We start from the raw sequence: 72,089 nt of genomic DNA on the forward strand, positions 1-72,089 counted from the left end.
TGACTTAGGTTTATTTTCTAGAGTTAGTAGATTCTGTCAGTATGTGGACCATGCCAGTGCCTTTATCATTACAAATCTACAGAGAGGTTTGTCTATGACTTTTCAGTGAAAACTGAGCTGATTTTGTACACCATGGCAGTGTAGCAATTTTACTAATAAAGGAAATGCACAAAGCTACGTAGTGTCATTTGTAAAAGCCACATGAAGCAGTATGCTGCTATAGTGCAGGGTGCAGTGCTGTAAAATCAATAAATACCGCACGGTACAGAAAAAAGCAACTAAATCTAAATATAATTTTCTTCTCAATAAACATGTGTCCAGCTTTTGGGCTATCTACACTTTTTGCGATCTGTGCTAAATCATGCTGACGTTTAGGAGTGATAGGGACGTTTAGGGACTATGTGGTGCTGCATGCACTGAATACTGGACTACATATAAATTGAGCAACTTGGAAAAACAAAATAAACATAGAGATCTGTATAAAGCTGTGAGGGTTATGCAAACCAGAAAAGCACTATTATAGTCATGGTAGAGTAACTATGTAACTGAATATTCCCCAAAATATTATTGTACCTTCAATGGGTGAGTCATTAAGATCACAGGACAAAATATTGAAATAAAATCATGTATAAGGTGCCGATCAGTATCTACATGAAAATGAAGCGCTCTTATTTAAGTTACATATCACGTGTAACAAAATTAACCCCCCACCCCAACACAAAAAAATAAGCACTGCATATTCAGGTCTCCCAACTGTTCCAATGTTGGTAGGACAGTCTATTTCTGGATTCTGTTCTGCCACCCTGGGTTTGTTTCCTGGTCTCCCACTTTTGGAGGAATGATACCTCTCAAGATCAGTTCCGTCACAATATATGAGAGGTTGGTAGTGATAGTGTAAGGTTAATGTACTTACGCATCCAAAATGTTAATATATTTTCTGATTTTTTTTAACACATTTTATTCTCAGAACCTTCTTTCGTGAATATGAAAAAATGAAGAAAAATCTCACCACAACCAAAGTATGTGTTTTATTAAGCCAACAAAGTAAAAGGCTTGAGAAATACACCATACATGTCGAAACATTGCCTTTCACTTTGTTGGCTTAATAAACCTTCATTGCCAAGTGCTGAGGATTTTCTTATTTTTTGTATTCTTTGTGGTCCAAAAAGAAACCATCAATAAATGTGCTTCATAAGCACATTTAGCAGCCTTTTTTAATGACCAATAGACTAGAGCAGGGCGGAAAAATTCCTTTTGGCTGAGCCACTTCATCCGAAAATAAAACACTTTTTGTCGTCATTATATAGTCTATATAGTTCCTATGCAAGTTCAGCTCATCCTAATAAATCCATGAAAAAGATTTGGAGAAATATTCGGACAAGCCAAAAAAGACTGATAAAAAGATGCCAATTGGTATGAAAATCTAAATACATTTCTGTTCAGTCCTGGTAGTGAGCTAGCCCTTGTCAATTATTTTCAGGTCTTCTCTTATTTAGTTTGTCCTAGACCTTGTCATCTTCAATAGACTATTGTCATTGTGAAGTATATCCTACTCCATTATATATTACTATGTGGCTTTGAGTTAAGACCATCATGTTATACAATATGACTGTCATACTCCAGTTTTATGTCAACTCAAATTCTCACTGATTTCCCAAGGACGCAAGCATGCAACACGTGATAGAGGAAACAATGATGTATCTACCACTGCAAAGCGTATTAAGCTTACAAGTGTAGTGATCAGGTTCACTTTCACAATCTGATACTCCTCCAGGGCCAACAACGTTATCACTGAAGAGAATGAGATATCTCAGCCAAGGAAGCAGTGACCACTGTTTGCTTGTAAAGACAGCTGATTAAACTGATGGATGACTGTCCAAGTGGGTTTATGATCTACCTAACTATACAGTAATTGTAACTTAGTACAATTAAATGTCTCAATGGGTCATACCCAATGGGCGCTAACCTGCAGTTCCAAAAAGACAATAACACACCTAACTCAGTTCTCACTCTGGAGGTCTGAACATAGTTTATGTTAATTGTGCCATTAAATAGGAAACCCATATCTTTAGTATATATATCTAGGCCCACCTAAACAGTTCATCTCTGCATAGGATATAATACAATCCCAGACAATCACAACCCTTGTGAGCACAGTAGTCCACAACCCCTATATTAATCTTTCAGACTAAGGGAGATCTCAAGAATATTTAAAACCAGAGCATCAAATACAAGTCTGTAAAATAAAAAAGGATTGCTAGTTTTTGTTTTTTTAGGTATAACATATTCAGAAATGATTTTACCATGAGCTTTAACATGTTTAGTATTGTTTGGGTGCCTGTTCTTTTAACTCATATATACATGTATACAGCGGCAAACAGTTCTTGAGTAAGTCATTAAAGAATCTTCTCCACTCCTCTCTATTGATTACAGTGTCAAAGGCCAAGGCCATATTTTCAGTCTTTAAGGTCTTGTAAAAGTTAATCTAAGTTAATTATTATAGTGGAAATGATGATAACACTACTCCTGATACATTGGCAAAGAATAAGTGGAAAGAAATTCTTGAGCCGCACTTTTAAGACCTTACGTCTTGACATGCTGTGGACCTGTCCTTGTCACATTCTGTAGAGAGATTCTGGCATAGCACGGTAAGAGCCAAAAGGGAAAGAAGTGATTTAGGATGTTCATACATTTTATTGTATGTAAATATATCTTGTTAGTTACATTAGATGTAACTAGCATAAGCATAAAACATCTGTGAACTTTGGAAAGTGACACATTATATGTTTTATTTGGGAAGGTTGCATATTCCTAAATTAATATTTCTCTTTAGAAATATCAAACAGTTTTTGTTTTTTTAGATCCAAAAGATGTGTCAGATAAAATTAGTTGTGTGTTTGACAAAAAGAAACTTAATTGTGGGTTTTGGTATTAACTGCAATGGTGGGCCCACTTTCACATATAAATTAAAAGTAATTGTATACTAACTATCTATAACTAAAAAAGAAAAAAAACACATGTTGTACATTTTCTCATGCTAAGTTATATCATATATGTCATAGGAAAAGATATATGTTAACGGGTAGATAAATAGTATAAAATGCATGAATTATCTTTATTTTAAAATGTCTGTCATGAAAACTCTAATTGTCAGCTTTTCAACATACAAATATATATCATAAATATATATAATGACAACAGAAACAACCTTAATGTTATACTTGTTTTTTATTTTACTTGTATCCTATTTACGAGAAGGATATATATGATCCAGTACTTGCATATTTAAAATATACTGGATTGTAAGCTTGCTTGATCTGGCTGTCTTCCTTCACCTTGTGTATCTGTCAATATTGGTTGTGTGTGTCAAGTATCTGCTGTAAATAAACCCCACTGTAAATTGCTGAAGAAAATGTTGGCACTATATAGATGCTAATGGTAACAATAACGATAATTTTTGGATTTCCTAAACTTATCCATATCATAATTATCTGCCAACCTGCCCAGCTAACATTAATTTTCCACCATTTTTTACCTAATATAATTATTCAAATCGTATTATTCATTCTATTATTAGTGAATTTACCATTGTAAACTGTTAACTTCTCATTGGACAAACATGTGACACTACCAACAACTTTTTACCAAATGCTGTGAATATGTGAGAAGTCAACTAATTCCATCAGCAAATAGGAGTAAATGGCTAATGATGTGTCCCCAACAATCTAGTTCACTGTTAATTCTTAATTTTTATGTTTTACAACATTGTCTGCTCTCATTTCTCTTTTTATTAGATATATCACTATTTGCCGTTCTGTTATAATTTTTTTGGTTTTCAATTTTTATATCACAGAGGCATATCTTTTATAGTGAAAGGATATATGTATAGAATGTACATGGGAAACTAGTGGGAAAAAAAAGAAAACAAAATTGATGAAAAAAACCTTAGCATGGCCTTGATTTAATATGTATAGAAACACTTTTTAAATACTTTAATATTTCACGTAAACACATTTTTTAAAAAAATATTAAAATATTCAAAATGCATAAAAATATCAAAATCATAAACATATGATTTCATTTCAAAAAGCTTACCCAAAATTATTACATCAAGGCCTATATTAGGTAGCTATGGAATCAGTGTTCAATCATACCCACACAAAAATCTAATTTATTAAACATAATGTTAAACAAGTGTATGGTGATTACATCATTAGTACAAATCTTGAGATCATATGTTCTGCAAAGAATGATGTATTTTTTGAGAATGCTCCTGCTTAGGTTTAATAAAACGGACTTGCAAAAGAACTCTAATTGTCTGGGAGAATACCCTCCAATATCCCACAATATTTTCTTAGAATAGTACTTTCAAATAAATAGGATTGAATGGAACACTACCATGACAGTCCTTTAAACCATGTATGGCTGTAAACATTAAGCCCTGGAAGTAGAAGAGGTTATATAAATCATCACTAACTAAAATTCAAAAAGATAACTTTATAACAAAGTGTAACATGTCAATATAAAGAATATCATTAATTAAAAGAAGTACAATTCACCATTAACATAAGATATATTGTTTTTGGTTAAATTATGAATAAATATTTAACTCTATCAGATTTCTAGCAAGGCTTATCCGTGACTCTGTGACACATTTCAATTAATTAGTTGGCACTGTATGTATTATCTTTCAAAATATACTAGTTGTATTGTAGGTTTTCAAATTATACAAATTCAAATTATGGTTCAATCTCACGTGAACCATAACGTAATTTATATAACATTGACATTGCTTTCTGGTGAAATAAATAGACTAAGTTGAATTTGGTATAATGCAATAGTGCAAAGCTGACTTAATTAAAATGACCAGGATAATTATCTTAAAAAAATTACTTGATGTAAGGGTGGTTATAATCAGCCGCCATCAGTATTAAATGTGTTCTGTGTCAATTGAATTGAGATGTACAATAAGTAATTCCTTAGATGGTATCTAGTGCAAGGCAGCATACTTATAATAAATGTTGGATATTAAGTGGGTCAGAAAATACGTAGGGGTATAGAGTGATCGGTAACATAATCCAATGTGATGACCTGCTAGCATACTCATATCTCAGTAGATAGATATTATGGATAAATATTCACACTACAGATAAACACAGAAAAAAAAATATTTTCATAGAAGATATCTTTAGAATTTCTTTTATTGGAGGGGGGCACAATTCATTTGTGGTATAAAACCGATAATGATTCAATTAATAATAAAAAGGAGAGGTTATTATTTCAACCACTATATTATAGTGATTAACAGCTTCAGATTATGAAGACTACAGGAGTTTGTGGAGAATGTTTGTGAAGTCTGTGGGAATTTGAGGTTAAAAATGTGGGTGTCATATTCATAAACAAGACATTATTTGTACTTTATGAAAAAAAGCTTACCACACAGATTAGTCTACATCTCCACAGAGCTCATAAATGCTTACCAAAGAACATTATTTTGTGGAATTCATTATGCAAATGGTATGCCAAAGGAATTAGAAGCAATAAATTAAGCATAATAGATTATCTTATATTATACAGGTTTAGTCAAGGCACTTAACAGACAAGAGACAAGATAGATAAAGTCAGATCCTTGGTAGATTAGCTCAAATATCAGGTTCAAATCAAAAATTCTGCATAACCCTAAATTCTAGAGCCCATGAATGAGGTAAATTTAAAGTGATAGGAAAATAACTCAAGCGCCTATGGAAGAAAATACTTTCTATAAACAAATTTCTTGAAAACAATCTTCCAACATTAATATAACTCGGGTTGATTTTGCATATATGTTAAGAGTTCATGTAACACAATTGTTCATATTAACCTAACCATGAGCCATATTGTTTGATTATGGTTCCAAATTTGTTACCAGCGTATTTAGGGTTATGCAGAGTTTTTGATATGAAGTTGGAACTTGAGCTAAGCTACCAATGACTGCACTCTTGGAGCAAACATTTTTTTATTTTACCTGCTAAACCCTGGTCAGGACCTCTAATAAGTGACTGAATATCTTCTTGTTCCTCTTGGAAATCCAAGGAGTTAACAATTAGGGAAGCCACAAAAAGTCAAGTTATAAAGGGTTATTCACTAAAGTGAAAATTCAAAGTCAATCCAATGCAAATTTCAAATTTACAGTCAGAGTTGCTGAAATTGAAATATTCTCTAGTAAGCTATACTTTTATATATGTTATGTTAGCCTTATATTTGAAATTCACAGTTAATGCACCTTGAATTTTTTTATTTTATTTTAGTAAATAACCCTGATATATTCTAAAGTGGGATACTCTATATGAAAAGATACATAGTTACATAGTTACATAGTTAGATAGCTGAAAAGAGACTTGCGTCCATCAAGTTCAGCCTTCCTCACATTTGTTTTTTGCTGTTGATCCAAAAGGCAAAAAAAAAAAAAAACCCAGTTTGAAGCACAATTTTGCAACAAGCTAGGACAAAAAAAATCCTTCTTGACCCCAGAATGGCAGTCAGATTTATCCTTGAATCAAGCAGTTATTACCCTACATTGAAAGATTATATCCTTGAATATTCTGTCTTTGCAAGTATGCATCTAGTAGCTGTTTGAACATCTGTATGGACTCTGATAAAACCACTTCTTCAGGCAGAGTAGAACAATACAATTGTACATGTTTTGTTACATGTAATGTTTCACTGTTCATACATAAATCTCAGTGTTTTTGCTTTCTAATAAAATGATTAAAGCATTATTTTGATCAAAGCCTGATCTTTATACTTTTGCCCCTTTTGCTTTTTTTGTTGTTGTTGCTATAATGTGGTATACCAAACGGCTTGAATAAAGAATGATTAATAATATGTCATGTTAATATGATTTTTATGTATCATAATGTTTACAACGTATCATAATGTTTACTCCTTGCTGTAGGCTGCTGGTTAGTTAAATATAACTGGGATATCAACATACATGAGTGGGATATCAACTTATCACTGCTAAAAGAACAATGTTTGAACCTGCTGAGAGTCAGTATGTGGTGTCAAGACCTATTTACTCAGAAGAATCCTTCAAGAGACAACATGAAAAAATAAGCAGAAATCATAAAACCTTTTTTGATCACCTGCGCATGTTCTTTGGGTAAGTGCCACCTTTAGAAACATATGAATTTGTTTTCTGTGAATAAGGCTAGAGATCCATCAAACTAATGAAAAAAATAGTAGTCCGGTACCTCTCCAATCTATCAAGAGTCTTTTACCTAGTATATATTGTACCTGCAAGCATAAGACCATGTCAACTAACACAGTAGTCTTTTTGAAACCTGGCTTAACCCCTTAAGGACGAAACTTCTGGAATAAAAGGGAATCATGACGTGTCAGACACGTCATGTGTCCTTAGGGGGTTAAATGGCATGTAATTTAATAATTTTGCGTAATTAAACAGTTTCGACTTTGGTACAAATATTGTTATGCATTACACAGTTATACATTTCAAATATATGCTTAAATGAATACTACTACTATTTTTGTTGAAAATTGAATTCACTTATCTTTGACAGTGAAATACAAGCACTACTCATTTTTAACAATAGTTAAATAAAACATAGATCTAACTATTAAATATAGGTTATCTCAGCATCACTTGTAGACATTTTGTGTGCATTTTCCATAAAGTGGACTTTTATTGTACAGGCTACCAGTTATATTTGTAGACAAGAAGAAGAGGAGCTCAGTTAACTGGCTTTGCTGCCAAGCAGTGTATCTACCAATATCCAGCCAGTATTGTTTGTCCCAGTACTGCCCTAACATTAAATGTACAGTAACTGTAATGCTTGTCATAACCCTAATTAATAACATATAATATAAAGGATGCATGAGTATGCATTGGGGGTAATAATGCCATGTTGGAGTACTTTGGAATCCTTCATTGTTATTGTTTCCTCATAACACTCAGGTCACCATTTTATATCATATATTTATAGAGAGAGAAATAGAGACAGAGAGAGAAACAGGTGGACAGGCATACACTGGTTTCAACACATTCAATAGCAGAATGCTGAGTGTGAGATGTATTTTTGATTCTGACACTCAAAAGAGTTGTGTTTCTAGCATTGCAATTTAATAATCTGGTTGCATTGATTTATTTTAGATGTTCCTCTGAGAAAGCCAAAAGAATAGCCTTTACATTTTTTCCCATTGCCTCATGGCTTCCTATGTACCAAATTAAAGCATGGCTGGTCAATGATATTGTGTCTGGGATCAGCACTGGGCTAGTAGCAGTCTTGCAGGGTAAGTAACTGCACGTATAATTCTTAAATGACTGAGTATGATCTGGGCTAAAATATAAAGACAAAAGATCTCTTTTTAATATTTTCTGTGCATGTGGAAGAAGTTCAAAATATATTTAAACCTTCACTGACATGTCAGCAGACTTGACCACTCTTAGTTGCTCATTTTTTCAGTTTGTTACAGCCTTAATGTCACTTCAATGCAGGGTGTCATTCTAAGAATTAGTGTTACTAGTTACTGGCAGATTTGTTGGTGGGTTTCAAAGGAACTCTCCAAGCACCAAAACTGCTACCGTGTGCCATAGTAGTTATGGTACCATAAGGTGTTTTGGCATCCCCTCAATGTAAGTAGTCTGTTTCCTAATGGTTTGACTTCTTACTTGTGGTTGGCCAGGTATCACTCCCTGTAGCTCAGAGAACCATAACTCTTGTGTGTGAGTTAAGCCCAGTAATGCAAATTAGCTGGGATCGATCAGCTGATGCTCTCAGCCAGTAAGCTGATCTTGCACTGCAGGGTTTACATCAGCAGAAACTCTCGGACTGTAACACAAGGGGATATAAAGCAGAACTTGATGGACCCCAGAAAGTGGTTGACCAAACTCAGATTCCATCACATTCAGATTTATACACACTCACAGATTCAGGCACACAGATTAATACACACTCTGAGGTTCAAGCACACAGCCTACCACTCACAGATTCACTCACACTCTCACAGACTGTGGGGATGGGGAGTATGACAGGCAGAGCCCCACTAGAACACCAGTACGTGTTGCATGGACTGCAAAGCTGCTGTGTAACTTTAGATGTTGGCCCAGGTTAATTTGTCCATTGTCTTCTGAGATAATCACCTTAAGCCATGCTTCAACTGGGATTATGAGGAGGTTACATGGGTGAATGATGCTGGCATATTAGCCAGGTATGGAAATATATGTTATGAGGTAAGGAGGCTGAAAGGTGAAGTCCACCACCAAACAAATTGACAAACATAGAGCCAAGTATAGGACTGGCTTAAATCAAAATAACTTTGGTGTATTAAGGTGACACCTTTCCCTCTTCTTATTTCTTCTTATTGAGGTAAAAAAAAGTACAGAGAGAATTGCCTCTAATGTATTATGTCAGGAACGAGATAGAAATTGATATACCAGATGAATATTGCTTACCTTAGCAAGAGCCAATAAAGAGAACCTGGCACTAGGTGTTAAAGCTGTTAACACACTAAAGGGGGGTAACCCTTCTTTACAGGAGGGAGATGGAGCAGATAGCAAATAGGACTTAAAATCCAATTGGATATATTTATTAATACATGAAAACAACTTAAGTAAAAACAAGTAAAAGTATCAAGTAAGTGTCCAACAAATTCTTCTTTGGAGTGCTCCGAGACACGTTTTGCCCTTTCCTCTGGGCTTTCTCCAACGATGCTCGATTGATTGCTGAATGAAAGTACAGTGCCAGGGGACTCCAGACACTGTAACCACTTAAATTAAATTAATTAGTTAGAGTGCCTGCAGTGCCCTTTTAAATAAATAGATACATACACCTATCCAATCAGTATTCGTTTGGATAGCTGAAATTTTGTACTTATTTTGTACTTTTCAAATCCGAGTCATGCTAGCTGATATACTCCTACACCCCCCACGTGGCTCAATTTTTATTCCAAGCCTTGGTTTCATGCTGGCATCTCAGCTCGGATGGGCATCACTCGCTTCTTGTGTTCCACCATAAAGTAATAGAATATTATATTCCAAACTGAGTTCCAGTATATTAATATTTAAGAAACGCACAGTAAGAAACTAAAAGAGAAATACATAAAGTTCTCCACATTACAATCTAAATAACGGAAACACAGGTATAGACATAAAGGATCTGAAGATAAAAACTATAATGCAAGATACTAAAATATAAAAAGGCTAAAAAATTAAAATTCAATAATAGATCCTTCATATCCTCCTTATACTTAAATTAAAAAAGAGGCAACGAAAAAAAGGGAAACCGGATACTCGATTCATAGCAAAATTAAAATATTACATAAGAAACACTAAATGAAATTGATTAGGAGAAATCTTGTAGTGTTTGCGCACATTGTGCATAAAGTGTAATCATTCCTTATTCCTTTTGATCCCACTGGTGGTTATATGGAGTTGTTTTAAACAGTTTTTTGGTAAATAAATGTACGATTAAACTATAATTATTGAAGCATCAAATTTAAGGATAAAATAAAAATAATGTTTTGTTGCTTACTGCCTTGTAAAAAAAATATTATCCTGAAAAGAATATTGAAACATATAAGTACAGTATATACAGCTAGAAAAGACGTATTGTATTTTTCAAGGTAAAACAAAAACAAATTATTAAAAATAAAATGCAATATTTTGTAGAAAATATTTTACGAAATGTAATGTTTGGTGAAAATATGCAACAAATTACATAGTTACACAGGGATTAGGATATGACAAGATATTGCTGCTGCCAGTGTGTTAGCTTTGAAGGGGTTAATACTTGTATAAGAAAGGTGAGTTCATTGGAAATTAAATAAAAACAATGAACTGCTCAAGAAAAACATTATTTTTTTTTCAGGACTGGCCTTTGCACTTCTGGTGAATGTTCCCCCTGGATATGGGCTCTATGCAGCTTTTTTTCCTGTTATCATCTACTTTTTCTTTGGAACATCTAGGCATATATCAGTAGGTAAGATGTCTAAAACTCCCATCTTTATTTACATTTTTTTATTTAACATTTAGTTACTCAGTGACACAGTGAAGGCTCACACATAGGGGCATTTTACGCAGCCTACCGCCAGATTTCATGTGAGGTAAAAAGGTATTTGTAGTAGTTTAGAAACAGTAAGACTTTATTTCTGGAAGGGAGGGTGGTTAGAAAAAAAAAATGGGAAAAATTTGTGTCTCTTTAATTCTGTAATAGGTTTCAGTTCTGCATGCCACTTCCCCCTTCTCCTCCCTCCCTTCCCTCCCACCTCCCCCATTTGGTAACTGTATAATGGACAAGCTTACTTGATAGTATCTAAGCTGGTAAAAACTTCAGGAATTTCCATTGAGTTTCTATTCTGGCACAAAGCCAGCTGCCCATTAGTAAAAATATGGTATTGACTCTTTATTAAGGGGCCATCATAACACCACGGGGTGCTTCAATGGAGAGAGAAGCAAAAAGCCTTATTAGAAGTAGCACAGAGAGAGCACATCAACAGCAGCTCCTGGCCATTGCCAAATATAAGTGTATCGTTTTATCTGTTTCTTTCTCCCAGTAGCCCCAGTGACTGCCTGAGGGTTGATTAAGCAAGGAAATTAACTTTTATATATATATATATGAAGCCAGGAATGCCCAGTGGTGACAAGGGGAGGGGGACATTTCTGACACAGACCACCGTGCTGCCTGTCACTAATAGCTTTAATAAATCCTACTGCACATACCTACATCTTCTTTAAAGTACTCAGTCACTCCAAAGACCTCATGCAATGGCTAGTTGAAAAGTTGTGGAGCTTCATACTGCAGGACTGGGGCTGTGACTCTGAGGACTGATCTGATTATGATTTTAATATGTTTTAATCTGCAACCATTGTTGATTCTGTTAACCATGTCAGCTACTTCTTGGATTCATATTACCACTGCAGATGAATTATATCCCCAGATGCGAAGGTCATAAGGAGCCTATCAGTATCCTGCTTCAACCCTGTGCACACTGTGTGCTGAGAGCTAATAGTGAGTCAAGAATAGCTGAGATGGTTGGAGTCTATCAGACTCTTGATGCTTTAACCATCTGCACACTGTGTGCAGAGCTAATGAAGCAGCTGGCATGTTTCATAACAGCAGTAATATTTAATAGAAAGCTAAAGCTATCATGGTAGGAGTACTACTGATGAAGATATCATGTAAGGGGGAGCTAAGTGAGGCATATGAAGCTAGAGAGAGCTAAATCATTTTACTGAGACATGTACTGTGTGGGGATCTCTGTATTACATATCTGTGTAAATAACAGTGATCCTGGCTGTATGGGTAGTTATGAGAATCTCCTCATTCTGCCCAGATCTGTGTGTTATTATTCTATATTTTACTCAGCTCTACCTGTTGTACAGGTATCTCTGTAGTCTACCCAGCTCTACATATTGTATAGCTGTCTTTGTATTGTGCCCAGCTCTGTGTATTATATCTAACATATATTGAGCGGCACTGCAGAATTTGTTGGTGCTTTATAAATAATAATAATAAATAATTTATATAGGCAACAAAGTGGTATATAGGTATATAGTGGTAAATAGGTATTAGCGCTACGGATAATGTACCAGATGAAATGAAATGCCTATAGATACAAATGGCAAAACATAGTGCAGATCATACAATTTAAAAGTATATATATAAATGAGGTGTATATAAACTCACAAACAGAAAGCTAAAAACCAAGCTCTGGTATGGATAATGACCCACCCCTACAGGAGATGTATATTCTGTCCTGGGGGAGATATATATAAAACAGACATAGGGTAGCACAGTGTTAAAAGGTAAATGCAGAATCAGGCTGCCAAGTGGGTACTTACATACGTAGAGCCCCTATGGCTCAGTAGTAGCATATTGTGTAGTTAGGGCCCTAGTCTTTGTTAATTAAACTTTATTCACACACAGGAGGCTAATGCAGGCTTTAGCTGTTAATTAACAGAGCAGCTGATAAGAACTCCTAATTACGCAATTATTATGCAATAATCCAATAATTTTCAATCACATGTTAACTTACTTTAGAAGCATTTATCTTTTGCTATGTAAATTGAACTTTAATCATACACAGGAGTCTCCAACGGGGTCTAAAAGGCTATTAACAGAGCAGGAGATAAGCATTTCTAAATTAAACAGACTGTGCACTAAATTAAGCTTAAACAACATGTCTCTCTTTACAGACAGAGTTTAGGAAAACGATGTAAGTCACAAGCAGGGAGGTGTGACTAGGACTGCAAAAATGAAACTGCTTTAACTCCTAAAAATAGAGCATGATCTATACACCAAAACCATTTAATCAAGTTAAAATAATTTTAACCCTCTAAGGAAAACAAGGCCACTCTTTCATAAAACGTTGCTATTTTTTCAGTAGAGAGACTAGTCATCCGTAGGTGAATGAAATATTTCTTATTTGTAGGAAAGTATCTATTTGTGTACTAAGTTAAGTACTATGTTAAATGTATTTCATTATTTTGCCTTGTAGGCCCTTTTCCCGTCTTAAGCTTAATGGTTGGTACTGCAGTGCTCAGATTAGTCCCTGATGTTCCTAACAGTAATAGTACATATATAACTACTATAGACGCAGAGCGTGTTAATGTGGCAGCATCCGTGACTGTGCTTGCAGGAATCTTCCAGGTTAGTGATATTAAAAAATAGTTTGGCTCATTGTTACCAGATAAGTCATTGTGTTTTGTTTTTTATCACTTGGACAAAATAGCACAACTGGAAAGATACATAACTGACTGCATCTTACCTGCTTGACATGGGTCACTTCATGAGTACACAGAGTAGAAATCCAAGGGCACCTAACATAGTTAGGCACGGAAATATTGGGACACATTTGGACATGCAAATACTTGGACACTGACACAATTTTCTTAATTTTGACTCTTTATGTGACCACAATGGATTTAAAATTAAACCACTGAGATGCAATTGAAGTATAGACTTTTAGCTTTAATTCAAGAGATTTAATAAATATTTTGTATGAAACGTTTAGGAATTGCACCCATTTTCATACACAGTCTCCTTATTTCAGGGGTTCAAATGTAATTGGGCAAACTGACACACTCAGAAATAAAATGTAAATTTGTAATACTCTGTCGAGAATCCCTTGCAGGCAATGACTGCTTGAAGTCTGGAATGCCTGAACATCACCAATTGCTGGGCTTCCTCCTTTCGATGCTTTGTCAGACCTTTATTGCAGCTGTCTTCTGTTTTTGTTTATGGGTCTTTGTGCCTTAGGTTTTGTTTTCAGCAAGTGAAATGCATGTTTGATCGGGTTGAAATCATATGATTGGCACGGCCATTGCAGAATTTTGCTCTTCTTTGCATTAAAAAAAACCTGGGTTGCTTTTGCAGTATGTTTTTGATCATTGTCCATCTGTAAAATTAAACCCATCCAATGAACTTCGCTGAATTTGGCTGAATCTGAGCTGACAATATATTCCTATACACTTCAGAATTCATCCTGCTGCTTCTGTCTTATCATCAATAAACACTAGTGGCCCTGTGCCATTGGAAGCCATGCATATCCATGCCATCACACTGCCTCCACCCTGTTTTACAGATGATGTGGTATGCTTCGGATCATGAGCCATTCCAAGCCTTCTCGATACTTTTTTCTTTCCATTGTTCTGGTATAGGTTTAATCTGTCCAAACTAGGCTGGCTTTTTTGTCTAATCTGGTCTTTCTATTCTTGAGGCTTATGAATGGTATGCACCATGTGATGAAACCTCTGTATATGCTCTGGAAAAGTCTTAACTTTATGGTAGACTTAGATAATGACATGCCTACCTGCTGGAGAGTGTTCTTCACTTAACTGGATGTTGTGAAGGGTCCTATGATCATCCACCACAGTTTTCCGTGGACGTCCAAGCCTTTTTGTGTTGCAGAGCTCACAGTGCGTTCTTCTTGTTTCAGAATGTAACAAATTGTTGATTTGTCAAACTAATGTTCCTGCTATCTCTCTGATAGATTTTCTTGGAGCAGCATAAGGATGGCATGTTTCATTTGCATTGAAAACTCATTTGATTGCATGTTGTGCAGGGCTGATCCTGGGTGCAAGGAGGTGGTGGGGCACCGCGAGAAGCAGTGGCCTGTCAAAGGGGGCCCAAGGGATGGCCAGTGGGCTACCTAAGGGAGCCCACGGAGTGGTGCTTATTTAGTAAGGCAGAGTAGTTACCTGCTTTTTCCACACTGCATGTGCTTCTTCTGCTCAGATTAACCAGGCCAGGGGGAGAGGAAGCAGGAGGCATGCGGCAGTGAGGTAGCACTGTCTGTTCTTTCTGCTCGTCACTGCTCCCTCGCGCGTCCTCTGTGGAGATGACGGGTGACGGAATATGACGTCATTCCAGCCCGGCATCACTAAACAGCAGGCACAAGAGTGCAGTGAGGTGCAGAAAGGGAAAAATCCAGGGATAAGATTGCCTCTGGACCCCAGGGAGAGGAGCCAAACCAGCTCCCAACGGTAGGGAGGCTGGATGGGCCTCAAAAAATAAATCAACAATAAATAAATTTAATTTGAGAATGCGTGTGCAAGAATGTGTAAATGTAAGAGTGTGTGTCTGTGTGTGTCAGTGTAAGTCTGTCAGTGAGTGTATATGTATCTGTTAGCGAGTGTGTCTGTCAGTGAGTGTATGTGTGTTTGTTAGTGAGTGTGTCTTTCAGTGAGTGTGTGTCTGTTATTGAGTGTGTATCTGTCAGGGAGTGTATATGTGTCTGTCAGTGAATTTGTCTGCTCATGAGTGTGCGTGTGTGGGTTTCTGTCTGTCAATGTGTGTGTCTGTCAGTGAGTGTGTATGTATGTCTGTTAGTGAATTTGTCTGTCTGTGTGTGTGTCTGTCAGTGTGTATGTCTGTCAATGTGTTTTTCTGTCAGTGTTTGTGTGTCTAACAGTGAGTGAGTCAATATAATTACCAATATGGATACTGCACTCTCCTGGATCCCAGGGTGCAACCAGGCCTGAGGTTGGTCAATCCTCACAATGTGATTTGCAAAAAAAGTAATGATGATCCAGGCACTCAAGTTCAATCCAGTGGGCAGATAAATTTGAGCAAAGTAGAAACAGCATTTCGGCCCACAAAAGGCCCTGTTGTGGGCCGAAACATTGTTTCTTTATTTGCTTCAATAAATCTGCCCACTGGATTGAACTTGAGTGCCTGGACCATCATTACTTTTTTTGCATATCAGTGAGTGTGTCTGTCAGTGCATGTGTACATCAATATGTGTGTCTGTCAGTTTGTGTGTGTGTGTGTGTGTATGTCTGTCAGTGAGTTTCTTGGCCAGTGTGTGTGTCTGTCAGTGAGTTTGTCTGTCAGTGAGTGTGTCTGTCAGGGAGTGTGTGTCTGTCAGTGAGTGTGCCTTTCAGTATGTCTGTGTGTCTGTCAGTGAGTGTGTCTGTCAGTGAGTGTGTTTCTGTTTGTCACTGAGTGTGTTTGACAGTGTGAGTGTGTCTATCAGTGAGTTTGCCTGTCAGTGTGTGTGTTTGTCAGTGTCTGTCAGAGAGTGTGTGTCAGTGACTTTGTCTGTGTGTATCTGTCAGCATGTGTGTGTCTATCAGTGAGTGAGTCAATATAATTACCAATATGGATACGGCACTCTCCTGGATCCGTGGCTGCAACTGGGCCTGAGGTTGGTCAATCCTCAGGCCTGCACTCAAATTCAATCCAGTGGTAAGATTTATTGGATCAAAGTAGAAACAACGTTTTGTCCCACAACAGGGCCTTTTGTGTGCCGAAATGCTGTTTCAACTTTGCTCCAATAAATCTGCCCACTGGGTTGAACTTTAGTGCTTGGACCATCACTACTTTTTTGCACATCAGTGAATGAATGTCTGTCAGTGAGTTTGTCTGCCAGTGAGTGTGTTTGTCAGTGCGTGCATCTGTCAATATGTGTGTCTGTCAGTGTGTGTGTGTCTGTCAGTGAGTTTCTTTGCCAGTGTGTGTGTCTGTCACTGAGTGTGTCTGTCAGTAAGTGTGTCTGTCAGGGAGTGTGTGTCTCTCAGTGAGTGTGCCTTTCAGTGTTTGTGTCTGTCAGTCAGTGTGTCTGTCAGTGAGTGTGTTTCTGTTTGTCAGTGAGTGTGTTTGACAGTGTGAGTGTGTCTGTCAGTGAGTTTGCCTGTAAGTGTGTTTGTTTGTCAGTGAGTGTGTCTGTAAGTGTGTGTCTGTCAGTGAGTGTGTATCAGTGACTTTGTGTGTGTGTGTCTGTCTGTCAGTGTGTGTGTGTGTGTGTGTGTGTGTTTGTCAGAGTGTGTTTGTCAGTGTGTGTGTCTGTCAGTGTGTGTGTCTATCAGTGAGTGTTTCTGTCAATGAGTTTGCCTGTCAGTAAGTGTGCTGTCAGTCTGTGTTTCAAATGAGTGTGTGTCTGTCATTGGCAGTGTGTGTTAGTGTGTCTGTTACAAAACTTACAAGAACTGGTGGGACATATAGATGGAGAGGTGGAGTCATTGCTACAGAAACATGCATGTCTGGACTGGACACATGGGTGTAACGATACCTTACCTTTCCTCCTCGGACCCGCGCAGCACAGCATTCTCTTCACTCACTTCTGGTGAGCGGCACAGCCCTTCTGACGCCGGCCGCACACAAAGCTCTCCCGTTTATAATACGGTGCATGCGCGCCGTAGTCGGCCAGTAAATGCCGACGTAGTCCAAACGCGACCACGCCCCCGGACCTTTTTTAGGGGCGTGGTTTTAAAGCTATAAACCCCACACTATATAAGGGCATCCCTGTCAGTTGTAAGGCACCCTAGTGTGGTTCCTGTTGGTTCCTCTAGTGATTATATTATTCTTGAGTGTGTGTTTCCTGGTTATTGACTTTTGACTTTCCATTTTGACTATTCTGCTCTCTGGTTCCCCGTATTTTGGCTAGGTTATATCGTTTCTCCGTCTTCTGTACTCCCTTGATCTCTGGCTATCCCTTTGACTACTCTAAAACGTTAGTCCGCCCACACTAAGGTCCGGTATACGTTCTCCTCTGGGTTATACTGTCACGATTCGGGGAACCAAACACGCTAATACACACACACAGAAAAGGCGCTGTACCGGACCTTAGAGTGGCCGGGCTAAGCACACAAAGAATAGTCAGGAGACAAGCCGAGTAAGGGGAACCAGAAGACAGAATAACGAGAAACAAGCCGAGGTCAAAGGGTAGGAGAAAGTCACAAAGTCAGATAAACAAGCCAGAGAGTACGTAACCAGAAGCATAAGTTTCAGTAGCAATACTAGCAAGCAAAGACCACAACAGGGCACTGAAAGACAGGAAAGGTAAGTATATAAACCCTGTGTTTAATTCTGATTGGATAATTTCCAATCAGAATTAACAATCACATGTGGGAGATATCTATACCTCCCACTGTGATTGTAGTGCTGTGACTTTAACAGCATTATACATGCTGCCGCTGGGAGACGAGAAGGATGATGCAAGCGCCGTCCGGGGCTGTGAGGACGCCGCTCGCCAACAGGTAGGGGAAGGGGATCCTGACATATACTCTGTGAGAAGGGGTCACTATCGTGACACTGGAGGCCCCAAAAAATTCCGCACCCAGGCGTCATTGACCATAGGGTTTGTCCTGATGTTGTGGGTTCACAGCAACAGCTTTCAAATGCAAATTCCACACCTGGAATCAATTCCACACCTTTTACTTGCCTAATTGATGAAGAATTAATGAAGGAATAGCCCACACCTGTTCATAAAGCAGCTTTGGAGTCAATTGTCCAATTACTTTGGTCCCTTGAAAATAGGGGGCTATGTATTAAACAGCTGTAATTCCAAAACTCTTCCTCCAATTTGTGTGTAAATACCCTCAAATTAAAACTGAGGGATTGAACGCTTTACGTCCATACTCATTATTTACTGTAACTTGAATTTATTTCGGAAAACAGACAAAATAACGAAACCTGTGTCAGAGTCCAAATATTTCCAGACCTAACTGTTAATGTATACCAAAGAGTGATCTTTATTCCAATAATATATACGATACACATAACACACAGGTATAGAAAGTGCACGTACTGCTAATTTAAAAGGTACCTTAGACAGCTATCATCCCTCAATGTTTACATTACAAAGTTCATGTCTATATTAGTATGTTCCCATAAAGTGTCAATGAGACCAACAACCAACAGGTCCACCAATACATATGCAACCTCAAATATGGTCCTATTTGTTGCTTTGATTGTGCACAAACTAAATTATGAAATTATTTTTCCTGTTTTATTTTGTTTTGTTGTTTTTTTCTCCTAGTTGGCTTTAGGACTACTCCAAGTGGGCTTCATAGTCATCTATTTATCTGACTCCCTGATCAGTGGTTTTACAACGGCAGCTGCCATTCATGTTTTAATATCTCAGTTAAAGTTCTTACTTGGACTAACAGTTAAATCATACAGTGGACCTATAGCATTATTTTACGTAAGTTTATTTGTTCACTTGTAACATCAATTCACTGCAGTGCCCTATTAAACAGAAAAAAAATGTGTTTATCTTCTTACAGCTATGTTCATAAATAAGAAACTAATTATATGTCATCAATTGAGTTGTGCCAGGATATTTTCTATAGAAAACTAACAGCTATGATACTAGTGATATAATGATTATATTATAAGCAACTGCATGCTTTCACCAGCCTGGTAAACATAATGTTAATGCTGCAGTTGTGAAATTAGCATGGTTTACGCATGTTGGGCATGTTTATTGAGTTGGAGATTACATATCTGTTTACTAAGCGGTATAAATTTGTGCACTGCTGCTGTATGATTATATTATGCTTTGAAGCCAGTTTAAATATCCTGATTGGCACTTGAAGGTAACTCACCACAAACATCAGATCTTCTTTCCAATGTTAGTCCAGTAAGGTAAAACAATAGACGCAAGTCTGTAAATTGCAAAACCTGGGCACTGTTTACAAATATAAAATAATAAAAGAAAATATAAATACATGCTGGGGTCTGTGAAACTCCAGCATATAAACATAGACATACATTTATTATAACCCTTTTGGGGCTGCAGCACAGAGCAACACAATGCACTGCTGTCACGTGAGGCACTGAAAGTGAAATCCAAGTGACAGAAGTAATACATGCTCAGCATGTGATTAGAAAGAGATGGTCTACTGCCTCACACTGAGAGAGACAATCATCTTGGCCTCTCTATTAAAAAAAAAAGATGATGATAGCCTTCTTCCCCTTACATTTGACCTATGTTTTATCGGGACAGATGGACAGCAGCCATCCAGCCCTGAAAGAGGGCCAAGAAATTCCAATGAAACTACCTTAATTTATGGCCAGTGGTGGCTAGGGTGCCTAAGTCTCTTTCCTCCCACACTTATATAATAAGGGAGGGGACATATCTTATAACTAAATAAAAATTAATCACGTCACAGAAAATAAAAATCTTTATATAGCCATCTCCTGCATTCATGAAGTACAAAAAGACATTAATAAATACAATTTAAGTCATTGGTTAAGTAAGTGAGGAGCTTGTTATTCAGTAGTGGTGGGCTCTCTAGCAACCTAATTAGCAAACAAAATTCAGTTCAAGTTATGTATACATTTTTCCAGAGGAAATATCCTTCATATATCCTTCTTTCCTCAGCTTACTTTTGGAGGTTCAGCAAGGTGGGAAAGCAAGGTTTGTGTTTCCATAGGCACACAATTCATGAAAGTTCCTCCTCACAGTCCTTGAGCAATTCTACAAAGCAGAGCTCAGATCATAGAGCAGCATATTACTCACACTCTGCTTCATTACCATAGCACTTCTTGCATGTCTATGTGGGTTGAGGTACTAACAAATCCATAGGTAGCATTTTGACTTCTTACCTAAAGTCCACTGGGCACCACTCTCTACCTACACTGAACTTGGAGTGTTCCTTTTTAAATGTGTTCTATACTTTGCAATGTAGCCATCAATCAAAATAAAATATAATAACTCTGGATTCACAATATATGTGTTCTTGTGTATTATTAAATAATAGATTAATTATTAGAACAAATGAGTCATAATTATTGCTGCTAGGTTCAATTCATATTGAATTTGTCACCATTAAAGTATTTCAAAGTATTATTACTGAATATGTGTTAATATGTAGTTGTAAGTACCTTTTGTGAGACTATCAATAAATTCAAATCAAGTAATGTCAAAACATTTTATGGCTTTTTAATCTTTAAACATGAATGTTCACTTGTAATCACTAAAACCATATACACACTGGCATTCAGTTTTACAACTATTGATTCTGTTTTACAGACTTTGAGAGATATATTTACACAGATTACAGACACAAATATTGCTGATCTGGTTACCTCGATAATCATCATGGTTGTAGTGTTTGCAGTAAAAGAGATTAATGACCGTTTCAAAGCAAAGATACCTGTACCAATTCCTATTGAAGTGATTATGGTAAGAAATGTTCTCTTTCAAATGCAAATCCAAGTGTGTGTATGTGTGTGTGTGTATATATATATATACATATATAATTAAAATGAACACTTTGAAAAATACTTAACACACATATGTAATATATGTATAAAATGACCATGCAGTCTTACTGCTCAATTCTCTGTGATTTAGGAGTTAAAGTACTTTGTTTATACAGCCCTAGTCACACTTCCCATGACTGAGACTCACATGATCTCCCAACACATTACAGAAAAAAATAAGCTCAAAGCAATAGATAAGAATTTGTAAAATAAACACGCTGTATTGTAAGATCTGACTAAATAAAAAAATAAAAAAGGGATTCATGTAGCCTGTGTCAGTCAAAGCCAGGGGAGGTGTGGCTCTGGTTGCATAAACATAAACAAATGTTATTTAACTCTTAAATGACAGAGAAAAGAGCAGTGGGAATGCAGGAACATAATTGATACACCAAAATTGCTTCATTATGCTAAACTGGTTTTTTTGTGATCAGAGTGTCCCTTTAAATAAAAGGCAACAATTTTATTTTTCATATTTTGTAATTAAGCTGTAATTGTGTATATTTATTACCTATGGTTTTGGACACTGATTTATTGACAACTGCAAGGTAACATTCCCCAACATACTAGGATGATGTCTGTCTTCTCTCAGGACATTTCCACACTATTTACAAAGAAGAAATGCAGTTCCTATTTGCTAAAATTCCTGAACCCTCAACATTCATTGTCTCATAGATAAATAGTAGTGTTCAGACTACACTTTTCAAAACATAAGCCCTTGAGGAATGCACTGTTGAATTCAACTTTAAGATAAATGATCTTCCCTAGTGCAACACAGCTGTATGTATTACAACAGAATGGAATGCCTGGAAAGGTCTTTACAGGAATTGTCCAAATACTATCTGTGGGATGATTTGTGAATCCATTGTTTCCAATGAGCATAACAGAGGGACTTGCATAAACCTGAATGAACGAAATGTTTATTGGTTCTTCTATCAGATATACATCTAAAAATCCTCGTGGACATGATTTAAAGGGAATTATTAGGATGAGTACCATTGAGTACCCAGCTCTAACTTATTGCCCATTACCCAGGTCTGTACATGCAATCCAACAGTAACAATGTAGTGCACAATGAATCACTACTCACCTCCTTCTAGAGTTCATAGTTTGTTGGTCTCCTTGGACAGTCTACCCCGCTAAAAGTGGAATAATATGACTTGTAACAAGCCACTATCAATTCTCTGGTTTCCCCAATATCATTTAGCTTTATTTTTTTTTCTCCTATTAGCTCAGTATTGCATTCTATCAACAATCCTATATCATACTAGTAAGAGTAGAAAAACTATAAATACCTTTTGGTGTATTTTTTTTTTTTTTACAGTTTATTATTTTATAATCTTCCAAGAGTGAATGGGGTGAACATATTAGTGTTTTTTTGCTGTTATCTTATCTTAACTGCCCACTGATATCATCTACAGTTAATGTTTGTCATCCTATGTGAATGACTTCAGATACATCTGAACTTCTTAACTCCATACTATTAGTGAGCAGAGGTTATTCACTAAAAGGGGATTGTAGAGAGCTAACAACAGATATCAATATTTTAGACAAATATAACCAAACTTATAAAAATGTCCAGAATCATTTCAACCTAAGATTTGCAATTTCTTTGTTAATTCTAATGTATAATTCCTGGTTTAATTAATAATCTCAAGGTGTCACACTGACAGTATTATACATTGAGGTGTGAATTGTTAGGAATTCAAAACCAATTTGTTTTTTTGTCTGCGATAGTAATACATAAAGCACGACAAAATTTATACAGTGGCATTGTGACCGCAAACAGTGCCGATATTTCACTGTTTGTTTTCATAATTAACCACTTCTGACTCGTTTTTATTGTTACTCAAGTGATGAGTTACATTTAAAAGACAGCCTTATTAGAAATAAAGCACATGAGTGTTTAATGGAGACATTACTTTTGAATACACTTTTGCAGTGGCCTGTATTACGTTACCATGCTAGGATTGCTTTTACCTTGTAAAAGGAATAAACTGAATGAGCAAGATCAAGTGTGGACAGATTGAATAAGGGAACATATTGGCAATGACATCACCATTGATCACATGTCTATTCCCATAAGCAGGTTCACTTGACAACACAGCTATCTGCCTTTTGATATTTTTTATTACTAATAACTAAAATTTTGGTCGGCTGAATCAAATTGTTTGAAAAAAAAGAATTAGCTTTACATAGTTTGAATATTGTCCATTTGGCAGTTTTCAAACGATTCTTCTTCTTCAATGATGCTGCACCCTGCCTGTAACACTTCTACAATACACACTCACTTATGCAGTAAACTGCAGTCACACACTGTATTGCAATTTGCAAAGCACAAGCAGTGGCACTATAGTACACTGGAAATCAAATAATCTGTCTCTAACAAAAAAAAAAAAACACCAAAAAATAAATAAAAAACATAAACCTGTAAAATAATTCTTAATCTAAATCAGTGAACCAAACTTAGTCTAAGTGATGTACTGGCGGTGCATAGGCACAGCAATGACCTAGCCACACTTTCTCAATCTTTCATCTTTTTCAGCAATTTATTCCCCCACCTCCAAGAAAAAAACTAGCTTTTCCTCCATCCTGTGCTTCTGCTTCTGGCACCAAGGCTGGAACTCTGAATCACAAAATGAATTGGTCATTTTATTTGTGAAATGTCCATAAGGCTCTTCAGATTTATTGAATTTTGCACAACCTGCCGATTGGCAAAATTTGGAATAAATGCACTTCATTTGACTAATGCACAAGTCTATTGTATTGACCAATATGTTCACTATTCCTCACTTACAGTAATGTTGGAAACATTGTATATGAGATGTATATTTCTAATATATTTTAACTACCTTAATTTATGTTTGAATTACTTTGAAGTATTCCATAAAATATTAAATAAAGCTACAATATATTTTATTTTGCAGACTGTTATTGCAACCGGTGTATCATATGGATTTGACTTCAAAAATAAATATAACGTAGGCACTGTTGGGACACTTGCATCAGGGCAAGTACATAATTTTTTCTAAAAAAAAATGTTTTTTTATCCCTGTCTTAAGGGGGACAAAGCTAAAATGCTTTTAAATGCTTATGTTGTGTTAGCGCCTGTAAAGTGAACACTGAATCAACATTTCAAGCAGTAAGTAACCATCTATGCCAATGTTCCATATTGAAAGTTAAACTTCGCATCCTACATGTTGAAGTTTTGGTTGGTGGATGTTGAAGTTGGTGGATGTTGAAGTTTTAAGATGATGTTTTAAGATAATGTTTTAAGCTAATATGACCCAGGTGCAGAGATAGCAATAACATACATCAACTCATAGGCAGCTGCGTTTGCTACCCAAATGGCAACTCAATGGGAGGACCCTGAAATTCATCATTAAAGGAGACTAGGCATGTGCAAAATCTGCTGAAACGGGACAGATTTCAAATATGTCCTATTTTTTCACATTTCTATTTGCTCTAAAAAAAACTAGGGGGCAGCAGAACTGAAACACTGAAAGAGTGTATACTGGTAAAACAGTATCATTAACATAAATTGATCTTTATGAAAAGCAGAATTGGATTCTACGTAAAACAGGTCCTATAAAGGGCATCACAAAATCCACAAAGTTACTGGGGAGCTTTATCCAGTATTTGTATTAAAAGGAGAGCCCCTGTCCTCCAACACCAGACTGATGTATCCTGCTTTAGCAGGGCAGTCTTAAGTTCATGTTTTAGAAAGTAGCAGGGCAGTCTTAAGTTATACTTTTAGAAAGTATAACCAGACATATGCACATTTCTTAAGTTTGTGGCAGTCATACTTTTTTTAGGGCTGAATCATCATAGTTTGGTATTCCTTCGCAGACAACAATAAATATTACTTTGCAAACAGCACTTTGTTCATTTGCATTCATAAATATTCTATAGAGCTGAATTTCTGTTCTCTTTAAAAAAAAAAAAAAAAATGAAACAAATTCATGCAGTTGCTGACAATGTAGCTATTATGATGTGCTGAATATATGTGACTCTCTTTAAAATGCAGCCATGTTTTCTATTGCCAGTGCATTTTAAACATCCTGTCTTTCATCTTGCTTAAAATAACAGTGTTCTTTTTCATTTGCCCAGATTTGAGGCTCCAAAGGCACCAGATATTAAGGTTTTTGAGTCCTGTGTTGCTGATGGATTCTCCATTGGAATAGTAGGATTTGCAATCGCTTTTTCTGTTGCTAAAGTGTATTCTATCAAGCATGACTATGTCATCAATGGTAATCAGGTTAGTTAATATAATAGCCTTATATGCATAATTAGACAGTAACATAGGTTTGCTCCCTGAATACCTGGCAAACTGGAGTAAAGTGTTGAATTAAGGTCTACACGTTGTGGTGTATTTTGATTCCCTCCTTTTCCTGACACGTCTATGCCCCTATCCCTTTATCCTTAACATGTTTATGTTTCTATCTTTCCCTCAGAGCCTTGTTTCTCATTAGGCAGAGTAGGCACCTGCCATTAGGAGGTGCCCGTTTTTAGCACTTATAATGTACCTTTTTAGGCTGGTGGTAAAAGATAATTACCAGGAAGCTTTGGCCAAAGTTTTTATTAGTCCTGTAAGCCTCCTTTGTTTGAATCCAGAGCTGCAGGAACAGTTACAGAGAATGTAAAATTCAGTGCTGTCCCAACTGCTCCAGTGTTTGTATGTTAGACTGGGCAGGAAGTGGAAGGGATCACTTCCCATTTCCAACAAACATGCTCTCACCAGTAAAGGTCTTGCAGGAGGAGCAGGGTCTGCATTGAGAGATGCTCACTAAAACAGCTGCTGTAGTTCAAAAATCAATCATAGGAGGCTAACTGGATTATAAGAGACATAGGAGGGTGAGTACCTTTCAGCTAATCCTTTAAACTCCACATGCCCTTAACACCCTTTTCAATGTAACTTCTCCAAAAGATAAACACCTTTCTTAGTTCCAAGTTTAATCACTAAACTTAAAAAAAAAAAAAACTTTACCTTAATCCTAGGCTTCCCTCCTCTTAAAAACTAAATATCTGACCTGCCACATTCTAAGTTTAAACCAACTGTAACCATAAATCTAATAATTTTAAATATCCCTTTAACCGCAACACCTCTAATGTATTAAAAACCTCTCAACACTAAACGCCAGTGGTGTACATACCACGGTTGCAGGGGTCACTGCTGCGACCGTGCCTGTCACTTCAAGGGGCCCAGCCGTCCTGCTGACCCCTGCGACCGAGTGCCCGCCGCCATGTGTTGCGGCCCCGGCCTGCGTGGCAAACTGTTAGGGCCACCCAATGGCTATGGATTTCCAGGGGGCCCGGTCAGCACTGCGGTGCTTTAACAGCACGCCTGGGCTGCCTGTAATGACATCACAGCTGGGAGGAAGTGACTGCCCCGTCACTCCTCCCAGCTATCAGACAGAGCCACGCGGAAGGAAGGAGAGGGAGTCAGAGTGGGTACTTTAACTCCCATCAGCCTGAGCCACCACTGGACCCCAGGGAAAGTCACCCTCCTGCACCTAAAAGGTAGGAAACAGGAGGGTGACTTAAACATTTTGGATATGTGTGTGTTTGTATGTATGTGTATGTGTTTGTGTGTGTGTGTGTGTGTGTGTATGTCTGTCTGTGTGTGTGTGTGTGTGTCTAGGTATGTATGTGTGTCTGTATGTGTGTGTCTGTGTGTCTGTATGTCTGTGTGTATGTGTGTGTCTCTGTATGTGTGTCTGTATGTATGTGTCTGTGTGTGTGTCTGTCTGTATGTGTGTATGTGTCTGTGTGTCTCTGTCTGTTTTTATATGTATGTATGTGTGCCTGTCTGTTTGTATGTGTGTGTGTATGTGTCTGTATGTGTCTGTGTGTCTGTCTGTGTGTATGTATGTGTCTTTCTGTATGTGTGTGTGTGTCTGTATGTATGTATGTGTCTGTGTGTATGTGTGTATGTATGTGTCTCTGTATGTATGTATGTGTGTCTGTATGCTGTATGTATGTGTCTGTGTGTGTGTCTGTCAGGGGGTGGGGGGACCATGGATCAGTTTCGCACCGGTGCCCCATGGATTGTGTGTACATCACTGCTAAACACACTGTAATCTAACTCTTATGGTACTGCCTCTCTAAAATGTGTTTCTCAATGGGAAGCACTAAATTGGTGAAGCATGGCAATTGCTACGCATGCACCCTATGTCCCCAATGCGTCTCTATGAGAAGCATTAATCGGATAGAGATCAAAGGCTGCTGGAATGGGGCAGCTGCTGCAAGGAAACTGCCCTGCTCTAAAACTAATGTAATGTTTATAACTTTTTTATGTTTTCCTTTTAAAAACAAGTTAATATTAAAGTTAAAAATAAATATATTTATTTCAAGAGTAAAATCTCCAGTGCACATCCTTCTACCTTAAATATAAGTTCAGCACTTGCATAACAGCTAATATATTTTAAAGCTGATAAATAGATAATGATTGATCTCATGCAGGAATTGGTAGCATTTGGATTAAGCAACATTTTTGGTGGATGCTTCAGAGGGTTTGCTGCTGCTACATCTTTGTCGAGGTCAGCTGTCCAGGAGAGTACAGGAGGCAAAACCCAGGTATTTATGTCATTATTGTTAAAAGAGCACGGCTTTATTTGAAATGTTGTTGATAGATACCAGTCATTAGCTGATAGTTGTTTGCAAACACTAACGACTGAAAAGTTTCCAACATCTTGGTCTAGGCTTTTCAGCTTAATGCCAGTCCACTAGTGACTTTTAGTTAAAATACAAAAAAAAAAAACTAAATTCCAAAGCCAACACTACTGGCAACCTTAAAATACATCAACTGCACATGGTTGTAGTTGGTGAGTCAGCGGTATGTTTGTAGTTAGTTGGAGTGGCTTGTGTAAGGTTTCGCATTTGGCTGGTCATTCGTGGCTGGTAATTACAAACATACCGATACACACTACTTAGGGTACACACATCACTTAAATTTAGTAGTTTAAATTAATTGATAAAACTGTTTTTTCTGGACTGCATGCTACTTCAGTGAGATCCTCCAGGATCTGAATAGATCCTGGCAAGGTATCCAAGCTGATTGTGGCCGGTGCTGTGCTTTGTTAGCTGCACAGCACCTATTTCAGTGCAATCGGCACTCCATTCATATTTATACTGAGTGAAATTATGAAAACTAATAATAGATGGCAGTCACAGACCACCATCTACTGTTTCAAACAGTAAACCTCAGAATTGACATTTGTAGTGGGTTACCTTAGAGTTAGGGTTGGGGTTAGTGGTGGAGTTAGGGTTATGGTAGGGTTAGGCTTAGATTTAAGGTAGGGTATAGTTAGGGTAGAATTATGGTCAGCTGCAGGGTATAGTTAGCGTAGGGTTAAGGTTAAAGGTAAGATTAGGATAGACATACAGTTGGAGTTGCAAGCACTAGGTAAGGGGTATGGTTGGTATAGCATTAGTGTGGGGTTTGGAAAGGGTTAACGTTAACTATCAAAGATTCATTTCCATTCTGGACATATTAGGTATTTAACAATCAGCACTGATATATGAACATATTTTGAGTTCTTTTAAATTAGTGGCAGTGAATGTGTAATAATTATTATAAACAAAATATTTTCCCCCATTTTGCACATTTTATTCACATATAATGCTATGTTAGGTATACATATACATATACATTAAATGTACACGTTTTCTTTCCTTTAAAAAAATATATATATATATATTATTTATTTATATATATGTATGTATAATATGGGTCAATTTGAATAGAAACCTTTAAATTACTGTGGACCAAACCTATAGCTCAGATCCAAGGTTTTGAGTTGGATCAGAACGTTGACAATTGCCTTTATTCTTAAGAGTTTAAATAAATTGTTAGTGAAAATGGTTAATGTTTACCTTGCTTAATGTAGACTGTTGTAATGGATCAGTGTATCTCTCTCTCTCTTTACATATATATATATATTTATTTTCTAAGCATGAGGTGATGCTATCAAAATTTATTGCCCTTAGTTCTATATTTGAATGTATGCCTATTATGGTTACTGTAAAATCATTCTAGAATATATTAAGTCATGCTTTTTTTCTTCCAGTGTGAAAGATCACTATTTCCTAATGTTTACCTTCCAGGCATAATCTATTAATTTTAAATTATGTCATATCAGCTAAATCTTGCTCACTCTGAGACATGAGGACACAATCTTTGTTTTGATTTTTTTTTTTATGCTTATACATATGTTTTATGTGTGGTCCAATGCTATAATGAATATGGTGGCATTTTTCTTATAAAATTATATAATTTTTACATAAGGTTTAATATGTTATGATTGAAATTTTACATTTATATAATTAAATTAATTTTATATAGTTGTTGTTTTTTTAGATTAATTGATATAACTTTCTGCTTAATTTGCACATGACTGTTAATGTATATGTCTTACAAACTTAAGTATAATGTTGGTACTATTCTAGATGCATATTTGTATGATGCTCCTGTGAGTCCTAGTTGGGGCCTTAAAGTTTTATTTATTTTTTGTTTGTACAAATGTTTCATTTCAATTACATACACTTGACTTATGAAAAGAATAGTGTGTTTGGCCTTCTCGTTTATTTGTATAGCTGTTTGGTATAATATAATATGGCTTGGTATGTTTTTGTAGGGTTGATGTGTATTGCCACATAGCTAAAATATATTTTCTATAGGAAGCATTGTGGGCTTTCCAGTTGTTACCTTGATTTTGCATCTTCTCACCAGGCAGAAGCATGTTTTACACTGTCAGATATAGCAGCAGCCCATAAACTTTAGAGACAAGCTTAGAAACCAGTCAGTATTACAGTAAATAGCAATGTATGATGGGAGCTGTCACCAGTAACTTCAGCCGGTAATTCCCAGTTGCGAATGGTGAGATTTTGAAGCTTTTTTTTTTATACAAAGTGCCTACTTAGATAGTCCATGAGCTGACAATCTAAAGGTTATAATGGAGATTTGAAACAAGAGGTAGCAGGGGGGATTTGGAAGTGATGGCCAGAGAAAATTAAAGGAAAGTTGCAGCTGCTGGTAAAATGTAAAGGGAATGAGGGTATAGTTGAGTACGATCTCAAGCAGCTGAAGGAGCATGCTATAAATTTAGAAGGAACCTGGGTAGGCAGGCAGAGATGTGTTTGGCTGTCTAATGCTTAGAGAGTGTCTGAGTTTTTGCTGAGAACTGGGTTAGTGGATTAAGGCCTTAAAAACACTGATGGCGATAAGACACAGTTATATGTGGGTGTTTTCAGTCAGGAGGGGTAAAAAAAAGGGGGGGGGGGGTGACAAGCAAACAATTGTTGTATACAATTAAAAAGTGTTATAATTCTATAACCCCAAATATGAATAATTATATGTACATGAAATATTAGTGGAATACATTCACTGGAAATAACAATGAAAAACGGCTTATTAGTAAACTACAGGTATAAATGGTAACATTGGTATAGCAAAATTAATAATATGGTGGCAAATTTTGATACTGTTCTTGTTGTTTAATTCTGTTCTATTTTTGTCTGGCAAAACAGATACTTATTATTGAAAAAAAAAACCTAGAAGACAAATTAGATTCAAAATTGAGGGTGCAGGCAAACAGGCTGCGACAGAAATATTTTTACAAATTTTTGAAGGAAACGAAGGAAATCATTCATTGACATTGAAACAAACAAATTTAAAGTCGGTTATTACAGATGTAGCAAATACAACTAAGATTCTGCATCCACCTTGTGGCACCTATCTTTTCATATATACCTGTCAGACACAATTTTGTTGGTTCTCTATGTCTGGTATTTCCTGTAATATTTTATTCTGTCAATAATAGACAATAGAATGTAAGCTCGTTTGAGCAGGGTCCTCTTCAACCTATTGTTCCTGTATGTTTTCTTATAATTGTCCTATTTATAGTTAAATCCCCCCTCTCATAATATTTTAAAGCGCTACGGAATCTGTTGGCGCTATATAAATGGCAATAATAATAATAAAAATGATAAACAACGGTTTCATTGGTTAACTTATATGCTTCCAGCCGTTCATCACTGGCCTACTTGACATGTTACAAAAACACTTTTGATGTAACTAATTTTTTTTTATTTTTTTTATAGATTGCTGGTCTCTTGTCAGCTATCATGGTTATGATTGTCACTTTGGCCATAGGATTTCTTCTTGAACCATTACAAAAGGTACTTTACATACTTGGACACTATGATTAAATTACATAACGGTGAACACAACATTTAAGTTTTAGAAAATATTTGTTGTCAGTGAACCAGGGATGCCAGTTTATTAACAAAGAGTACATAATAAACATACTAGGCTTAAGCCAATACTTTTTTTTTTTTTAAATATAATTCTTTATTTTTGTTGTGCAGGTAGGTACATTGCATGATTAAACGCCACAACAGCGTACACGTTTTATGCAGGAAAAACAGTGGTAAGAGTATGTGCACAATTTTTTGTTTTTTTTTGTTTTTATATTTGAACAGGCTTAACATGAGTTTACATAACAACTTGCAGTATACATTTCGGGTTAGATACAAAACACATGAGGGTTATGCAAGGTGAGTCTAGCTAGAGTGAATAGCATATAAGGTTAACCATGAGCTCGGGAAATAGAGCGTGCTGTGTGTCTTGCGTTCTATAGTGTAAACGTGATGTGCGGACGTAATACTGCACTTTTTTGTAGTAATACAGGCTAAAACTAGTTATATCTGACATTGCGAAGATAACAAGTGTTATCGGGGCATACTGGGTAGGCTGACATTAACATTGTCAGATAAAATGGGATACTAGAGTAACGCATTAACCTTTGGTTTATTCTGTAGCTTAGTATCTGCTGGGTACTATTCCTAGGGATGGAGCATGTTTAAGAAACTATTTGTAGGGTGTGGATTAAAATAGCATGCTCACCCAGAGCTTAGATGTTTCCGCGGCTGCGGGAGGGGGGCTGTCAGTTAAGCCGGTGTGCTCCAGGATATTTGCCTCCAAGGGAGGTATCTCGTCTTGACCAATCTGGCTAGTGCATCACAGTGTGTACAAATTAAGCTCTTGTTATGCTGTGTGAAAAAAGTAATGAGCATTACCTTTCAACAATAGGGCACAATTTCAATGCAAAAAGGATGTTTAGGCTATCTTATCTTGTAAATCAAGACCTACAGACACGTCTCACACAGGCAATATTGCAGATTTGCCATTAGTCAGTTATGTGCAGAGAGTGGCATTTTATATTAGCTGGCATATAAACATAAGAGGTGGTAAAGTAAAAGTTATATCAAGTTGGCATATAAACATAAGAGATTGTAAAATAAAAGTTAAATCAAGCCCATTAAGCACTGAGTGCAGGCTGTACATTAAGGCCTCTATGGTCTTTGTATAGGGATGCTTATCCAATGCCGGTTAATGGCGGGCTGCTAGGACTGGGACACCCAAGTCCACCACTCTGTATAGAAGGGGGCCGCCAGCCCCAAATGCCTGTGCGATCCCTGGCCGCAGAGCAACTCAGTCCAGATATCGGACCAGGGCTTCTGTGACCTCTCCAGGCTCATGGTCTGCGCTGCCAGTTGCGAATCACCTGACGGAATGGCTTAGTCCGGTATTTTCGGCTCACCCCAGGGTGCCTAGCCGGCAAGCGGCGGCAGGACAGCAAGGCAGTGTGGTGTTGTGCTGTTATCCTCTCCGGCGCCCAGAAATACCTACGGTATGTCCATTGGCAAGGCTTTTGTGCCCCGGCATCAGATTGGCAGACAGCCATTTTAGCTGTAATCTTCTGTGTAGCAGATTGCTCAGGGTTGCTCGAGATTGCTCAGGTTGGGACTCGGCGGCCATCTTGGGCTCGGCCTGCAGTCTTCGCTCCGGCAGAGGGTCTATGTGCTGTAGAGACGGAGGTTTCCCCAGCGGGGACCGGGATATCCCCCACCGGTCCAGAGGGGGGGGGATGCGCAGGGCTGCTGCTCAAAGTGGTCCCCATGTTGGGAGATCGGCCGCCTGTCATGAGGCCACCTTCTGTGCTAGGCCGCATATGAGGAGTGTGGTATATCTCGTCAGAAGTACTCAATGCTTGTATCCACGAGCTCCCACGCGATTCAGTAATGAGTAGTCGTGGTGCTGTAGAAATCACGATTGTGGCCAGTAATAGTCAAGATTTAGCTTAGTTTTATCGGAGCTCTGCACCAGCACGTCTGACCAGCTCGGCTGCTAGGCCCTGCCCCAGCCAATACTTTTTTATTTAAAATATATTCTATTTGTATTTTCCATATTTCTAAACAGTAGAATGCCAAAGCATACCCCCATCCCGAGAGATATCGTATATTATTAAGTTCCTCATTTTTATAATGTTTCATGAAAAATATCTGAAATTACTCATCCATAAATTTAGGTCATAATGCACTACAAAAACATAAATATGTTTTATTTCCCAAAACATTTGTTTAATTCATGACAATGGACATTAGTAAAATGCAAAACTAATAGAAATTTCCTTTTCATTTGCAGTCTGTTCTAGGAGCCTTAGTTGTTATCAATTTGAAGGGAATGCTTATGCAGTTTAATGAAATTCCACCGCTCTTTCGGAAAGATAAAATTGATTGTGTAAGTAGTCTTTTTATTTTTGCATTTTTACAAAATAATTATTCCCCACTGTGAATCTAGAGTTAGGGGCAAACAAACATAGTAATCATTATGATATGCAGTTCAGCCTGCAAGTCCATGGATAATATGAAAAATGCTTTCCTAACATAATAGGGAAGATGCCAACCGTAAACAGATTTTGAGTATATTGGGGAAAATGTATATTAAAGTGTTTTGTTCTAAATAGTGGCCTAAAGTAGTAAAGGTTGTACAATCACAATGGAAACCAGTGGAACCAGCAGGCACATTCCATTGAGGACTCTTCCCATTGTCAGTTGTTGCCTCATTTTAGAGAACAGAACACCTTAATAAATGTTCTTACAAAATGTCCAAGGCACAATTGTTTATGAAACAGTTTTATATTATAACTATATTTGTGCAAGCTACCACTAGGATGTTTCAATTTTGCTAGCAAAAACAAAACCAATATGTATTTAACTGACTGGAATCCAAGGAAAACAAAAGCAAAAGGCTTACGATTTGTGAAAAAAGAGCATGCAATGTTATTTGTTTTATATCTATACCTATTTTAAAATATGCTTTCAAATGACACTCTAACCATGATAACATCTTATACTCACTGAAAATGTCATGAAAACTCTTGTCGCTGGTGTGATACCAGAGTGGGATACCAGAGGACAAAGGGCCAAGAAACCTTATTGTGCATGTGTTTGGAGGCTCTTTGTGATATTGCATGTGTAGAATAAGCTAATTATGGTGTGGTGTTTAGTGAAATAAGTCGGTTTCAGTTGTGTTGTGTTTGTGGTGTAATATGTGTGGCTAGGGGCTGTAGAGAGTGAAAGAGTGTATCCATAGGGGCATAGCATGTGTTTAGGGTATGTAGGGTATGTAGCTAGTGCATGTGTGTGTAAGGGATGCTCTGTGGCTTTGTTGGGGTGAAGTGTGCGTAGAGGTGCAATGTGTGTGTGATGGATGCAGTGTGTATATAGGTGCAGAGTGTGTAGGGGTGCAGAATGTGAAGGGGTGCAGTGTGTGCTATGTGAGTGTGAGGGATGCAATGTTTGTGTGTGAGGGCCCCAGTGTGTGTGAGGGGTGCATGTGTGTGATGGGTGCAGTATGTGTAGGGGGTCAGTGTGTAAAGTGGCAGTGTGTGTGTCTGGTTTACACAGTGCAGAGTTTTGGTGCGCTTTAGCCTACCAATGCATTTCTATTGGAAAGCATTGGATTGGCTAATATCAACATTGGAGGTGGGGCTTCAAGGAGGACTATGGTGCTGTGAGGGAGAACAGATAAGTAAAATAAATTTTTTAACCCTTGCAGTGCTGGCCGAGTCACATACTAGGGCCCTATAGCGTTAGGAATACATATTTGTATTTCTAACACTATAGACTACCTTTAAGAAATACTATAATTCACTTTTTCTGCCGTTTCTAAAGATTCTAAAAAGTACTAAACTAAAGATCATTTAAAGCCCTGGCGAGTGGTTTATTGGAATATGCTTAGTCCCGTTTTGACATAAATTATTTTCACATATTATATGACATATGATGATGTGGTGGTACTTGTTCTTAGTAAACTATCTGAACCTATTTGACCTTTGATTAGCTATATTTATTTCCCTGCTTTATATTTTCCAAGCATCACAATTCCATGTGATAATCTGTGCAATGTCCAAAACCATAAAGAGCAATGCAAAATATCTTTGATAAACAATGAAAGCTTCTTAGAGCAGCACACCATGATAATAATGTATGATATGTTTATCTTGTTTGGGAAAAAAAGACACAGGTTGGTTTGCATAGTAAGATCACAAAAAGTCCAAAGTGCCATAATAATAGTAGTAATAAAACTGGAGTTTATATAATATGTATCAGTTACAAATCTTAGAAGCTGCCATAATCAGTTAAAGGGGCATTATCATGTTTTTAATTTTCTTTAAAGGGACACTCCAGGCACCCAGACCACTCCTGCCCATAAACTGCAATAATTACCTTGCAGGGTTAACTCCTCCTCCACTAGAGGGCACTTCCTGTTTCATAGCACAGGTTTTCTGTGCTAGAGCATCGCTGGACGTCCTCACGCTGTTTGAGGACCTCCAATGTCGCTCAATTCCTCAATAGGAAAGCATTGAACAGCATTTTCAATGCTTTCCTATGGAGAGCTCTAATGCGCATGCCGCGCACGCGCATTATTTCTCCTCAGCCGGCGGGCGGGATCAGTCTCCCCCGCCGGCTGACGTAATGATTGGGAATAGCGGCGGCGACCCGAAACCACCGCCGAGGGACATCGGCGGGGATCTCAGGTAAGTCACTGAAGGGGTTTCCACCCCTTCAGCAACCGGGAATGGGTGGTGGGAGGGAGAGGGGACCTGCAGTGCCAGGAAAACTGATTGTTTTCCTGGCACTGGAGAGTCCCTTTAAGCATGATCTGAAAATTCTTTTAAAAACATTATAAATGTCAGTTCTTTCATTCTGCAAAGACAAGTCATTCAAATGCCTAATGGATACTCTGTTTTGACTCTAGTGAGATGAGCACAAGAGTCAGCACAGTTCCCTAGGAAACTGCCGTTTGTCACCAATTATGTCATTGGTAACTGGTCATTCGCATGATTTCACAAAAGCCTAAGGAAGGGCAGAATATAGGTGTTCCATCTGCCGCACTCTTATAAACTTTAAGTTGTCAGTTCCATGAAAAAAGACCCAAGGGGACCAGCACAATGAACTGGCACACCAGTTGCAGGACCAAAAAGGCTGTGTGTGAGGGGGTTAGATGGCTTTGGGGGCTGGGGAACAGATTTAGTCACAGACATACTTTGTGTGTGTCTGTGAGTGAATGTGTGTGTGTGGGTCAGTGAGTGTGTATGTGTCTATCAGTGAGTGCATGCGTCTGTCAGTGTGTGTGCGTCTGTCAGTGTGTGCCCAAGTAATAGTGTGTGTATGTCATTGTTTGTCGGTGTATATGAGAGTGTGTGTCTGTCAATGAGTGTATGCGTCTTTCAGTGAGTGTGCGTCTGTCAGTGAGTGAGCGTCTGTCAAAGTGCGGCCTTGACAGGAATGGGTGGGGAAAATTTCAATTGGTCGGGAGGGGTGCCCGAGCACCATCCTGCCTTGGGCAGCCCAAATCCTAAATACACCACTGCCGGTAACCCTTAACCATATAACTCTTCTAATGTTAAACATTAAGGACCATAGATGTTCTTGGCTCCCATTGAATTTAATTTACTGATGATCTCCACTTGTTTTATGTTGTCCTGGTTATTTAACACAAACATCAGTGGGGCTTGTTAGAGAGTTTTCTCTGTGACATTTTTTTCCCTAACAATGTATCTCAGGGCAACCATAAACTAGCTAGATATTGTACAGCTTTTCCAACAGCATCGTTTGCAAGAAAGATAACAGCATAGAATTTCAGCATTTAAATGTTCACCTAACACACTTCACTTCCACATTTGTGTCATCTAACATTTATATGATTTTATTGTAAATTCTTCTAGCAACTAAAAATTCTATATATGAAATACTTTAACCATGCCTTGTTTGATTATACACCAATCCTCTTAGAGTATAAGTTTATTTGAGCAGAGCCCTCAGTTATGGGCGTAGGAACCGGGGGGGATGGAGGGGACGCATTCCCCCCAGCAAATCATGCGGGGGGGACTGGTTATGGGGAAATCCCCCCCAGCTCCGCCGGCCCCCCTAATGCTGCAGCCGCCCGAGCGCTCTGTAAAGAGCCTCAGGCGGCTGCAGCTTTGCCCGGGCTGGTGCGTCCATGAGGGCGCACCGCCCGGGCACAGCATGAGGAGAGGGGCTGACAGGAGGAAAGCGCTCAGCGCTCCCTCCTGTCACTCCCTCACTGTATCGTGGCCGAGCTCTGTATGGTCCGCCGGTACAGGGAGCATCTGTCTCCTGTACCTGGCCGGACTAACAGGAAGTGAACACTGAGTGTGCACTTCCTTTTAGTCCGGCCGAGTACAGGAAACAAAAGCTCCCTGTACCCGCGGACCATACAGAGCTCGGCCACGCTACATCATAGGTAGGGGGGAAAGAAACAGGGAGGGGGGGAGAGAGTAGGGAGGGGGGAAGAGAGTAGGGAGGGAGGGATGGGTGGGAGAAAAAATAGAGTGACAAGGGAGGGAGGGGGGAGGGGAGAAAAAGAGAGTGCCAAGGGAGGGAGGGGGAGAAAAAAAGAGAGTGACAAGGGAAGGGGGGGAAAGAGAGTGACAAGGGAGGGAGGGGGAGAAAGAGTGACAAGGGAGGGAGGGAGGTGGATACAAAAGAGAGTGAATAGGGAGGGAGGGAGGGGGATAAAAAAGAGAGTGACAAGGGAGGGAGGGAGGGGGAGAAAGAGTGACAAGGGAGGGAGGGAGGGAGGGGGAGAAAGAGTGACAAGGGAGGGAGGGAGGGGGAGAAAGAGTGACAAGGGAGGGAGGGAGGGGGAGAAAGAGTGACAAGGGAGGGAGGGAGGGGGAGAAAGAGTGACAAGGGAGGGAGGGAGGGGGAGAAAGAGTGACAAGGGAGGGAGGGTGGGGGAGAAAGAGTGACAAGGGAGGGAGGGTGGGGGAGAAAGAGTGACAAGGGAGGGAGGGGGAGAAAGAGTGACAAGGAAGGGAGGGGGAGAAAGAGTGACAAGGGAGGGAGGGGGAGAAAGAGAGTGACAAGGGAGGGAGGGAGGGAGGGGAGAAAGAGAGTGATGAGGGAGGGGGAGAAAGAGAGTGACAAGGGAGGGAGAAAGAGAGTGACAAGGGAGGGAGGGGGAGAAAGAGAGTGACAAGGGGGGGACGGAGGGGGAGAAGGAGTGACAAGGGAGGGAGGGGGGAGAAAGAGTGACAAGGGAGGGGGAGAAAGAGTGACAAGGGAGGGGGAGAAAGAGTGACAAGGGAGGGGGAGAAAGAGTGACAAGGGAGGGGGAGAGAGTGACAAGGGAGGGAGGGAGGAGAGAAAGTGACAAGGGAAGGAGGGGGAGAAAGAGAGTGACAAGGGAGGGAAGGGGAGAAGGAGGGAGAGAGATTGACATTCATCACACACACACACACACAATCATGCAACCCTTACACACACAAAAACACACAATGCATTCCTTACACACACTCAATGCACCCTGTACACACACTCAATGCACCCTTTACAGACGCACACACTGCACCCCGTACATACACAGAAACACACCTTGCAGCCCTTACACATACAAACACAGATTCACACAATGCATTCCTTACACGCATATCAGGACATCCCCTACACACTCCACCCCCTGTGAACAAACTCATTGGTGGAACATGAAGGTGGACCCTGGGACCCAGACCTTGAGCTGTGTAAAGGGCCCCCAAAAATTGGAGCTGCTTCCCGTTCTCCCAGAACATTGATTTTTGTGACCAGAGAGCTTGTTCTACACCAGTGGAGCCAGACTGCAGCTAGAGCCCATCATCATCCTCATCTGGTTGTAAGTAGGCAATCTAGCATATTATTCGTGGCACTAATCTCTAATTTACCTCACATTAAAGAAACACTATAGTCCCCAGAACCACTGCAGCTTAATGTAGTGGTTCTGGTGTCTATAGCCTGTCCCTGCAGGCCTTTTAATGTAAACACGGCGGCACTCCAGCACTGGTGTTAGTTAAAATGGCAGAAAACTAATTGGAAAGGGTTAGGGGGGCTAGTAATAAGGATAGGGGGAGAGGGGTAGGTAGAAAAATAATTGGAAGGGTTTGGGGGGCTACTAATGCAGATGGGAGAAGGGGGAGGTAGAAACATTATTGGAAGGGGTTAGGGGAGTACTAAAATGAATGGAAGGGGTAGGGTGGGTTCTAATATGCATGGAAGGGGTTAGGGGGTACTAATATGCATGGAAGGGGTTAGGGGGGGTACTAATATGCATGGAAGGGGTAGGGGCTTAATATGCGTAAAAGGGGTAGGTGGGGTTCTTTTGTGCATGGAAGGGGTAGGGGTGGTTCTAATATTCATGGGAAGGGTAGGGGTGGTTCTAATCAGGAGGATCCCGGCGCTGTATCCGGGTAAGTAAAACCCCTTCTCTGTAGTGACCCTTTAATGTTATTATTTAATCATTTATATAGCGACTGCAAATTCCGTAGCGCTTACAATGGGATAAACAACTCCTAGTTTACGGAATAAGAATATACCCGGCGAGTAAAAATGCTATCCCCCCCAGATTTTTTGGGGTTCCTACGCCCATGCCCTCAGTAACTTTGGTCTATGTCTAAGCTGTCTTATTGCAACCACTTGTTTGTTGTTCCACAACTTGTTTGTTGGCGATTTTACTCCCCTATTCCAGTAACTATCAAGGCACTCTTCCCTCCATACTCTGAGGGTAATTACGGCGCATGATCCAAAACAAGAGGGATCTGTGCTGCCAACCTCCTCAAACGCATGCTACCAAGATGGCACCCTTGCGAGAGTTGTCTCCTGCTTCCTCAGAGGCCATTACTGGGGATGTCTTAGCCAATTCCTCTCAGCCAACAGTGGTCAGGTCAGGCTATGTGATAGCTGTTACATTACCTCTTGCCCTGACCTCTGGAGCAAGACCCCACTCAACACAGCCCAACTCTGCTAAAATGGCAGCTGCAATGCAACCCTCTCCAGATTCCTTGGAGGCAAGTGCACTATCTGCTTCAGATGACTTTCAAGCCTCAGTAGATGCCAGATTGAAGGCTCAGGAAGGCATATATTAAAGCTCTGCTCTCAGATATTAAAGCACTGTTTGCTGCTGATATTTCTGTGGTGAGGGAGGAGATGACCACACTGGTAGGCCGCATACAGGTGGTCAAAGAGGATGTAGGGGACTACAGGGACAGACAGCAGGACATGGCTACTGCAGTGGGGCAACTGCAACAGTAGCAGTACCAATTTGAGACAAAACTGGCCCATATGGAGCACCTACACCGGCACCGGATTATTTAGATCAGAAGTCTACCAGAGATCTATGCCCTTAGGAGAGATGCTTCATTTGCTTAGGAGACTTCCTTGCTGTCCTTCATTAAGGCCATGGGCATAGATATGTAATCCCACTTCTAAGTGGCCAGAACCTCAGAGCACCAGTTGATGTTCATCGAGACCTTTTAGGGCGGTTTCGCACAGAGGCAGACAAGACTGCTGTGATGGTCACAGTTTGGGCCTCCCCAACATATGCCTTTGAGGAATGTGTCCTTTTCTTTTATGGAGACTTCTCCCATTCTACTATTGCCTGGAGTCAAATGCTAAGACCCATTTCCAAGCTCTTACATTAAAATGCCTTTGTCTATTCATGGGGAACAGAGTGCTGACTGAATGTCTGCCACAGCGGCAAACAACTCTAGGTTTTGGATATTTCGGAGACAAAATGCCTTGGTTACTAGCCTACTACAGCCTCCTCAATGAGTAATCAAAGTTCCAGAAAGACCCGCTGGGATGTGAATAATGTCTAGCTGTTCTACTCTGAAGAAAGACACTCTACATTTACATGACTTGAGTTAGGGCCTATCATATGCCACTTGTACTTAGTTATAATGCTTTTTTTCTATTTTTGTTTGTATTCCACAAAGGCATGCACTGTACTTGCAGGGCAGTCTGGGCCTAGCCCTTCCTATACTGGAGCAAACCACCCCTTATACGGAGCAAACCACCCCTGATTAAGCAGCATCTGGCCAAGCGTTTAGGAGAGCTGATCATACTTTTCAGTATACACATTATGCACAATATGTAGCTGATTTTGAATGTAGCTTAAAACATTAGGACTTGCAAACTATAAATCTGCATATATGAAAATCCAGTTTTTAAAATGTAGTATGTATCACGTTTGTTTTTTATAAGGGTGTATGGCCTGTTATGATACTACAAAAAAGAAAATAAGTATTGCAAAAACAAAGCTACAAAAGAAAATTGCATCACCTAATTATTTTTTTTTTATATAATAATTCACTGTGACATAGTTTTATGAATAATAAATATAAGCACAAAGTAAAATAGTGTGGGTTGTGTGCTTTTAAAAAATATATACTTTTGCCACAACACTCTGACCTTACAGTATATGGTCAAGTTGTTTGCCTCTGGGGTGGAGATGGGCTTTCTGCCAAAAAAGATGCCGTAAGTCGATGTTATTAATCTTCCCAAAAATGGTAAAGGCCCTCATTTCTGCTCCAATTTTAGCCCAATCTCGCTACTCAATTGTGATGCCAAGATTTATGCTAAATTATTTGAAATGAGAATGACAAGCAGCCCATTTGGTTATAGTAGTATTTTTTTCAATGTTTGCATGCACTACAAAGATTTGCATAACGTTATATATGGCTAACAGTAAAACAATGATGAGCAATATACTAGAATACATAAATAAAAAGTACTTATAATTTCCCTTCCTGTTGTTAACAGTTAGTATGGGTGGTGACATTTTTAGCTGCAGTTCTACTTGGCCTTGACCTTGGACTGGCAGCAGGATTGGGATTTGAACTTCTGACCGTGGTGTTTCGTGCACAATTGTAAGTAGAAAATGTAAACCTGATTAAATGATTACACTCTAATGCAGAGCAGAAACTACTTTAGAGTATGGGGCATAAAAAAAGCAGTTTTTATTCAATAAAAACATAATAAATTAAAAAAAAAATAAAGAAATAAAGAAAGAAACTTTAAAAAAACATTTAAGGTGGAGCAAACATTGGAAACATTTTAATTGGTTTCCATGGTGATTACTTCAGTTTTAGTACTTTGCCACTAATCAATAACCCTCAATGGGTTTAGCGTTGAATTACAAATACTGCAAATTTCCGTTCTGGTGCAATGGTTTTGAAATCTCTTTAGAGATACTACAGTTTTGAAATTCCTGAATTTTAATTGCATTTTTATCTAATGTTTATGACCTAGGCTAGGTATCTTTTTGAATATAACCATCTAAAGATAGAAATAAATTAAATTGTAAATATGTACTTAAGTAGTAACTGTATACACACACATATACAATTGAATGTACCACATTGTTTTTCACAGTCCAAAATGCAGTCAAGTGGCTAATATTGGTGGAAGCAACATTTACAAGAACAGAAAAGACTATAGAGATGTAAGTTTAGACAATTCTGATATATAATATATATGTTAGAAATATTTAAATATATATACATGTAACAAAAAGTTCCCATCTTTAACAGGTCTCCTTTCTATTATAGATACATGAGCCTCAAGGAGTGAAAATATTCCGATGTCCTGCTCCAATCTTTTTTGCCAACATAGATTTTTTTAGAGACAAAGTTATTGCTGCTGTAAGTCTCAACAACTACGTATCTATTCATGTTTCTTATATATTTACACACAAAATTATATACACAAACAGAGTAACACAAAGTGTCTTCTGCAGGCTGGAATTAACCCACTTAGGATATTGCGAAAGAGGAACAAGGCCTTAAGAAAAATCAAGAAGCTGCTGAAGAAGGGCGAACTTCATATAACACCAGTATGTGTGAATCTGTTTTTCTTAATCAAAATAATATATACAATCACCATTGGTAGATGTTGCATTGCAAAGCATTATTTATTATAGGTTGTATCTTTAAATACATGTAAGCAACTGCAAGCATATTTTACTTCTGATAGGTGTGACTCTCTTTAAGCACCATTTTGTTTTGCAGAAAGGTTTAATCAGCACTTCATATGACTATAAAGAATCGGATGATGAAGAACTAGACAATAACAGAGTAGAAGAGCTGGATCAGCCTATAAACACTTCTGACTTGCCGATTCAGATAGACTGGAATGCAGACCTACCAAATAACATCAACGTTCCTAAAGTTGACTTTCACAGTTTGATTCTTGATTTTGGAGCAGTCTCGTTCCTCGATATATCTGGGATGAAGGGCCTGAAAGCGGTAGGTAACACTTAAATTATAAAAGATAAATGTGATACTCACTGATACATAGTAATACTGATAACCAGTGGAGTAGGTAAGAGGGCATTCACGGGATGAATATATAATCAGTTGCTGTTTATTTATTTACAAGCAGAAATACATAGCAACTGGGAACTATGTTTGAGTCCATGTGTAAGATCTTTATCAGAACAATAAATGGTTTAGTTTGATTGGCATAAATTGCATGTGTTCTGTTGCTCTGAATGCATCATGTGGACAGCTATAATCATACCTTCCAATATAACCTTCCTGGCAGTGTTTATTAATGGTAGATCCTTTCACCATCCTTACAAAGGCAAGTTGTTCAAAATAAGGCTAAGGATCACTAGCACAGCATAATTTGCTGTGTACCACTTCATCTGTGGACTGGAAAAACAAACAGTGCTCTAGGAATTATTCCATATTAACACACCAAACAGGTCCAGTGAATTGTGCTCTCCCTTGCCAGTGCTATCCACTGGATATGTACTCCACTTTGAAGCAAAAACCACCACAAAGACAGGATATGTAGGAGCAGCTCACGGAGGAAAATCTTAGGAGGAAATGCTAGTAGCACGAACCGCATCAACAGACCATTTGCCATTCTCCCCTTTGTATTTTATATGCCCTTGAAATAAACACAAGCTAGAGTTGAATGAATGAGCTGATCTTTTAGTGGCTTCACATGCAGGTTTTGTGGTGTTGTCGACTAATCTGGGTCTTCTAGATCATCAAGTAGACATGTGCAATTAGTTTCGTTCCAAATGTCAATTCGAACTAATTTCGGCCAATTCGGACAGTCGGATACTTCTGAATGTCCGAATAGCTGAATTGCCGAAGTTCCGAATTGTCGAAGTTCCAAATTGCCGAAGTTCTGATATTGCCAAATTTCCAAAGTGCCGAAGTTGCCGAAGTTCCGAAGCACAGAATTGCCAAAGTACTAATATACCTACCCAGTGGAAGAATGAAGAATGTTACACTGTATGCAAGTTTAAATAAAAAGTATACAAACATAGCAAGGATTCAGCTGTGAGCATTTTCAACATTTACAACAATCAAGAACCACACATTCATATAAAATGTAAGTTACTTACTACCACAAAAAGAGGACATAGTCTTAAATTAGAGGGGCAAAGGTTTAAAAAGGATATCAGAAAGTATTATTCGAGAGGGTAGTGGATGCATGGAATAGCCTTCCAGCTGAAGTGGTAGAGGTTAACACAGTGAAGGAGTTTAAGCATGCGTTGGATAAGGCATAAGGCTATCCTAGCTATAAGATAAGGCCAGGGACTAATGAAAGAATTTAGAAAATTGGGCAGACTAAATGGGCCGGATAGTTCTTATCTGCTGTCACATTCTATGTTACTCAAACTACCACAACAAGAGGTCATAGTCTTAAATTAGAGGGGCAATGGTTTAAAAATAATTTCAGGAAATATTGCTTTACAGAGAAGGTAGTGGACGCATGGAATTGCCTTCCAGCTAAAGTGGTGGAGGTTAACACAGTGAAGGAGTTTCATTATTATTATTATTATTATTATTATTATTATTATGCCATTTATATAGCGCCATCAAATTCCAAAGCGCTTTACAATGGGTGGACGAACAGACATGTAGTTGTAACCAGACAAGTTGGACACAAAGGAACAAAGGGGTTGAGGGCCCTGCTCAAAGAGTAGTGATGTCCCGAACGGTTCGCTGGCGAATAGTTCCTGGTGAAAATAGCGTGTTCGCGTTCACCACGGACGGCGAACATATGCGATGTTCGGTCCGCCCCCTATTTGTCATTATTGAGTAAACTTTGACCCTGTACCTCACAGTCAGCAGACACATTCCAGCCAATCAGCAGCAGACCCTCCCTCCCAGACGCTCCCACCTCCTAGACAGCATACAATTTAGATTAATTCTGAAGCTGCATTCATTTTTATTTTTATTTTTTGTATTATTTTTTTATTTATTTTTTGTTTGTGTTTATTATACATTATCCTCCATAGCCAGTAACCTGTGTTTATTATACATTATCATCCCATAGCAAGTAACCTGTGTTTATTATACATTATCCCTCCCATAGCCAGTAACCTGTGTTTATTATACATTATCCCCCCATAGCCAGTAACATGTGTTTATTATACATTATCCCTCCCATAGCCAGTAACCTGTGTTTATTATACATTATCCTCCCCATAGCCAGTAACCTGTGTTTATTATACATTATCCCCCCATAGCCAGTAACCTGTGTTTATTATACATTATCCTCCAATAGCCAGTAACCTGTGTTTATTATACATTATCCCCCCATAGCCAGTAACCTGTGTTTATTATACATTATCCCCCATAGCCAGTAACCTGTGTTTATTATACATTATCCTCCCATAGCCAGTAACCTGTGTTTATTATACATTATCCCTCCATAGCCAGTAACCTGTGCTTATTATACATTATCCCTCCCATAGCCAGTAACCTGTGTTTATTATACATTATCCCCCCATAGCCAGTAACATGTGTTTATTATACATTATCCCTCCCATAGCCAGTAACCTGTGTTTATTATACAATATCCCCCCTTAGCCAGTAACCTGTGTTTATTATACATTATCCTCCCCATAGCCAGTAACCTGTGTTTATTATACATTATCCCCCCATAGCCAGTAACCTGTGTTTATTATACATTATCCTCCAATAGCCAGTAACCTGTGTTTATTATACATTATCCCCCCCATAGCCAGTAACCTGTGTTTATTATACATTATCCCCCATAGCCAGTAACCTGTGTTTATTATACATTATCCTCCCATAGCCAGTAACCTGTGTTTATTATACATTATCCCTCCATAGCCAGTAACCTGTGTTTATTATACATTATCCCTCCCATAGCCAGTAACCTGTGTTTATTATACATTATCCCCCCATAGCCAGTAACCTGTGTTTATTATACATTATCCTCCCCATAGCCAGTAACCTGTGTTTATTATACATGGTGACGAGAGCAATGGTGGAGAAGCCTGGTTGACCGCCTGCTGCGTTTGGACTATGGACCAGACTTTAAAAGACTTTATTTTCCCTGCAGAAAGGCTTGTTCGTGCCTTTCTGCCGGGTTGTTCGGTAGATTTTATCTACCGAACAAACTGCCGAAGGAGCGACCACCTGGGAGCTGGAGTGTGCCGCCAATTTACCTCCCTGAAGCTGCGGTTAACCGCAGCTTAATTGACGAATACAGGGTGGTCTTTGTTCCTTTACCGAACACGTGGCGGCGGCCATTTTAAAAGTCCCGTACGGCCAGCGGTGTTCGGCACTTAAACTATGGAACTAAAAACGGACACTTATTTGAACGAACACCGCTGAGCCGTCCGCCGCCTGGTTCCTGTTCGTACAGTTTAACGAATACATGTCTATTCGGTATGTTATTTTATGTGAATGTGTTAACCCAGATAGCTATGCCATGGAGCCCATTCGTGTAGTTAAAGACTTTGGCTCCATGGCAATTGAACTGTGTGAATAGGATGTGAGTGCTATTCTGTAGTTTTCTGCGCTCAGATCCCAGCTATCTGGGGATATGTGAAATGTCTGTGTTTTATGTAGACAAGGTGACTTTTTTGTATTTTAAAGTGTTTTACTGTCTTTGTGTCCCCACGTGTATAATGGAGTCTTGCCTCTGTCCTGGGAGATAATTGAATTACTTCTCAATTATCTCCAGGATAGAGGGAGGGCATTAGGATGCATTGTGGGGATGTTTTACTGCTGTGTGTCTGTAATTGGTGTATGTCTGTCCCTTGTCACAGGCTTCCATCTGGTCCCCTAGAGGAGTATCCACAAGGTGGGAGACTTGCATAAATACTGGGCGGGTAGCCCATAATAAACCAGACCACTGCTTGACCCTCAACACGGAGCTCTGTCTTGTCTTTGGGGGGATTCACTGTATGCTGTTAGAGACTGATTGCCAGGAGTGTAAGCTGCTTGGGAGCTTTTCCTGTTCGTCTGCTAGCAGCTATTCGTGAGGTTCCAGTTCGGGAGTTTGGAGTGCTACCTTATTCCCTTGTATGCAGTTCAGGAGTTTGGTGCATTCACTTGTATTCAATTCGGGAGTTTGGTGTTCTACAGTAGCTGCCTTTATATCTGAAAGGGGAAGATCGCCTAAACGGATTTTAACCTGTGTTTATTATACACTATCCTCCCATAGCCAGTAATCTGTGTTTATTATACATTATCCCTCCATAGCCAGTAACTAGGGATCGACCGATTATCGGTTTTACCGATATAATCGGCCGATATTCGGTATTTTCAGCAATATCGGTATCGGCCAATAGGGATACCGATATTGCCGATAATACCAACCAGGACCGCCAGGCTCATTACAAGCCCGGCGGTCCTGAGGGGGCGGGCAGCAAGCGTTTACTCACCTCCCAGCAGCTCCTCCAGCTCCCCAGTGTAAATCTCGCGAGACCCTCGGCCAGCTCTGACGCCCGCGGGTCTCGCGAGATTTACACTGGGGAGCTGGAGGAGCTGCTGGGAGGTGAGTAAACGCTTGCTGCCCACCCCACCCCCACCCCCCTCCCCCAGCTAAGCAAATGCCACTGGACCACCAGGGATTAACATATCCCCCCTCCCTGGCAAGGCAACAAGCAGGGAGGGGGGACAACAATAAATAAATAATAATAATTAAATATATATATAAAAAAATAATTTCATATAAAAAAAAAATGTTTTAATAAAACATGCCCCCTCACACATACACTATTATTATACACATACACTACACAAACACACTGTGTATATAATTCAGTGTGTTTGTATAGTGTGTGTGTATATATAATGCAGTGTGTTTGTATAGTGTGTGTATATAATGCACACTACACAAACACACTGTATTATATACACACACACACTATACAAACACACACTGCATTATATACACACACACTATACAAACACACACTGCATTATATACACACACACTATACAAACACACACTGCATTATATACACACACTGCATTATATATACACACACTATACAAACACACACTGCATTATATACAAACACACTATACAAACACACTGCATTATACACACACACACACTATACAAACACACTGTATTATATAAACACTACACAAACACTGCATTATATAAACATTACACAAACACACTGCATTATATAAACACTGCATTATATACACAGTGTGTTTGTGTAGTGTGTTTATATAATTCAGTGTGTGTTTGTGCAGTGTGTTTGTGTAGTGTGTTTATATAATGCACACTACACACACACACACACACACTCTGCATTATATAGACACACTATACAAAACACACACACTACATTCACTATACACACACTACACAAATACAAACACTCTGCATTCCTTATATACACACACTACACAAACACACACACTTTGCATTTAGTATATACAGCATTCACTTTACACACACTGCATTCACTTTACGCACACTACCCACAGACTACACAAACACTCTGCTTTCATTATATACACACTAGACAAATACACACTGCATCCACACCACTCACACTACACAAACACACACTGCATCCACTACACACACACACTGCACTAACACTGCATCCACTACACACACATACACAGCTCCCCTGTCTAAACACACTGCATCCACTACACGTGGCATGTATATTTTGTGCATGTACCTTTAGAAATAGTTTTTTATTTTCCAAAATGGTAAATGTACAGAATATCGGCAAATTATATCGGCTATCGGCCTGAAAGTTCACAGAATATCGGTATCGGTATCGGCTCTAAAAAATCAATATCGGTCGATCCCTACCAGTAACCTGTGTTTATTATACATTATCCCCCCATAGCCAGTAACCTGTGTTTATTATACATTATCCCTCCCATAGCCAGTAACCTGTGTTTATTATACATTATCCTCCCATAGCCAGTAACCTGTGTTTATTATACATTATCCCCCCCATAGCCAGTAACCTGTGTTTATTATACATTATCCTCCCATAGCCAGTAACCTGTGTTTATTATACATTATCCTCCCCATAGCCAGTAACCTGTGTTTATTATACATTATCCCCCATCGTCATTTATCGTTGGACCTAGGCAGCATGATGTCTTAGGCCGGCCCAGAGAGTGAGTGAGTGAGTGAATAATATAATATATATGTTCAGAAACATATTAGTAATATATGTAAATCGGGTTCATGCAAAGAGGGTGAAAAGGTATTAAAGAAAAACACACTTATTGCATCAAATTTACAAAGCCAAACTTTTAAAAGCTTTCCTCATTTCTTTCTCGGGATGAGGAATATATCGGTTGTAGACTGAGGATTTCCATCTGTCCAATCTTTTAATAATATGCACTGGAGTGTCAGTGTTGAAGGAGACCGAAGCTGCCCCTATTCTAATAGAAAGACCCGAGACATGGATACAACCCAATCTTAGGAGTAGTGTTCTGATGTAGAAGATGAATTCAGCTGTAGTCAGAGGGATTCAGTGAGAGTAGTGGTGAAATGTGTGTGGCATGACTGAGTGTGGGTAAGTAAGAGTCAAGTATTTTAACTGGGCACTAGTTCTAGGTGGGATGAAGTGGTATAGCGGATGGATGAGTAGTTTGGTTTGCTTTAGAGGTTTGTAAAGAAAGTATATAGTGATCATGATTTTTAGCGATATCCAATATTTTTAAGGTGGTCCCAGTGCCACCACTCATATCTGGTTTCACAGTAGCTTGCATTTAAAAAAACAAAAACTTTTTGGACTGTAATATAATAGCAGTCAGTGTCCTTCACACGTGTGCGTTTCAGGGCCTGCCAGGGCACAGTGTCACACCAGTGCAACTCATATCTGGTGTAACAGTAGTGTACATTAAAAAAAACTAGAGATTTGACTGTGAAATAATAGCAGTCAGTTTCCTTCACACGTGTGCGTTTCAGGGCCTGCCAGGGCACAGTGTCACACCAGTGCAACTCATATCTGGTGTAACAGTAGTGTACATTTTAAAAAAAAAAATACAGGGGGCTTGTTGTCACCTTTCGGGGACCCTTGGTGTTGTACGTGGCTGGGTGGAGGAAGAGACCTTCAATGACATCAGTGAGGATAAGGAACGGGACATGGCTAGCTTGGTATCCAACCTTGTGCAAATGGGGAGTTTGGGTTGTGTAAATGGACTGTTTGCGGTTGTTTGCGGTGCGTTAAACGGGGAGTTTGGTCTGTCACTGTGAAGCGGGCGTAACTCTTACACTACCTGATCGATACAACATCATACCTGATGTTTTAAAGCACGTTATTCCAAACAATTTAGGAATATTAGGTAATTTATGCCCTTTATGGATTAAAACCAGACTCCGCATCAACTATGTAATTTTCCATGGGAGTTTTGCCATGGATCCCCCTCCGGCATGCCACAGTCCAGGTGTTAGTCCCCTTGAAACAACTTTTCCATCACTATTGTGGCCAGAAAGAGTCCCTGTGGGTTTTAAAATTCGCCTGCCTATTGAAGTCTATGGCGGTTCGACGGGTTCGCCCGTTCGCGAACATTTGCGGAAGTTCGCGTTCGCCGTTCGCAAACGGAAAATTTCATGTTCGCGACATCACTATCAAAGAGCTTACATGCTAGAAGGAGTGGGGTAAAATGACACAAAAAGTTAAGGATAGTGTTCTAGACTAGTGACAGTTGCAGAAGAGGAGTCAGTCGGGAGCTATTACCGGTTTAATTGATACGCTTTTATGAAGTGGGTTTTTAACGATTTTTTGAAGGAGTGGAGACTGGGTGAGCATCTAACGGAGGAGGGAAGCGAGTTGCACAGGAACGGTGCAGCCCTCGAGAAATCTTGAAGGCGAGCATCAGAGGTGGGAGTACGGACAGAAGATAGACGTAAGTCTTCAGAAGATCGTAAGGGCCTAGACGCGACATACTTGTGTATAAGGGAGGAAATATAGGTGGGAGCAGAATTATGTAGAGATTTGAAAGCAAGAACCAGAATTTAAAATTGAGCTCTATATCTTATAGGAAGCCAATGTAGGGACTGACAGAAGGGTGAGACGTGGGAGGTGCGGGCGGACAGGAAGATGAGCCTCGCCCCCGCATTCATTATGGACTGTAATGGTGCAAGTTGGGAGCACGTAAGACCACTAAGAAGCGCATTACAGTAGTCAAGGCGAGAAAGGACAGTGGAATGGACCAGCACCTTAGTCGCATCTGGCGTTAAGAAGGGGCGGATGCGCGCAATGTTTTTGAGATGGAAATTACAGGATTTGGCGATAGACTGAACCTGAGGCTTGAAGGAGAGGTCGGAGTCAAAGAGAACACCTAGGCAGCGAGCCTGCATGGTGGAGCTGATGGTAGCACCGTGGACTTGGAGGGAGACAGACACAGGAGTAACAACACTTAAGGGAGGAAAAACAAGAATTTCAGTTTTGGTCAAGTTTAGTTTAAGGAAGTGGGCAGCAATCCAGTTAGAAACAGCAGAGAGGCAGTCAGAGACACTAGTCAAGAGGGACAGGAAGAGAACAGGAGAGTAGGTAGATTGGCGTGTCATCTGCATAGAAATGATATTGGAAGCCAAAGGAACTAGTGAGTTTACCAAGTGAGGCAGTATAGATGGAGAACAGTAGGGGACCAAGGACTGAACCTTGGGGGACACCAACAGAGAGGAGTTGGGGAGAAGAAGCAGAAACAGAGAAAGAAACACTGAAAGAGCGCTGGGAGAGGTAGGGGGAGCACCAGGAGAGAGCAATATCTTGTAGACCGATATTGCAGAGGATGAGAAGAAGCTGTTGATGATCAACAGTGTCAAAAGCCGCAGACAGGTCAAGGAGAATTAGGATAGAGTAGTGACCACGAGATTTTGCAACGAGTAGATCATTGGATACTTTGGTCAATGCCGTTTCCACAGAGTGCTTAGCGTGGAAACCAGACTGAAGCAGGTCTATCAGAGAGTTGGACTCAAGGAAATCTATCAATCTCGCATACACAATTCTTTCAAGGATCTTGGATGCAAAAGGCAGTAGCGAGATTAGACGGTAGTTGGATGGGGAGTTAGGGTCACGGTTGGGCTTCTTTAGAATTGGGGTTACAGTTGCATGTTTGAAGGGCAATGGAAATATAGCAGAGGAGAGAGAGAGAGATTGAGAATTTTAGTGAGAGGTGGAGAACGAGAAGAAGACAGAGTACGGATGAGATGCGAGTGAATTGGATCTAGGGAGCAGGTGGTGGGGCATCATGCGTGGGATAGGCATAAGGCTATCCTATACTTAAGATAAGGCCAGGGACTAATTAAAGGTATTTTAAAAATCGGGCAGACTAGATGGACCGAATGTTTTTATCTACCGTCACGTTCTATGTTTTTATGTTTCTAAGTGGACAGTCATTTTCTGAATTTCATGTGTTGGAAGCAGGAAAAAGGGCAAGCAAAACGATCTGAGTGACTTTGACAAAGGCTAAATAGTGATGGCTAGATGACTGGGTCAGAGCATCTCCAAAATGACAAGTCTTGTGGGTTGTTCCTAGTATGCAGTTAGTACCTACCAAAATTGGAGCAAGAAAGGACAACCGGTGAATCAGTGTCAGGGGTGCCTAAGGCTCATTGATGCATGTGGAGAGATCTTTACTTTTTGTAAAATGAAAAATGTCAGTGCTAACCCCAGATGAAGGAACAGTATCTTGGTGCTGAAACGCGCGTCGGGCATGTTCTTAGGGAATATTGACCTAGTAACTAATTTTAATGGATTTTAATTTAGCTTGTTCACTTTATTTCAGGGAGCACTAGTTATGGGATTTTTGGTTTTCTAAGCTACACCAGAGAATAGTTTAAGGTTCCTGCCGTCTCCGTTTGGCCTGGGATCTGTTATGAAGCTTGATTCTGTTACCTAAGTGGTAGGCAGTCTCAATACTAGAGAGGAGCTTTTCCATCCATTATAGGTTTTAGGATTCTCTATGAGGCTTGTTTGCTCTGTTCAGTATGGTTCTCTGACCTATGTGGCAGGCAGGATTAGAGGTACCTGGAGGAGGGTTTTTTTTCTTACCAAATACATTTGTGGTCTTATTTAGCCCTTATACATATTCTTTGACTTAAGGCTGCACTAGGACTATATATTTTGATCCAGATACACTAGGAGGTAATATATAATATATATTTTGCTGGAGTTGTCTACCCTTATTAGAAACCTTATCCTAGTCCACTCGTTGTATTACAGCCTATGATTTATTACTATTTGGGCTAAAATATATATATTGATCAAATGATCACTACACACTATCTCCTAGTAACCTCTTCTCATGTGGCCAGTTACTGCTAACCGTGATTATTTTTTCTTTCTTTTTTTGTGCTACATTACCATTAGCTACTTGTGTTTATAGCTTTAACAACCTTACAGCTGCCCTAAATGTTAAATGTTCTATGGGTTCTATGGGAGAATGTTTCTCTCCCCTAAGAGAATCTCATCTAATCTGTAGGGCTCTGGCTTATTAGCACAATACTCTAATCCACTCTGTCTCTGATGCTAGCTTTTATTTTTCAATATGTTTTAGCCATTAAATTAATGGACCACTAAGAATTAGCCCCTTCACTTAATAATGGAATTTCCCTGAGATTTTGGAAGCTATATGTTCTGTGTTTTTTTTCATTAACATGATAGTGTGGTTTTAACACACATATACCTAGACCTGTTGTCTATATCTACTATTATACTAACCTTAAAGGGTATTTTCATAACTTTGATTCCTGTATGTAGACAGGAACCAAAGTTTCTCCTTTCTATTTTATTAATAACTATTTGCATGCATATACATACAATTTGCATATACAAACTTTTTTTACATTAGAGATAAATGCTATCCTTCCTCCACAGGTTTTAAAAGAATTCATTAAGATTGAAGTGGATGTATACATAGCTGGTGTAGATGGTAAGTTCATTCATTTTATGCTGCTGACTACTTTACTAAAACATTGCATTAGGGTTAAAATAAATTCAAAGGGGGGTGGGGCCGGGCCGCCGAGCCGACTTGATGCCATCCTCTTGGGCTCCAGCTCTGAGCTCGTGGAAAGGGCTCAAAATGAAGACGAAGATAGCCGCACTATCGGAGCCCTCACTGCCGCTGTATGGATGGTGACGCCAGCATCAACCCGATGCCCGTGAGTAACACACCGGGCACCGGGTTCACAGAAACGGCCGTTCTCGGCCCGCACACAGACACAAGCCCGACCTCGTACAGCCGCGGAGTGACACGCTCCACTGGGACAGGAGGGGCTGCATAAATAAAGCCTACAGGCATGGGGTGATAGAAGGTAGGTAAGTGGCCAAGGGGAGGTCTGGACTTTACAATGCAATGTAGGGAGACAGGGAGAAAGGGGACAATATTCTATTAAGGCTACTCAATGAAGGCATGCACACAGCACTGCCTGCAATTGCAGAAGTTAATTTTATTTGTCGCCTGTACACAATGCGTGCAGACGACTGACGTAGGTTTTGCACGGTACTCACATTAGGCAGTCCTGGTCAGAGTTCCGGGCTGCCTAAGTCACATGTGCCATGGGTGCAACTACGCCCTGGCACAAAAGCAAAGATTTCTGTGTACAGGCAGTGCTTCAAGTTGAAAGGCTGCATGTAGAGATTGCTTGCTTCATGAGATTGCTTGCTTCATGCTTCATGACTAAAAGCAGAGGTAGTCATAGATCGTGGAGTCACCCTTTAAGCTATGGAAGGTAATTACTTTTACATCTTTCAAAGTAGTAACATGTTAAAAATAATGCTGAGGACAGATGGGTCATGGTTTGGTTTTACAAACATTATGAGGTTTTCCCTAAAATGCAAGGACATTTATACCGGAGTGAAGAAAAAACTTGTAATGGATGTTTTCTTTGATCATCAATCTTCTATTCAGTTTCAGAGAGTTCTTCCTAAAGTCTGCAGTGCACTAAATGAATAGGTGTATTTCTCTTTATTGATGTGGTAGAAATACTGGAATCCATTTGGGGGTTTGTAGCAAACTGCCATTTGCCACTGGGCATTGGAGAGGACTGATTGCTAGCCTCCTGCCCTGCGACTATGGCCCTGGGATGTATTACCCTTTAAGAACTGTTTTGGGCATGAAAATGTGCTTGCGGCCGGTCAAAAGTGACTTATACCTCTCTCCCGAACGGCTGAACGGATTCGAATGATTTTTGGGTATATTTGTATTTGGAATGTGCTGATTAGTAATATGTAATTTCTTAATATTGGATGTATAGTTTTAGAGTTATGAAAGTTGGGTAAAAAGTATGTTTTAAACTGTACGGATAATTGGGTTACCTCTCAGGCTAAGGGGAAGAGATGTGTGGGATGTAACCATTGTGTGATTGGGTAATGTATAATTGTCTGTGGGCGTATCCCTTGCAGGGGAGAATTGCATAAAAGCAGAGTGTGTGCCATTAAACCTGGGTTCTTCTTGACCCTCAACACGTAGTCTTGTCTCGTGATTGGAGGGGACAGCTATACTCACACTGGGGATTGCTATGCTCTGCATACTCCCTTGAGCCTTAATCACTTAGCTTTTTTAAGAGCTGTTCCTGTTACACTCTCCTTGGAGGAGATATCTTCCCCACACAGTCCTGGATGCTGGAGGTTCATACAGGGTGGAAGGAAGAGGTCTTTCCCACACGGTCCTGGAGGACAGAAGCTGATCCAGGGTGGAAGGAAGACGGCGAGACTCCAGTCAAGCTACGGCGGTTGTGGAGTCTGCGGTGGTTGTAGTGTCCGGTGCGGTGCTTGTGGTCCTCGGAGTAAGCTAGGAAGCGTCCATTAATGGAAGGTTTAATTAGAATACTAGAACATAAGAAATCTAGATTGCTTTTAAAATGTGTATGTGGAGGCTCAATATCAATAAGAACAATGTAATGGGCAGACCACAAACTGTATCATAATACTGTATACATTTGAGAAAATCTACCATCAGGAAATCATAGATAATTTTAAAGTTACACATAACGTATGTTTGGAGCAATTAAATGAATTACTATTTTCATGAAGAAACATATTAACACACAACAGCTTTCTGGTTCAGAGAAGGAGATGGAAATGGTAATTTGATTTTCCATTAAGGGTTGAGAAAATAAATTCTAATACATAGTAGTCTAATTGACCTTTCATTCATGTTTTTCTATTTCTTAGATAACCTTTTGGATAAACTTGAACGTTGTGGCTTTTTTGATGACACAATACAAACCTCCATAATTTTTCTTTCTGTTCATGATGCCGTGTTACATGTGCTTGTAAAGAGGAACCTGGACAGCTTAGCTAAAGCAAAAGAAGCCGAGGTTAAGGTAAAAACTCATTAATGGTTATTTATAGTACGTCCTCTAAAATGACATAATTATATATAATTGTTTAATTGTTATTTGTTTCATTCCACTAACAGGAGAAGGAAACAGGATTCTATTCAGATGAAAAGAATAGCAGCATCAAAAATCGAAATGTCAATGTAAGTTAATAAAGTAAATCAATCATTCTCTTACTGCTAAGATATAAAAAACATGATTGTGTAGTCTATTTAGACCACTAAAAAGTAATACAAAGTCATTGGAGTAAAAGTCATGCAGTATACAAATATAACAGAACAAGCACACAAACAAAACATGTATACAAAGAAAAACAATTATATATTATTCTACTCTGCACCTACAGGCCATTTTATTAAAGATGGGTAAATGGGCTTAAATTGACACTGTATACACTATAACTGTTACATTTCATTGAAGATAATATTGTAAAGCGCTGCAAAATAATTTGGCTCTATATATTTGCCATTATCAATAATTTAAGTGGTTATAGTGTTTGGAGTCCCCAGCAGCTCATCCCCACTGTACTGCTTTGGCTAATGAGAAAGCAGTAGCATGACCAGCAATGGGCACCAGTGATTGGTTGAGTGTCAGCTGACCACTTTAAGCCTATCACAGAACCCATTAATAATCTAAATTGGTATGCACGGAAGGAAGTGTGTAACTTATGCCGTTGTTATACCTCTCATTCAGTTATAAACTGCTCAAAAATTGTTTAACACTGAATGGAGATACATGGAGATACAGTGCCAGGGGAATCAAAGCACTTTAATCAGTGAGAAGAAATGGTTATAGTGCCTTGAGTGTTCCTTTAATTCTCGCATTGCGTATCAATTTTCCTTTTTTATTAACAGCCAAAGAGTGAACATTTTCTGGTACAATTGTGTAAATCGTGATATGACCACCATTAGTACTAGTAGAGTAAGATAGGTGCCTTGGAGAAGATAGCTATCAAATCGTTCTAATTTTAATTTATCTTAGAAATATATATGTGGTTCTCTGTAAAAAGTGGCAGGCTTATGTCATGTATGATTATATACTCTTCTTAAATCCCCATTATATTTACCTAACTAAGGTGACTTTAAAAAAGCTAATTTAAAGCTGATTGTGCTGAATTTATAATTATTTATATAGACTAATATATTCCACAATGCAATCCAATAGATAAAACAAACAAACAATTCTAACAAACATTTTGACATATGGAATAGTAGGTGAAGAGGGCTCTGCCCACACAAACTTACAATTTTAAAATTTCTATGAATTTTACATCACTTGTCTCAGCATTGTAATTAAGGATGCAAGTCTGTGAGGTATATATTAGTACATATAGTTTATACTATTATAGTAAGGTACAGGCATCACAATCAGCTCTCTGCTACTTGTTTTATTTATTAAGAAACAATTTACAAAATAAGCCAATGACAGAGAATTGGCAAACCAGCTGGTAATTAATGAATTAATGCAGCCACAGATAACGGTAGGTGAAGAATAGCTGAAGATGTAAAAAGCGTTTTTTAAAAATTGGACACAGTTTAAAGTTTAGAGATGTACTCATTTTATATTGGCTCATAAAAATCAGTAAGATATTCCATGTTCACAACAATAGTTCCAAAACATTTCTTTTTTGACAGCTTTGGCAATATTGTCTGAACATTTATTTTTTTCTTCAGTTAAAACGTTCGTCTCTATTGACCTTATTTTTCAAACTGAGGCACAAGTACTATAGCATTACATTATCATCAGTACTCAATGGCAAATACATCATAAACATTGTTGTCTAGTAGATATCCACCAATATCTATACATGCACCCCCAATACCTAAATATGTACAATTATTAAAGTTTAAAAACACAAGTATATTTTTAATTTAAATATATTGCACATATTTTACTGGCCACCGTAATTCAACAATAATATCGATAAAAAACTGATACCATGTATTTTCTCTTGGTTATGAGTTGTTTAAATTGCTTTCTTCATTTTCAGGATACTATTTCTGATATCTGAATGGATAAACCACAAGTTCATTTTTATGCAACCAGCTAACCGGAAAAGCATTACAAAATGTCGATTTGCGAGAGCTTTCTGAAAGATGTGCCTTTATTACATATATAATTATGAAACGACTTCGGAGTTTTCCGATAACTTACAGATTCATACTGGCTTAGAAACAAACATGTTACTACTAATTTACAACTTGATTAACAACACGTAGATCATTATATTATTTATTATACCCTATGGTTTTAGAACCCAAAAGTTATTGAATCTGTACTTCTTCTGTCTGTTAAATCTATCAAAAGTATATTTTTATTTTTTATTAGTAGTAATAGATACCCTGACACTCTCTTGCATGATAGGTATTTTGTGCTAGCGAGTAAGCAAAAATACCTGCTGCTGAACATCCGGTTAGATACCATAATATTAATGCCCTGGACTTTAGCTTTCTATCTTTCCAAGACCTTCTGGCTTTTCTAGCGTATGAATTCTTAAATTGTAACCACAATGGGATATTACTATTCTGAGCAATAACTAAGCCAAGTGAAAATCACAGTATCACAGGTACTTTTAAAAAGTGTGGAATGACCTTTAGAATGACCATCAATTGATTAACCATGCTCTCAAAGCAATAAGAATAGTTAATACTGTATATTGGAAATATTAAACATGTTGACAATAAGCGTTGTGCAATGACAGAACTGCCCACTTTTATACTATATTTACTATAACATGTCTTTACATACATACAGCTGGATTAATAAACACCTTTGCATGAGAATAATGGCCCCTACGGTCACATGACCTGTCAAAGATATTTAAGTTTTGATGCTAAAACAAGCAGTACATTTTTTGAATGGCAATCCATACACTTGTCTATTTTACCAAGACATTCTACTAGCCTACATGTGGGAGAATTAGCAGCAATGTAAACAAAAACACACTAAAATTTTCCATGCCATATTTCTCTTTTCCCACAAAATGATTCTGCTGTAGCAAAAGCAAGAAACATAAATAAAATACTAATTGATAAACTGATAGCCTTAGATGCTGAGGACATAACACTCCTAAACTTCAAACAAATTATGTGTATTTTTATAGGGGTATAAAAAAAACCTAGTTAACCAAGGTCAAGAACCACCACATCATCCGCCCCCAAAATAGGCATGCTCAAGACTTTCATTATTAAATGGATCAAAGAATAGCAATTTATCTTCCTCCATCTAATATATAGATGGAAAATAATGTTAATAGGTAAGGGCCATCGAAATACCTATTCTCTACGAACTTGGCTTCGGAGTGGAGGGTAGTAAATTATATGGTGAAGTAGGGGATGCACAAGGCCCCTAGCTTATCTGTGAAAAGGACCATGGGATGCTTAGTCTTTTTGTCTATATTTATGGATGGACCTGCATGTACCCGAGCCCCATAGGTTAGATAGGTAGTTATACAGGTGTTCAAAATATATCTGTACCATATATACCAAGTAAGATTCCCAATAAAATTACCTGTTGATATAGCTATGGTTGCCTTGTTACAGATCTGATTGAGAAAAATTTAGATGTTTTGTAATTTTCTAATCTACAAATTGACTTTAAAATAATATTTAAGTTCACAGATCATTGCCCTTTTTAATACTTTTGGCAATCTTAAAAATCTTGATTCAGTTGAATTATTGAAGATGATAATAGGTGTTTGATATGGATCATTTACTTTTTATTTAATCTTTGCTTAATTAGGATTTTAATTTTTTTATTTTTTTTTTACGTTTTGGTCAACATAACTTCAAAATCTCATTGAATTCCAAGGGAACATATTTTTTTATTTAAAGCAATTCTCTTATTCACAATTATTTATTTTTTAAAATAACTTTTTATTTGTCAACTTTGCGTGGTACAGACAGACATAGGTATATTTAGTTAGTTAACATTTCCATTATCAGTACAATTGGATTAAACGGAATAGAAATACATAGTGGTATAAAAATGCTTACAATAGTATCACAGTAAAACAGGTGTAAATTGACTGCTCAGTTTAATCCAGTTGTATTGATGACTAATTAAATATACCTATGTCTGTCTCTTATTCACAATTATGTTACGTTTGGTAAGGTATATTTGATATAATGATGATATAATTTTGTGTATTATTTTACACAAATGTATACCTCTTTGCAGTAGATAACCTGGTTTACCCTTACTTTGTGGAAGCAGCATCATATTACTCTTTGGTCAAACACTTGCCAAGACCACATGCAATTTGATCAAATTAAACCGCTTGAGACCATGTTCGTGAGATGCATTGCATTTCCAAATTACTTTAGGATTTGTGATTAAGCACAACTCTCAAATAAGCACATGGTCTTTAGATGATCAAGAGGTTCTTCTGAACAAAGAGTGCTAAATATAGCTGCCCCATTTAGGTATAGAAAAAACAGAAGCACTTAAAATAGGTATTACTTATGTGTACAAAATTATACACACAAAGACCATTTTACGTGTATAGCAATAATTATAAATTGTGACAGTTTTCCTTTAAGATTAAATGGTGCTGATCTAACTATCATACCTCTTTTAATTATTTGTTTTCCTTTAATATCAAATGGTGCTGGTCTAACTATCATACCTCTTTTAATTATTTACTTTTGGCAAGGAGTGCAAAAACAATCTGTATCCTAAAAAAGAATACATACTTAATTTGCAATCTGTATGTAAGCTTTAATTTTTTTATGTGCATACTAAATTACCATTATGTATATTTTAGAGTAAGACTGTGCTTGGACAATCAAAAAAAAATGTCTTGTATATATGTTTTGCAATCATATGTCTTTAGTAGATAAATTGCATATGCTCTTTTTCATCTTTATATATACTTTGCCTGTAGCCATGAATGTATATAGAAACACACACAATCATTTTTGTTTAATATTATTATAGATGGAAACAAGTTAAAAATTAACAATTTGCTTTTTTTTTTACTGGTATTAAAAACATATATTTGTACATGGTTAATGAGGTATAAATCTAAGCTATACCCATTCAGCATTATTCATTTTTTTTTTTATATATTCATTTGATTATTGTCATATGTAAATAAGACACTTAATAAAGAAGGTAAACTAGCCACTAATCACAATAAAACATAATTTGAAAATATAGAACAAAAAAACTAAAACTTTGGTTTCATTCTATTTATTTCTATTCCTCTAAACATTTTGTTTAGTTTTTATTTATTTCTATTCACAATTTTCTATTTGTTCAATTACAGCTAATGCAGCCAGGTTCAAAAAATGTATATTAAAGGAATCTAGTAATAGAATACCCTGCACAGGATATTTGGATATATATTTATTTTGTCCGGCTGTAGGTTAAGATACATTTCAAGTTAGAAAAATAACTAAGCTATATCACAGACATTAAGGTTTAGGGCTACTTTATATCATAATGTGTTCACTGGGTAGAAATTTTGGTCCTGCACCAAAAATCAAAGAATTTCATTATAATAGCCAAAAAATAACATTACCTTTACTGTAAATTGTTCCTTTTTAAAGGTGAATGAAACTGTCCCCAGTATCAATAAGAACGTACCATGTTAGCCACAAAACTGGAAAGATTTACTAAAGAATGGAGACTGTATATTGATCAGCTCGAAAATTAGGCTCAGAGATCAATACTGAACATTTCAATAGAGTGAAACATTTTATTGTTTACTAACCCTATCTCAGTACCACTGATAAAATGTTTTATTTTAAAGAAAAGCATACTAAGATCACATACAGTATTTTCTCAATTACTCTTTTTCATTTTTCATACAATCACAATAAATATCTAAAGCAAAACTTAGAGATTGATCATGGTACTGGACCTGTTTTGCCTCTCCACCTTCGTTTAACTTGGATGAATGTTTTTTAAATGCAAGACAACATGGAGCAAGAGAGTAGAGGTTGTGCAACATGGAGCAAGAGAGTCGAGATTGTGCAACATGGAGCAAGAGAGTAGAGGTTGTGCTTTGAATGCTTCCTCTCATTGCTCTGCTGAGTAATGAAAGATGGTATCAGTTCAGATTATATATGAATTATGGCCATGGAACAAGGAGACTGCTCATTTCTGATCATGGGGAACAGTTACTGCAACTCTGAGGATTTGGGAAATCTTCTCTTAAACCATGAGGGCTGAACCACTATGAATGTATTCGCTAGCAACTGTCTTGTACCAACTACCTACAGTTTATTTCAATTTACAAATGCAGTTATTTGCAGGCAATGTTATATTTATTCTTTTTGAAACATTATCTGACATTATCACTGCATCAGAAACATCAAAGTAGGGTCATCATTACTTTTAAAATTGTAGAGTAACAAATATTTGTTGTTAAGAGCATTAATGTTTCCGCATAATAAAGGTTTTAATCTAAAAAAAATCTTAAAAGCAGGATAGAAAAGTACCACACCTCCAATATCCCATCTCCATCGTCTCTTCAAGATAGAACAGAGGTTTTGTTATTTTCCAGTAGACATTTGGAACACAGTAAGTTTTCAGATAACCTTTGACCTTTTCCCAGCTTGGTAGATGATACAGATTGTCCCTCTCGTAAATAATTAACCATAAAACATGTAATGAAAATGTTCTTGTGGTCCACCTGTTCCTCAATTGATTATTTTGCAATACATTACATTGTTATGACTTGTACCACCCACAAAACCTTTGTTCTCACAAGTGAACGGTTTCTTCTCATACAAGTGTTAAAATAAGGAATGTTGCCACACCTTTTTGACACCAATCGTAGTTTACAAGATGGAACATGTTTTGAGCAAACAAAAACTACAGCAAAGTTCACTTTATTACATCTGTTTAAATTAGCAAACGTAATCAAGTTACTTCATTAATTGCCAAGTTGCTTAAAGCTCTGCTTATGTAATAAATTAGTGGAATGTAGCAGTGAATTATACTTCCCCCATTTTCAAAAATAAAGTTAAAAGTATTAAGTAGTAAATTATATACTTTGTACTATTACAAAGTCTTTGCTCACACACACAGAGAGAAATGTATATAACATTTTTTATTTACATTCTTACACATACATCTTGCACTGTACATATATACACTGTCATTATATTTATACTGGCAGACATTTTGTGTTAAGACAGAAATTAAAAGTATATACTGTAAGTCACTATCAGAACAGAGGTGACTCCATTTTGCATTACAATGCAAAGACAGACACAAAATGTTTCTCTCTGTAACTCTATTCATTCAAGCCTGAGCTAAAGAATGCGACTTATGTAAACATTTCTCCAGGATGCACACACAGGTCTTACAGTAAAGTATGATGTGATTTATTTCAAGTGAATTTACATACAACACACACACACAATATCCTACTTATAACTTACTATGAGCATATTAATCAAATATAAATAGTACTATGTTAATAATATAGAATATTCATGGATATAATGTCAATGAAGAAATGTCATATTATTTACTAACGTTAGTGGAATATGTGTAATAGACATATATAAATATATATAGACATATATAAATAATATTGCTACAGTTTCACACAAGAAAACCAGACACCAATGACAGATAACACTAAGTAATTAATTTTACTTTCTAAAAACAGAATCTTGCAAAGTTCCGTTGTAAGGAAGGGTAAAATTAAGGTTAGGATGTGTCAGGTATCTAACGTATAGCCAAAATTGCAGACGCTCTGTCTCATAAAAGTGAACCAAAACCTTTGAAAAGTGACATGTCTGTGACGAATAGGTATCACAAAAAGATAATCATGATGACGTCAAACGCACCACAAAATTCAGTTAACCCATTATACAAAAAGGTAAATGGACCCCCTGACAAGAAGATGATAGTCTGTAGGGAAGACACGCCCACAGTTCTCTACTGGTTACTATGAACTAGTGATGTATAGAGAACTTCTCCTTTAAAAATTAAGGACAAAGGAGAGAGAGCGACACTCTCGAACTCTTGAACACTTCAAAACACTCTTAGACTCTCACACTCAGACTCACTCAGACTGAGATACACTCTAACTCTGAGAATGGACTCACATCTAACATCTAAGATCTGACATCTAAAGCCAAAGCTGGACACACCTAATTTTTTGTATCTTTTCCAACTAACACAACTTCAGAACTTTGAAAACGTTTCTATTTCATACAATTCTCTCATCATGTTTGCATTCAAAATTCCTGGAAAATATCTACACATCTGATAGAAAATCTACAAGCTAACTGGTAATTACGCTGGTTTTATTTAATTTAATTAAATTCAATTAATGGATTTTACTAAAAGGCAGAATATACTTGGATAAAAGCTGGTGATTCCAACATTTAAGGAGTCATGATTCGTTAATAATATGTAGAATTCGTAATTCCATTCCTGCAGGTGGACCAATAAACTCTATATTACTTTTAACTTTAAAAATAGAATACCAGGCAATTATCCAGATATATTAGCTTACGTAATTTAGAAATAGTGAATCTTAATTAGGAAGTTAAAGTTCTGCAAATGTAAAATCTGGTTAGAATTATTCTTATTATTCTTATTCTTATTAGCACACAACCCATCAAATACCTGGGTGTCAGACTCATGCAACACCACACCAATCTTTACACCGAAAACCACCAAAGACTATTGCTTACCTTGCGAGCAGATTTAAACAAATAACACGAGAAACCCATCTTGTGGCTGGGGAGACTGCACACTATTAAGATGCACCTCCTGCCACGTCTCCTGTTCCTCTTCCAGGCACTACCAGTGGCAGTTACTTAAACCATTACAAACAGCCATGGACAACTTCATCTGGGCCATAAAGAGACATAGAGTGGCAAAGCACACATTATACACACCAAAGAGCAGAGGAGGCCTGGGCCTACCCAATCTACACTTATACTACCTATCATCCCAACTGGCGCAAATTGTAGAATGGCACTCGCCACTGGACACCCATAGATGGGTGGACCTAGAAACGCTCCTTATGAGCACTGATTTACCACAGTATTGGATATGGGTACCCAGGGCCGATCTCCCAGAACTCTGCACTACCTGCCCAACCATCCTAAATTCAATTAGGATATGGAACATTACAGCGCATAAATATGCACTCACGCATCCTACCTCACCCCTGACATCATACCTCCGCAATAAGGCATTCCCACCAGGTATGACACCATGGGACTTCAGGGGTCTGGAAGACACTGGAGTTCAACGTTACTATCACTTATTTCAGACAGTAACACTCCGCACCTTTGACGATTTAAAGACCTTGGCCCCGTTTACCAACAAAGATTACTTTAGATACCTTCAACTGAGGGACTTTGCCAGAAAGCATGAAGTTGCTGAAGTGGCTAGGGCCAAATCCACATTCTACAAAGTATTATGTATGTCTGAGGGACTACGTGTCGGCCTCATCACTCGCCTATACATACAATTGAGCTCACCCACTGATGAAGCCCAAACACCATCTTACATAACACAATGGGAAACAGAACTCCACCAGTCACTTGAGAGCGGGGAATGGCAGGACATATGGGAAGCAGCGACCAAGTCCTCCGTGTGTGTCATTCACCAAGAACAGTGTTACAAAACGCTCATGAGGTGGTACACCACACCAGTCAAACTACACAGAATGGTCAAAACATCCACAGACACATGCTGGAGAGGCTGTGGGGAGATAACACTACATATGTGGTGGACATGCCCAAAAGTGGTGCAATACTGGGTTAGCATAGCCAGACTCCTGACAGCAATCCTAAATAAGCCAATCGAACCAGATCTCTGGACTTTCCTGCTATCAAAACCTATAGTTAACCTACCCAACAGAGAACAAAAGCTCCTAAATAAAATCAACCTGACTGCCAGACGTAACATCAAGGAAGCACACCTCATGGACAAACTTACAGCTCAAGTACATGACACGTACCCGCTCTTCCTCAAAACATGGGGACGTGGGAAAAATTAATTAACCGATGAGGGCACACGGGTCAACTCGGACCCAACACACACCCCCCCCGGCAGCAGAACTCACTCCTTCTCAGACACCATCCCCCCCACACCCCTATCCCCTACCTCCCTCCCCATTACCCACCTTCCCCTACCTCCCTCCCATTACCCCCCTTCCCCTACCTCCCTCCCCATTACCCCCCTTCCCCACACACCTATACACTTTCGCTCCCCCCTTGCATAGATAACAATCAGTAAATATGCCCACCAGGCTCCAGGCACCCAGGCAACACCCGGATCAGAGATGTCTGGGTAGACTAGTCTTTAATTCTGAAACTCAAGAGGGCCTCGGGCCCACTACCCAGACATGGACACATGACCAGGGGTTATGTAATCCCACACCTATTGCCCCTGCAGGGGAGCCTGGTTGTCCACCATATCTAAAGCACCACATAGAGAGAATCATCCTGCATGTATGTTTTTCTTTGTTATTTGTTTGTTAAAAAGTTAAAAATGTGACAACATGAGCACAATCGTACAAGATACGCACCTGTTAAAATATGCTAACATAGGCTTTTGCGTAAGCCACAACAATGTTTGAACATAATGCCTTGATACATGTCACGACCTAAATAAAGATTTTTTTTTTTTTTTTTTTAAAAGCTGGTGATTCCAACATTAAAGGAGTCATGATTCGTTAATAATATATAGAATTAATTCCACTCCTGCAGGTGGACCAATTAACTCTATATTTTAACTTTAAAAATAGAATACCAGTAAATTATCCATATATATTAGCTTAAGTAATTTAGAAATAGTGAATCTTAATTAGGAAGTTAAAATTCTGCAAATGTAAAATCTGGTTAGAATTATTATTATTGGATGGACATAGGAATGGTCAATGAGAAATATTGTAGTTTTAAAATTGCAATATAATAGGATATATTGCATATGAGAATTATAGCCAGCAGTGAAAAAGTTAATTCAGTGCGATTTGACTGTCAGCCAAAGTTTTTATTGTTTTACGCTGTGCTGCTGTGAAATGCAGTGAGATGCTGTGTTCTGTGTTAAATTGATTTCAAAGTGAAGTATCCATGTTGATAACTGTTGCTATTTAGCTGTCTGTAATTGTGTTAAACCACTACCATATTGTATACTTATGTTATACCTAAATATTCACTGATATTATCACTCATGTTACATATTATTATTATTATTATTTTCACAATAAATTATATTTTTACAATTAATTTGTGATTAATGTGTGAGATAAAATCTTCTAATAAAACTTACTCTAGGATCTATGAGAATTAAAATAGTGGGTAATTCTCAGCTTTAAATATATAATCGGGGAAACAGTGCCAAGATATCCATTTTTATATAATAAAAATTATAAAATTAATTTTTTTGAATTTTTATGAAAATATTATTTTTTAATATTTATCACCCAATAAATATGCTCACAATTTGGAGGCAGACTGCTAAGATCATTAGTTGAAATTATATTTCACACAGTAATTCGGAGGCATTGCTATTTGTGTAAATCATGCAAAATTAATCTTAATATAGAAAAGAGTTTTGTATTGAGAGTAATTCAGTGTGTAGAAATATAGCCGAATCCAGCACATCATCTCAATCAGATAGTGGGAAGAGGTTATTAGACCTGCAATTTGCTCCTATAAACATTTTATATAATCATCTACAAATTAAAATTGCTTTTAAAGATTGGGTACTCCAAATTAAAGAACAAGTTATTAATTCAATTTATGACAGATCAAATAATGCACCTCTAATTAAACATCTTCGCCACATAGACAAAGAATCTACATTACTGTCCATTATCGACTCATGTGCATTTTTCATATTGGGTTATTCAATTATGCTAAAAAAGCATAATGAGATAGAACTTAGATTGGACGAATGTCACAAAAGCCTGATGTTCTAACAAAGTAAATTCAAAACTTTGTCTGCTGAATATGATGTCCTTCAGGATAAAAACTCTGATCTTTCAAATAGACTGGAAGGAATGAGCAACATGATGGATAATTATGTACAGCAGATGAAACAGATACAGATGCAGTTAGATGAAAATCATCAGGAATGTGAAAAATCACAGGAAAAAGACCCAGGCGATTTTTCTCCATTACCTGATATTCACACACCAGACCCGATTTTCCCTAAACAGTCTGAAAGGAAAGATGTGAGCAAATCTAAGAAAACACCTGTGGAACACGGTTCCTCATCTCATGATATTGCCAAAATCTGGCAATCATGGGCAGAACAGTTTGAAAAGACTGTCTTGGCCAAGCTTGAGGAAAGGAATCAGGTTTAGGGTGATAGGAGTGAAAGCAGACATGGATATGTACACTGTCAGAACTCTGATGCTGATCAGAATTGTGATAGTGAGCGAGAGTGATGGGAGTGAAAGTGATTGCACTGTCCACTCTGAAGGCCATGTGACTGCTATGCCATCTACACTATTATATGGACAATATCCCTATTCAGAAGCTAGATCGCACAGACGTTTACCTAAAAGCAGGGAAACTAGAAACAAGAGTCATAAATCAATTACTCCTGTCTATGAAACTCTTAAGATAATACAATTCCTTAAAGAATACGTCCCACAATTTTCTAGAAGTTCAGGAAACATATCTGAGCACCTGGTAAATTATGAAAGAGCCCTGAATTCATTGGGCATGTATGATGACATCCATAAGAAATGGTACATTACATGGACCTTTGATTCAATGTGCCGTATCCATCTGGAGAGTCTTCAAGCTATGCAGCTAATGTCCTGGTCAAAGATGAAATCTGAGATAATCATGGAATATGGTAAGTATAAAACCATTGCTTCTGCTAAGAAAGCGCTTTATAACTTAAAGTGTCATCCAGATGAAAGCCCCAGAGAATTTTTAATAATTCTTAGAAATGCATATTCCGTGGCCCAAAGAAAACCCAGGTATGAAAGTATAGAATTCAAAGATCTGTATTTTCATGCTATGCCGGTAAACATACAAATGAATCTCGCATGAGATTATGATTGTAAGTTACCATTAGAATAGCTAGTCAGTCAGCTCATGAAATTGTATACTATATACCATGCACATGACGAAAATCAAAAGGTTAAGAAACCTGGTGATAAAATGGTGTCAGAGACTAAAAGTCAGTTAGGTTTAGAAACCCAACAGAAAAAGAAGACTTATTCTGAGGTTCTGAAAACTCCAAAAGCTCAGAAACAGGAAAATGCCATAAGCAATCCAGTTAATTCCTCTGATAACTCTGAAAAGTCCAATGCCAACTGGAATAAACGTTCCTGGTTTTACAAGAACCAAGGCAATTCCCAATGGAGAAGGAATCGTCAGGGAATTAGGATATATGGAAACAGAAACAACCAATCTGATTCCAATAACTCCCAACAGTCTCAGCCATCCCAGCCTAATTCTAATGGGCAAGGACCAAACGGCAAGGGCAGAAATAAATTGCGTCATCAGGTTGGTTAACTGGCTACAATTCTTTTTTAGGGACAGCCCCAATTGCAGAGCCACCTATTCAACTGCAACAGCAACCACAGGTGGCGCCGCAATAACAGCCACTATGACTAAACAGGCTAGGTTGCCAATAGACGTAATGCCCAACCTTGTTTCCTTTCCAGATCCTCACAGTCAGAAAAACACTAGTTGTGTTAGAAAAACTATTGCCTGCCCCGTCACTTCACTATCGGGTGAAGGAGGCGCAATGTATCCCTCTGTTTTTTTATTTCAGCCAAAGGCTAAAATATCCATAGCAGCCTCTAGTTTACAGGATCCAGACCTGAGAGGGTTAACTGATGAGATGCCGACCACTAGTTCCCGCTTGATAGTTCAAGTTATTCCTAAGAAGGATGGGCCAGTGGGTAAGACTGAGCATTCCTCAGTGCAGGTAGAAACTATTGCTGTGACAGGTAATGTATGGAAAACAAGTGATATGTTGACACATTCTAAATTGTTATCTGAATTAGAAGAACATGAAGAAAGGTACTACATGTCTGTAGAAAGGTACTACATGTCTGTAGAAATACAGGATTCGCTACCCCAACCCTTCAAAGGGTTAATAGATACTGGTTCACAAGCCAAAACCTACTTTCAATACCTACTTCCAGCAGGTAATGGACATAGCAACGGATAAGCCGAAGCTAAGAGATTTCCCCAATGCTCTGTTGAGTGTAGGAGGAAATGCCCTTCATGTTATTGGCAATACCTGGTTAAAGTTTAAAATAGGTAACAAAACCTTTAGACAACCGTTAATAGTGGTAGATCACCCCTATGACAGACTGATTCTGGGTGTAGACCTACTCAGAAGACTTAACATAATTATTGACTGTGTGAATGGAATTGTATGGTCACAAGCTAAGGTTCCCATAACCTATGGGAAGTCACATGTTCAATCTGAACATAACTGCCATGTGATAGAAGAAAGACCTGACTCTATTGAGGTACATTTTAGGAAAAGTCAGTCACCTGACGTGACTATCCTGCAGGTGAATGACGCAATCCCAACTTGCGCCGTTTCAGTCCATAATGAATGCGGCGGCGAGGCTCATCTTCCTGTCCGCCCGCACCTCCCATGCCTCACCCTTCTGTCAGTCCCTACATTGGCTTCCTATAAAATATAGAGCTCAATTTAAAATTCTGGTTCTTGCTTTCAAATCTCTACATAACGCTGCTCCCACCTATCTATCCTCCCTTATACACAAGTATGTCCCATCTAGGTCCTTACGATCTTCTGAAGACTTACGTCTATCTTCTGTCCGTACTCCCACTTCTGATGCTCGCCTTCAAGATTTCTCCAGGGCTGCACCGTTCCTGTGGAACTCGCTTCCCTCCTCCGTTAGATGCTCGCCCAGTCTCCACTCCTTCA

The 72,089-nt window shown here is 38.4% G+C and overlaps 1 protein-coding gene across 1 annotated transcript; it reads left to right on the top strand.

Annotated features, from left to right (window-relative positions):
- Positions 1–2,568: 2,568 nt before the first annotated feature.
- On the top strand, positions 2,569–60,549 carry LOC134602788 (chloride anion exchanger-like). Its single transcript, XM_063448111.1, has 21 exons — positions 2,569–2,648; positions 6,935–7,141; positions 8,150–8,289; positions 10,866–10,976; positions 13,495–13,646; positions 19,258–19,422; positions 21,256–21,408; positions 24,413–24,495; positions 25,596–25,743; positions 27,948–28,061; positions 31,587–31,664; positions 33,973–34,068; positions 42,429–42,535; positions 43,041–43,110; positions 43,217–43,309; positions 43,405–43,500; positions 43,676–43,912; positions 54,766–54,820; positions 57,064–57,215; positions 57,311–57,373; positions 59,221–60,549. Exons 2-21 carry the CDS (start codon positions 7,011–7,013, stop codon positions 59,239–59,241), a joined length of 2,265 nt encoding a protein of 754 aa, XP_063304181.1. The 5' UTR covers positions 2,569–2,648; positions 6,935–7,010; the 3' UTR covers positions 59,242–60,549.
- The last annotated feature ends 11,540 nt before the right edge of the window (positions 60,550–72,089 follow it).

The sequence above is a fragment of the Pelobates fuscus genome, chromosome 3, assembly GCF_036172605.1.
Source record: "Pelobates fuscus isolate aPelFus1 chromosome 3, aPelFus1.pri, whole genome shotgun sequence".
Lineage (NCBI taxonomy): Eukaryota > Metazoa > Chordata > Amphibia > Anura > Pelobatidae > Pelobates > Pelobates fuscus.

Excerpts from the sequence above, each read along its gene's own strand:
- LOC134602788 (XM_063448111.1), top strand. The coding sequence starts at position 7,011 with ATGTTTGAACCTGCTGAGAGTCAGTATGTGGTGTCAAGACCTATTTAC. Across the intron at positions 43,111-43,216 it reads ACAGAAAAGACTATAGAGAT|ATACATGAGCCTCAAGGAGT; the intron begins GTAAGTTTAGAC and ends TTTCTATTATAG. Across the intron at positions 54,821-57,063 it reads ATACATAGCTGGTGTAGATG|ATAACCTTTTGGATAAACTT; the intron begins GTAAGTTCATTC and ends TCTATTTCTTAG.